The sequence below is a fragment of the Phaseolus vulgaris genome, chromosome 5 (assembly GCF_000499845.2).
Source record: "Phaseolus vulgaris cultivar G19833 chromosome 5, P. vulgaris v2.0, whole genome shotgun sequence".
Lineage (NCBI taxonomy): Eukaryota > Viridiplantae > Streptophyta > Magnoliopsida > Fabales > Fabaceae > Phaseolus > Phaseolus vulgaris.
Window position 1 is genome coordinate 27593118 of NC_023755.2, and position 72089 is coordinate 27665206.

At 34.5% G+C, this 72089-nt stretch overlaps 5 protein-coding genes and 1 long non-coding RNA gene across 9 annotated transcripts; 2 read left to right on the forward strand and 4 right to left on the reverse strand.

Moving 5' to 3' along the window:
• Window positions 1–16103: 16103 nt before the first annotated feature.
• LOC137835361 (probable voltage-gated potassium channel subunit beta) lies at window positions 16104–18020 on the forward strand. 2 transcript variants are annotated; one of them, XR_011085077.1, is made up of 5 exons: window positions 16104–16560; window positions 16646–16794; window positions 16927–17052; window positions 17154–17353; window positions 17974–18020. XR_011085077.1 is itself a non-coding variant. In XM_068643836.1 (3 exons), the coding sequence occupies exons 1-3, from the start codon at window positions 16711–16713 to the stop codon at window positions 17172–17174; spliced, it is 228 nt and encodes a 75-aa protein (XP_068499937.1). In that variant the 5' UTR covers window positions 16104–16710; the 3' UTR covers window positions 17175–17267. The 2 variants fall into 2 exon arrangements, 1 of the variants encoding a protein (XP_068499937.1); XM_068643836.1 differs by lacking the exon at window positions 17974–18020 and having other exon boundaries at window positions 16104–16794; window positions 16930–17052; window positions 17154–17267.
• Window positions 18021–18126: 106 nt separating this feature from the next.
• On the forward strand, window positions 18127–19509 carry LOC137835363 (uncharacterized). Of its 3 annotated transcripts, none has more exons than XR_011085080.1 (5): window positions 18127–18261; window positions 18475–18598; window positions 18708–18897; window positions 19019–19126; window positions 19261–19509. It is a non-coding gene; the product is annotated as an uncharacterized lncRNA (long non-coding RNA). The 3 variants fall into 3 exon arrangements; XR_011085079.1 differs by having other exon boundaries at window positions 19266–19509; XR_011085078.1 differs by lacking the exons at window positions 18708–18897; window positions 19019–19126 and having other exon boundaries at window positions 19266–19509.
• Window positions 19510–21565: 2056 nt separating this feature from the next.
• Window positions 21566–23364, reverse strand: LOC137834470 (B3 domain-containing transcription repressor VAL1-like). The gene is made up of 3 exons (XM_068642512.1): window positions 23104–23364; window positions 22019–22100; window positions 21566–21897 (listed from the first exon to the last, which is right to left on the reverse strand). The coding sequence occupies exons 1-3, from the start codon at window positions 23310–23312 to the stop codon at window positions 21796–21798; spliced, it is 393 nt and encodes a 130-aa protein (XP_068498613.1). The 5' UTR covers window positions 23313–23364; the 3' UTR covers window positions 21566–21795.
• Window positions 23365–25155: 1791 nt separating this feature from the next.
• LOC137835364 (uncharacterized) lies at window positions 25156–31436 on the reverse strand. Its single transcript, XM_068643837.1, has 3 exons — window positions 31233–31436; window positions 30957–31011; window positions 25156–25482 (listed from the first exon to the last, which is right to left on the reverse strand). Exons 1-3 carry the CDS (start codon window positions 31315–31317, stop codon window positions 25320–25322), a joined length of 303 nt encoding a protein of 100 aa, XP_068499938.1. The 5' UTR covers window positions 31318–31436; the 3' UTR covers window positions 25156–25319.
• Window positions 31437–41078: 9642 nt separating this feature from the next.
• LOC137834234 (uncharacterized) lies at window positions 41079–42386 on the reverse strand. Its single transcript, XM_068642296.1, has one exon. The coding sequence runs from the start codon at window positions 42384–42386 to the stop codon at window positions 41079–41081; it is 1308 nt and encodes a 435-aa protein (XP_068498397.1).
• A 279-nt stretch (window positions 42387–42665) lies between these two features.
• LOC137834235 (uncharacterized) lies at window positions 42666–43655 on the reverse strand. Its single transcript, XM_068642297.1, has one exon. It carries the CDS (start codon window positions 43653–43655, stop codon window positions 42666–42668), a length of 990 nt encoding a protein of 329 aa, XP_068498398.1.
• Between the last annotated feature and the right edge of the window lie 28434 nt (window positions 43656–72089).

Genomic DNA, 72089 nt, shown 5'->3' on the forward strand with positions numbered 1-72089 from the left:
AAATGGAGGAAGACATCAACGGAGGGAGGGTGCCCAAAGTGGTTGCATAATATAGCGAACGCCTTCATGAACGCCCAGCTGTTGGGATGCAGCTGGGCAGGGGCCACGTTAATCTCCGTCAGCAGTGCCCTCTCGAAGCCCGTGAATGGGAGGCGAAGCTTAATTCGTTTAAAAACGGTGGAGTAAAGGAAGAAGGAAGGCTCTCCTTCGTTGGCGCGATCATCCGCGCACACGGGTTCGCCCTTTGCGCAGGGATGAACCAGGACATAAGCGTCAGTCTCTCTCCCAAACACCCGTCCCTTGCAATCAGGCTCATCGTCCCAGTGCTTCCTCACATCCTCGCTGGAGGTAAGAGTGGAGGTCTCGGCGAAGAGTTCAGTGGAAGCCCAAGGGTAGAGGGCTTTGTAATCTACGTTGGGATGAGTGTTGAAGGTGGTTTTTGTTCGAGCCATTTCAAGGAGAAAGCTAAAAAAGAGAAAAAAGAAGGAAGAAACAAGGGTTTAGTGGAAGGCGATGGCGCAATTGGAAAAAACTCAGAAAAACAGAGGAATAGAGGAAAAACAAAGAAAAACCCAAATGAAGAAATTTAAATAATCTCATAGCAGATTATCGCATGTATGAGCAGCAGAATCATAAGAGAAGAGCAATCAATGGGTAAAGATCATACCTTTTGATCAAAGTGGTTGGAAGTTCTAAGCTTTGAAGAAGGAAAGGTGAGAGCTTTCGAAGAGAAGATGAAACGCTCGAGAGAAGTTTCAGTGAAAGTGATGGAACAATGACGAAGTGCGCGTTTTTGAATTCTTAACGTAAACGAGGGAGCGCAAGCGGCGTTAAGTCCTGGCAGTTGATTTAGACACGTGTGCGCATATTAAAACATGCACAGAGAAGTGTCACTTCGGTGCACTGTTCACGTCCCGTCACACAGAGCCACGTAGGTCGCCACTGGGGAGGACTTAGTCTCTTCGCTAAACAAGTTAACAACTTGAGACTGGGGGGCTTGTGTACCGACCGTTGACTGCCAGTAATGGTGGGCCAGGTAAGCTGGGTCCCACAGGCGCATGGGCCAATGTCTCACGAGCGACGCGAGCCAAGGTGCCGAAGAGTGGTCAGTCGTCGATCACCAGGATGTGTTGATGTGTCCTCGGCAACAAAGTGAGGGCGATGTGACATTGGACATCGGTGACTCAAACAGCAGAGCTTGGCCACGAGAGGTGGATCCAAGACAACACACCAGTTATTAGTAGGGAGAAGCCTAGATCACGAGGGGTCCATGCGTGTGGTGTAAATAGCGCATTCATGCGTAGCACAAGTAAAGAACCACTGGAAGCGCTAAGGCCCATGAGGGTTACGTTCCAGGGGTAGGCTGCATGCATGGCACGTGAACAGCTAGGGCACTCCCCAAAGATTAGGTGCACAAGTTGGTACCCAGGTGGTCATCCCGTCAAAGTTGGTACTCCAGTAAGGGAGCCTTACGCGCTAGATTGCCCTAAGAGTGGGTGATAGCGGGGCTAAGTCATACCCTTAGAAACCCTAAATTGGGGTAGCGGAAACCCTAGAGTATATAAAGGGAAGTAATAAACCTAACAAGGTACGTAACATTTACGCGATACACACAGTTTACATAGAGCTTTTACGAGCTAAGAGTTTTGGTGTTTCCTAGCCCCAATATTAACTTGAGCGTCGGAGTTCTAACGGCCTCTAGGGTGCCCCTTTGTCTTTGCAGGTTCAGGTGTTTGATCAAAGGAAAGCACGAACGAAGGTAGAGAGAATTGGGTGTGTTATCGTCATAGACATACGAGGGCAATCGAGTCAACCGGCAGGAACAGTTATCTTTAAGATTTTCACTTTTTCAAGTTTTACAAGGGATGGCAAAGCGGGGCGGGCCGTGCGGGGCAACCTGCGGTCCGCTGATAAAAAACGCGGGGCGGGTTGACCTTTTCAATCCGCTAACCCGCATTAGCCGCGGGGCGGGCTGACCCGCTAACCCGCAAGAAAAAAAAATGGATGAAAGTTTTTCTAAGGCGACATCCAATGTTATTGAAATGGAAGAATGTCAATAATGTTTTTGAATTAATGTTTATGTTTATGTTTAATGTTTTAGAATTAGGTATTTTTAATAATTTGAAAGTGGAAGAATAGTGATATTTGATATTTATCTTTTTTTTAATGAAAGTTTTCATGTTAGGCATCACTATGCAACTTGACATCTCAGCTATGCTGACACCTCAAGTAACAACAATCATCTTAAAATATGAGTAACCCTAAACCTGATTGTCCTACAAAAATTAAGATAAGTATTCCATCGATTACGAAGCATCTTAATATTTAATGTTTTGATGTTTGACTATGTTTGAAAAGGAAGAAAAAAAAATTAGGTTTGATAGTAACAAATATATAGGTTTAATTTGACAATTTTTAAGAACAAAATGTAAAACAAAAAATTAAAATAAAAAAGAATGCGGGCTGGCCCACAAACCCGCGGGCCAGCTCTTATGCGGGGCGGGTCGGGAATTCTAGCCCGCAATAATTTTGCGGGACGGACCAACCCGTCCCGCATTTTTGCGGGCCAAGCGCGGGGCGGGCTGGCCCGCTTTGCCACCCCTAAGTTTTACACAGATGACAAAACTTAATTAAACAAGTATTAATCAAATTCAACAAAATTTTATCACCAAACAAACGTCTACTGACGTATTCAATATCTCACTCGTCTAAGTGTCTAGTCATGAGATGTTTATTTTTTTCCCTTGAATTAAGTGAACAAAAGATTGATTAGAACTAAACGAACTAATGAAGAATTCTAAATAAAGAAAATAATTGAGTTCTCGACAAGCATTAAAAAACAATTCCTTAACAAAACTAAAATTCAAAAAGATCAAATCTTCTAACCCAAACTGATGGATTTGTGTCTTCTTCTTTCGGTTTTTTAGGTATATTTGCGGAAGCTCCATGGATTGATGGTGGAACAAGGATCTCACGTAGAGAGCTGGACTCCTTGAAGGTGCATGCTAAGTATGAAGAGTGAGTGGTGAGGCCATCTCACTTGGAAGGTGTAAGTTTCGGAAGATTAAAAGCCTAATCCTAAGAAGTTTTAGGCAAAGAGTGAGAATGGCACAAAATTGGCAGCATTTCACTAATGAATTAATCTTGTAAAAACAATAGCCAAGGCACTCCTTATATAGTACTTTGGAGGCCGGACTTACACAGAGAAAAGAGAAGGGAATTCAAAAGGTTGGCACATGTGTAAGTGGCGCCTAAATTTCAGCTCATGTGAAGGTAGGTTCTAGAATCCTTCCATGTGTGAAATGGTTTAGAACTTACGCTCCATGATGTCTAGGTGTGGGCCGGACCTTAGCTTAATTAGGAAATTCTAATTAAACTTAGGTTTAGCCTTCTAGGTACCTTTTTGCATGTTTCAACACAATTACAAAAAGAATTTAAACTATGCTACTTTGACAAAAAGTAAAATCTATTCTACGCTTGCTTTAGGACCTCTTGGAACATATAGAGGTAAGTTTCTCTGCCATCAGTAGCAGTGTTCCAATCCTCATCAAGCCTCTTAGCCATGGCCCTTGTAGTTGGCCCAATATGTCTTGATGTTTGGCTTTCCTTTGGGTTGGTGCTTGGCCCTCTTCCATCATCCCCTCCCCCTTGGAAGGATTTGTCCTCAAATCCAAGTCGTCATTCTCTTCATTGGTACCTACAAAAGGAGACAAGTCAATGACATTAAAAGGGTCCATCACCACAGGGACTATGTTTAGACTTTTCCTTAGTTGGAAACCTATCCTTCCTAAGATGAAGCCAAACTAAGTCTCCTTCCTCTAAAATGATTTCTTTCTTCCCCTTATTGTTGTATTTTACATACTTCTCAGTTTGTTATTGTATTTGCATTTTAACCTTCTCATGCATTTTCTTAACAAATTCAGCTTTGATAGCTCCTTTCTTATGCACAAATTCTTGTGTGTTAGGAAGGGGTAACAAATCTAAAGGAGTAAGAGGGTTAAAAACCATATACAACTTCAAAAGGAGAAGCATTAGTAGTCTTGTGAACTACTCTATTGTAAGCAAATTCAATATGGGGAAGGTACTCATCCCAAGATTTGTGGTTACCCTTCATGATTGCCCTAAGCATAGTACCAAGAGATCTATTGACTACCTCGGTTTGTCCATCTGTTTGGGGATGACATGATGTTGAAAATTGTAGTCTAGTGCCAAGTTTTTCCCAAAGGGTTTTCCAAAAATGGCTTATAAACTTTGGATCTCTATCAGATACTATACTCCTTGGTAAACCATGAAGTCTAAAGAAGAGTTTAGAAATATTTTGAGCATCATCCACTTTGTGGCAAGGAATAAAATGTGCCATTTTACTAAAACGATCCACTACCACAAAGATGGAGTCATGACCTCTTGCAGTCTTAGGAAGTCCTTAGATAAAATCCATGCTAATAATATCTTCCCATGGAGCATTTGCAATCGGTAGAGGGGTATAGAGTCCATGAGGCAATGTTTTAGCTTTAGCTTTTAAACATGAAATACACCTAAAACAATATCTTTGGACATATCTTCTCATGTGTGGCCAATAGAATTTTCCTTTTAAAAGATCAAGAGTTTTGTCAACTCCAAAATGTCCCATGAGACCCCCTTATGTGATTCCTTTACAAGAAGTTTTCTATGTGTACCTTGGGGAATACAAATTTTTCCTTCTTTAAAAAGATACCCCTCGGACACATAGTAACCTTCTTGTGCTCTACGTTCACATTTAGCAAAGATGAATGCAAAGTCTTGGTCTTCTTCATAAAGTTCTTTTATGTTGTCAAATCAAAGAATTTGAGCACCAAGTTTTGAAAAGAACACATGTCTCCTTGAGAGAGCATCCGCCACTATATTTGTGCTTCCCTTCTTGTATTTGATGACATAAGGAAATTGTTCAAGAAATTCCATCCATTTTGCATGTCGTTTATTAAGCTTGTGTTGGCCTTTCAAATATTTTAAAGACTCATGGTCACTATGTATAACAAATTCTTTAGAAACAAGATAGTGTTCCCAAGTCTTTAAGGCCGTCACAAGTGCATAAAGCTCTTTGTCATAGGTGGGGTAGTTAAGGGTGGCTCCTTGAAGTTTTTCACTAAAATAAGCAATTGGATGCCCCCCTTGTAACAAAACCGCACCTATGCCAACCCCCGATGCATCACACTCTAGCTCAAAAGTTTTAGCAAAATTTGGTAAAGCTAGAATGGGTGCATTAGTAAGTTGAGCTTTTATCCTCTTAAAGGCTTGTTCATGCTTTTCACTCCAACAAAATGTAGTGTCTTTCTTCACTAACTCATTGAGTGGTGAAGCTAGACTTGAGAAGTTAGGCACAAAGCGTCATAGAAGCTAGCCAAACCATGAAAGCTCCTAACATCTCCTACATTTTGTGGTGTTGGCCATACTTGGATGGCTTTGATTTTTTCGGGGTCAACATGTACCCCCTTTTTGTTTACTACAAAACCAAGAAAAACTATGCTATCAACACAAAAAGTACATTTATCACTATTTGCAAACAAACTATTATTTCTAAGCACTAGGAAAACTTCCCTAATAGGTGGTCATCTAGGCTTTGACTATAAACTAAGATATCATCAAAATAAACTACTACATATTTACCTATGCAATCTCTCAAGACATGATTCATGAGCCTCATGAAGGTACTAGGTGCGTTAGTGAGACCAAAGGGAATCACCAACCATTCATATAGTCCAAATTTGGTTTTAAAAGCGGTTTTCCACTCATCACCCTCCTTAATTTTAATTTGGTGATATCCACTTTTAAGATCAATTTTGGAAAATATGATTGACCCATGTAGTTCATCAAGTCTTGGGATTGGATGCCTATACTTGATGGTGATATTGTTGATGGCTCTACAATCACAGCACATTCTCCATTTGCCATCCTTTTTGGGCACCAACAAGACAGGTACAGCACAAGGGGTTAGGCTCTTTTGCACCCAACCCTTCTCCAACAAATCTTGTACTTGAGATTCTATCTCCTTTGTTTCCTCGGGGTTAGTTCTATAGGCTGGTCTATTTGGTAGACTTGCCCCCGGAATCAAATCAATTTGATGTTCTATACCTCTAAAAGGAGGAAGTCCTATGGGCCCCTCTTTAGAGAATATATCATCAAATTCATTTAAAAGATCTTTTACTTGAGGAGGTAGAATCATAGTCTCAAGATTGGTGGCAGTGCATGTAAGTGTTCCTTTACAAAAGATAAGGCTAGGTTGTTCAACAAGAAGCATATTTTCAAAGGTATTTTCAATTGTTTTGTCTTGTTGAATGACCTTGTGGGAAGGAACACTCTTCTCCCACGCCTGTTGATCCCTAAGGATTTTCTCTTTTTCTATTTTTGTTTTTTTTTTCTCCTCATCCCTCTTTTGTTTCATTTGTATTTGATCTTTTACCACTTGGGAATGTGGTAAAGGATTAAGTACAAACTTCTTTTTCTTGTGGGTGAAGGTAATCTCATTGGTTAGACCATTGTGCAAGGTTTTCTTATCAAATTGCCATGGTCTACCCAATAAGATGTGGCAAGCTTCCATAGGTACTACATCACATAAAACATTGTCTTTGGTAGTTACCTATAGAAAACTCAACTTTCACTTGTTTATCTACAATTAGTTCCCCATCTTCATTTATCCATTGAAGCTTGTAAGGTTTAGGATGAGGGACTACTTGTAGATTTAACTTTTCAACCAATCTAGTGCTACAACAATTGCAACATGAACCACTATCCACAATGAGAGAACATATGTTTTTTAAAACTTTGCATCTTGTGTGAAAGATGTTCTCTCTTTGTGTTTCTATGGTTACACTAGTTTGGTTGTTGAAGGTTTTTCTAATCATCAATAATTCCCCCTCTAAAGGATAGACTCTTTCATCTCCCCCCCCCCCCCCCTTCTTCTTTCTCACTAGGTTCTTCTTCACAACTAGTATATTCATCTATTCCTTTCAAAAACAAGGTTCTTTGGTTTGGACATTGTGCTTGCACATGTCCTCTTCCAAAGCATTTAAAACATTTAACATCCCTAGTGCGAATGGGTGGAGTGAGCATATCTTTACCTATGGGTTTGGGAGTCTCTTTTGATTTTTCTTTGGATGTACTACCCTCCCTTTTAAAATCTCTTTTTGGATAGGAGTTAGAGTATGAACCTTTCTTTCGACTTGAAGTTTTCCTTAAATTTTGTTGTTCAACTTTGATACATAGTTGAACCAAATCATTCAAGTCTTGATAAGGTAAGAGTTCAACTCTATCTCTTATCTCAAGATTTAACCCACTTAAGAATCTAGCTATGGTGGTGGACTCATTCTTCCTAATGGAGGCTCTCATCATATAGAGTTCCATCTTTTGCCTATACTCCTCTACACTCATTGTTCTTTGTTGGAGTCTTTGGAGTTTGTCCATCAACTCCCTATTATAATAGGAAGGAATATGGCGGCGTCTTAGGGCTCCCCTAAGATCATTCCAATACTCTATGGGAGGTTCCCTGTGAAGACGCCTATCTCTTTCTAAAGTCGTCCACCAATACATAGCATTCCCTTGGAAACTAAGAGTGGCTAGGGGTACTTTTCTCTCTTCACTTACTTTATGGCAAGCAAATAATTGTTCTACCTTCATTTCCCAATCTAAATAGACTTCTACGTTTTCTTTTCCATGGAAATGGGGTAGGTCTACCCTAACCTCTCTTGGGCTTTCTTGTTCTCTTTTATCTCTTCTAGTTCTCCTACGGGGTGGTTGATAATACTCATTTATCTTAAGACTTTCCTCCCCAAAAGAATCATGATTTTGAGAACTAGATGCATGTGAAAGTATTTTTTTAGATTTTTGAGAGTTTTCATCCTTTTCTTTAGCCAATTTCAACTCCTTGATTTGGGCCTCATGCTCCAATTGTCTATATGAGAGTGATTGAAAGTCCTTGGCTAATTGTTTTATAAGAGATTTAATGGACTTTATATCACTTTCACTAGACTTAGAAGAGTGAGTTGGCATGACTAAAGATTTTTGTTTAAAAGTATTTTACTTCAAGAAAGAAAAGGAAAGTAGTGAAGGTAGCTTTCCAGGAAAGAGAGGTGAGTCACTAGGACTTCTTAAGTACCAAGTCTTTCCTTGCCAAAATCTATCCCTCAAAAACTTCATACAATTCTTTTTCTAAGTAAATTACTTAGATCACAATTAGGAATGAAAAGTCAAATTTTATGCAAAGGAAAACAATGCAAAGCAATTAAACAAACAAAGCAAATAAACAATGCTAATCAAGTCATTAACGTAAAGCAATTAGCTAAGCACAATTAAAGATTGCTAACTACAAAGCTTTAAACTAAGCGAATCCTAAGGTGAGGCTTCTAGACACTTGGAGCCATTGAAGACACACCCATCGTCTACATGTGATTAATCCACTAATTAAGCAAGGTTAAATGTAATTACAATTCAAAGAAATACAAAGAAATTGAATTACACAAATTAAAATTCAGATTTCCTAAACTATGCTCTCCTTGGCTTGTAATTGCTCTTCTTTGTTGTGTTCTCCAAAGTGTATGTGTTTGTATTTGTATTTGTATTTACTGCAGCTCCTTGCCTTAACCTCTTATGATTAAACAATTAAAATCTCCAAAACAGTACCTACTAAGTAGAGATAGACTCACCACAAAGTCAATTCACTTAACAAGCACCAATTGTATTTTATCCACCAACAAATTTAGAGGTCAAGAAATGAAAGCAAGAAACAATTTAAATTTTAAAACTGGACTACAGCAAATGGATTTGAATTATATGAGACAACTTAGAAAGAGTTTTGAATGATATTGTACAAGCAAATAAAAATAGGCACTCAACAAAGGATAGCACACAAAAGGAACCTAAAGAAAGGCATTAGAATTGATTAGAAAAACCAAAACAGCACTACTGGAAAATTCAGGTTCACAAAGCGTGACTTAAAATATTTATGCTGAGCTGGCTATTTTGAATTTGCTTCTGAAATTTTAACCACAAACGGTTCAATATCTTAGTAAACTTTTGGCGCTGGAATCACACCAAAACTATGCACCAAGTAATTGTGATAAATTTTTCAAAATTATTGTCCAACTATCGTATATTTTGGCGTCAGGATGCACTCTTTTTTTGTTTTATTTATCATTTTTTCTCTATTTTGTCTTTTCAACTGATTTTTTTTTTCTTGATTTTCCAACACATCAAACTGTATAAATCCAGATTTTCATAATTTTTCTCCAACTTATTTAAAAATCATAACAAAAACAGCCAGCACAGAATTTGAAAAACAGAGTTATCCTAATTCTGGAATTTAAAAACAGAATAAGAAACTTCAAAAACACAATGGAGTAGATGTATATGAATTTGTATGGATCTAGCACACAAATATGAACTCTAACTAAATGAAAAATGCACCAAAGGATCAACAAACACAGAAATATAAATCTGGACTCAAATCAAATCAAGAAACCAAAATTATCAACAAATTCAGCACTACATGAAATTGATGACAAATTAGGAGAAACATGACTTAGACAAAACATAATAGGATTCAGAAATTGAAATGACTCAAGACACATATAATGAACCGAATAGAATTGCAAACAAGACTCAAACAACCTAAAAACAAAATAGCAACACAATTCTATATAGAGTCCTACACAAATGTGAAAATTAGAAGCTCAAGAACAATTTGAACCCAATGCACCGATTGAATTTCTTCAAACAGCACCTAAATCAAATTAAAATGCAAAAAAAAACAAGACAACATGAAGAAGTGAAGAACAAAACGGAAATAAGAACACAGACATAAAAATGAAAGAAGACACTTAGCTCTTGTAGAACCATAGCTCATGATACCAAATGATGGATTTGTGTCTTCTTCTTTCGGTTTTTGAGGTGAATTTGTGGAAGCTCCATGAATTGATGGTGGAACAAGGATCTCACGTAGAGAGCTGGACTCCTTGAAGGTGCATGCTAAGTATGAAGAGTGAGTGGTGAGGCCATCTCACTTGGAAGGTGTAAGTTTCGGAAGATTAAAAGCCTAATCCTAAGAAGTTTTAGGCAAAGAGTGAGAATGGAACAAAATTGGCAGCATTTCACTAATGAATTAATCTTGTAAAAATAGTAGTCAAGACACTCCTTATATAGTACTTTGGAGGCCGGACTTACAGAGAGAAGAGAGAGGGGAATTCAAAAGGTTGGCACATGTGTAAGTGGCGCCTAAATTTCAGCTCATGTGAAGGTAGGTTCTAGAATCCTTCCATGTGTGAAATGTCTAGAACTTACGCTCCATGATGTCTAGGTGTGGGCCGGACCTTAGCTTAATTAGGAAATTCTAATTAAACTTAGGTTTAGCCTTCTAGGTACCTCTTTTGCATGTTTCAACACAATTACAAAAAGAATTTAAACTATTCTACTTTGACAAAAAGTAAAATCTATTCTACGCTTGCTTTAGGACCTCTTGGAACATGTAGAGGTAAGTTTCTCTGCCATCAGTAGCAGTGTTCCAATCCTCATCAAGCCTCTTAGCCATGGCCCTTGTAGTTGGCCCAATATGTCTTGCTGTTTGGCTCTCCTTTGGGTTGGTGTTTGGCCCTCTTCCATCACAAACTACCACAGAGAATTTAGAATAAAATTTAATTAAATATAAACCTCATAATTCATTGCAAAATTATAAGAGTCAACTCAAAAGAGTTTAGTCTTCCATGCAAAGGCAAAACAAAAAGAATTACAAAGAAAAAATAAATATAGGGCTAAGAGCGTTATTTGACTATGAAACTCAACATAAACATGATGTAAAGTGCGATGTTCAGTCTTCCTCATAAATTATTTTTATAATCTTTGTTTCTTTGCACAAAATCGAATCTAGAATCTGTCTGAGGATATTGTTTTACAATTATCTATTGTTTATTTTCTATGTTTCAAGTTATCAAGTAGATAACTTCTTCCCCAATCAATTCCAAATCTTATTATTGCTTTTCTTTCAAATATTTTGTTCCTAAACTCAATTCAGATTTGTGCATTGATGATAATAAAACCCATCACTGTTGCGAGAGATATTTATAGAAGATTTACTTGAACAATATCTTTGAAGAAGATTATTTCTATTTTTGGTACGTTTAACAGGAAATTTTTAATTTCAAAAATTCCAGAGAATATCCCTGGAGAATATTTGCCTCTAATTCTATTTTTTAGATATTGCAGATTTTATTTCTCTAATTCTTTAATTTGATTTTTTTTCCTGTGTTGATTTAAGCAACTTGGACTTTCGCATTCATTCAGACGGTTTAGTAAGAGGCTTCTATCAGACCGTTTAGCTAGACCATCTGCTATGATTATATTACACTTTCTACTATGACTAAACATAACATTATCATAAATAATAGTTAAGGACAAAATAAACTCAATTAGATTAAACAATGAATTTATTCATGATTACGATCCAAAAATCTAAGTTTAATAGTGGGAATGAAATTATGCTCACCATATATACATAACACTAGCCTAATATAACTAAGTTATCATATATATATATATATATATACACACGTAAAACTAGCCTAATATAACTAAGTTAAGAAGAGTTACATCTTAATCTCTTGTTTGGTTATTTTAAGAACTAAGTTATTATCAATATTTTTAGCTTAATGATGACTATTTAGTCACATCTTAATATATTATAAATATTTTGAATGATTTATTTATAAAAGTGTAGATCAACTAATATTTGAATCTCGTACAACATACAACACACATGAAAATATTTTCCCTCACATTGAACTTGATGCTATAGACTAAGCATATCAAGACCTACTATAATAATTTCCAATTTTGTAAGCATTGCATTTGAAACTACACAATTTATAAAAGGCAAAGATCCAATTACATTAACTATTTTTTTATAGAATTACTTACTCATATAGTTTTACTTTGACTTATGAGACTCTATTAGTATTCAGTTTCACATAAGAGATGTAGTAGGTGTTCAAAATATTCTTTACATGTTGATTTCTTATCATTGTCATGCAATAATAATGAAATTTTGATACGTTTGTTGAATATGATTCCATAAATAAGACATTTTCTAATGATTTGGTAAGAAGATCATGTTATTTTGTCATTTCTAAATCCATAAAGGATGTCAACATTCACTACAAAAAAACATGTATGACAGTCATAAAGGTACCACATAAACATTCACTACAGATGTAAAATGTGGCGGTTATAAACGTCAAGTTATACGAAAATAACCGCCACCACATACATGTTTTTTTGTAGTGAATGTTGACATCCTTTATGGATTTAGAAATGACAAAATAACATGATCTTCTTACCAAATCATTAGAAAATGTCTTATTATGCATTGTATAATGTGGCGGTTTTAAGCGTGTAATTTACGTCAGTTATAAATGTCGTAATTTTCAAACTGGTAAACCAATTCCAACGTAAATTGTGACAGTTATAAACGCCACTTAATACGGTATAGTATGGCGTTTATGATAACCTTTATGACTGTCATAATTTAAATATTAAATATTTTATTTTATTTTTAATATTTTATTTAATTTTGTTTTATAATTTAATTTCATATTATAATTAAATTTCATATTATAATTAAATTTCATATTATAATTAAATTTCATATTATAATTAAATTTCATATTACAATTAAATTTAATATTATAATTAAATTTCATATTATAATTAAATTTCATATTATAAATCAATTTCATAATATTATTTAATTTTATATTATAATTAAATTTCAATACACAATTAAGTTTCATAATATAATTAAATTATAATATATATTAATTTCATAATACAATTACTTCATAATATAATTAAAATTGAGAAATATAATAATGAAAAGATGACTTCATTCATTCATTTAAAGGACAAAGTTGAAAATGTCAAACTAATCCAAATAACAAGTAAATTAAATTGTCAAAATATAAATTGTTTCACTTTCTAAACATATTAGAACTAAAACTCCAACCCTAATTTGTCTTATTGCCTCCACTTGATCTTATACTTTGGTTTGGTGATGGAGCATCACTTCAAACATCCGGTGCCTGAAATAAGTTAAAATATGTTTATAGTTAACTGACAATTTTTAAAAAAAGAAATGAAAACAGTATTAGAATAAAATTTTAAGTATATAATTTATACCTCATTAATAGATGGTTGTACCAAATTTTTTGCCATTGCAACTTAATGTTCTGGCACGTCTGGTCTAGAAGCAATGTAGGCTAGCAGAGTATGCATTTGGCTCTTTACAGTTGCAAGTTCAGTTGCCACCTGGTCTACCTTTTCTTCAACATTTGTTGAAGACCCACCACTAGAGGAACCATGATTCATATTGCTTAACCTTGTTGTGGATTTCCTGAAAGCAAGGGTTGGACAAGCTCCATATGAAAGTCCTTTGACCCTCCCTGGATGGTCCTTTCCAAAAATGACACCAACTGGATCATTCGGAGATATATCTGATGCAGTGTCTGGATTTTGCAGCATTAGCTCATCAATTTTTTCCTATATAAAAATGGAAGCAACCAACATTAAAAAAGAAACACAGTCCATGTAGAAAAACAATAACAATAATAATGAAAATACTATTTATCAAACCCAAAACTTCATGCACATATAATCCAAGGAACTAGGAAATCTGCAATCTCTTATAAAGAAAATATGTTCCCAAAACAATCAAAAATAGTCCAAAACAGCATCCAAAATAGGCCACAACAATCCAAAATAGTCCAAAATAATATGTACTCATGACATAGACAATTTGGCCCCAAAACAGTTCAAAACAATGTAAAAATAGTTCAAGACAGTATCCAAAACAGCCCAAAACAGTATAAAACCCATGGCAGAGACAGTATATTCCCAAAACAGTCCAAAACAATGTAAAAAATAGTCCAAGACAGCATCCAAAATAGCCTAAAACAATCCAAAACAGTCCAATACAATATAAACCCATGGCAGAGATAATATGTTCCTAAAACAATGTCCAAAATAGTCCAAGACAGTATCCAAAATACCCTAAAATTGATATATGTTATTAGAACTTACCCCAATGTCCATTGCTTCATCATTAACATATGTGTCATTCTTCCTCTTGTGTGTGATCTTCCACATCTCAGCTCAGCCAATGTTCCTACCAGTTCCAATTCTCTATACATTCCAAAAAGGATAATATAATTACAAAAAATCATAATATATTATAAATCAAAATATATGTGAAATTCACAAAGCTATATATAAATAAATATACCAAATTATTCCTCCTTCTTGACAATGGCATAGCACCACCAGTTTGAGGAATAGTTTCTTTCTTTCTTATATCTCTATTCCTATTACACAGTTTCTACAAAGTAAAATGAAATTAGTTTTTGCAAATTTAAAATCAAGCTTAGTGAAAATACATGAAATGAAAAGTATGTACCACTGTGGAAGGCTTGAGACAATAATCCACAAATATAGCCCACTGCTCCATGCTAAGACCATCTGGAATATTCTTTATTAGGTCATTTCTGCTTAACAGTGGGTCATAGAATCATTCCAGAGCTTGCATCTATACTCCCTCCATAATTTGCCAATTTTGAACATAACATCTCTTTTAGCAAGGTCTTCATTTATCTTGAAGCAAAAACGAGTCTTCAAATAATACAACAATTAGTCCATATATATATTCAAAAAAAGAAATAGAATGTACATATTTAATGTTGTATTGAATGTAGGGTCAATTACCTTTAGTGTACTCTCCCATATAGTATCCTTGTAAGTATCAGGCACAGATGACCAACTTTCAAAACTTATAGGCAACAATATATGATTTCCTACTAGTTGTCCACAAACTCCAGCAAGCAAACCACATGCTTCTCCAATGGGTTGAAAGTTGTCATCATAGTCGAAAACCACACGTATTCCACTGGGCAAGTTATGAGCATCCCTAACCTTGAGCTTCATTTTCTGAGTAACTCCATGCTCATCTACAAAGTATAATACATTAAGGCATCTGCAATGAAAGTAATTAAATGAAAAGAAAAACACAATAGAAAAATTAACATATCTTTACCTATAGTATCAATAAACCAATAGTGGTTTGACTGCCTACCTTTTCTTGGTGGCACCCTTTCTGCTTCAGATTCTGATGTATGCGGTTGTGTAGGCTGAGGGGTATGTGGTTCTGCAGATATTAGAGTAGGTATATGTTAGGATTTCAAGTGTTAGTTTGGCCTTACATTGGATAGGAATGAACCTCAAGAGCAATATATAAAAAGGAAGACTCACATGATGTCTTAAAGTTTTAGCTTAGATGTAGTGTATTGGCTTTCTTATATGGAGTTCATGACTCATAATGTTAAATCTCCCCGACAGCGTTTACCCTTGTAAGAACCCAACAAATGGTGCAGTGATCATAGAACAAACATGTGAGGTTGAATAATCTTGTAATGTTAAACCTCCTTGTATTGAAAGTTCTCTTGATAAGGAATTTTAGGTAAGTATGTTTTGTTGTGATAAAAATAGTACTACAAAGTGGGTAATCACTATTTTTTGAGGGGAAACTCGAACTTAAATGAGAGATTGTTAAGATTCAAGTGTTAGTTTAGTCTTACATTGAATAAGAATGAGTCTACATAACATTATATAAGGAAAAAGACTCACATAATCATATATTTAAGATTTTGAATTAAAGGTGATGTCTTGACTTTTATATATAGAATACTGATATAACTCATTGGTGTTGAATATCCTTAATATCGTTTTTCATTACAAGAATTCAACATGAAGTTTTAAATAAAAAATGACATGAAGTTTTAAATAAAAAATACACACTACAAAAAATCGTGTATAAAGTGGCAGTTTTAATACGGCAGTTATTAATAACCGCCACAAATTTTCGTATAATACGACATTTGACTAACCACCACAATTATCCTTCAAAATATGTCATTTTGAACCGCTATAATTATCCTTCAAAATATGTCATTTTGAACCGCCATGAATATCATTCAAAATAAAAATCTCACGTTTTCCTTCCCTTCATACACTATTCCTTATTATTTCCAATTATTTTTGAAAACTTGACTCGTAGAACCCCGAAACTCTCTTCCCTCTCTCTTCCTTTTCTCTCTGTTAAACACACAAACCCTAATGAAATCCTCACGAAGCCTCCACCCTCATCACGAAATCCTCCACACGAAACCCTCTCTGATTCATGAAACCTCTGTACTTTACCTTCACTCATTCGCGCACCCTAAACCCAGTGCTCATTATCGCGCCCTTCATTATTCGCCATCACCGATACGCGCAAGGATTTGAAACTTTTGTCCGCGAACCCTACCTCTCCTCACTCTCGCATTCACGTGTTAACTCTCTGCCACTGTCCGCGACGGTCTACCACTGTCCGCCACGATAGAGAGAGAAATGGCGACCAACATTGGAATCATGGATGCGGCTTACTTTGTCGACAGATATGAGATTCTTTCTTGGATCAACTCGACTCTACAACTCAGTCTCTCCAAAATCGAAGAGGTTTATCTTCTCTTTTTATACTTTAATTTGATTGTCTTCTATAATTTCTTAGTTTATCTATTTCGTTGGATCGTTAATTTTTCAGGCATGTTCCGGCGTTGTTCACTTCCAGCTTCTCGATGCGGCTCATCCTAGGATAATAAAAGAGTTATGCCGCCATATAGCATATTTGCATTGGAAAATTACAAAGTACTTTTCAGACACTTAATGATCTTATTAAGTTTAGGACTAAAGGTATCTGTGCTTACAATCTCAGTACTGGAACTTTTTGTTTAATTTTTTATTGACTATTGTGGCTTTTGTCTCTGTGTGTGGTGCTTTTCGTATAATCTAACATCACGATCATTGGTTGATGATGTGCTTAAGAAGGTTGATGGACTGAAGCCAATTGTTGATGAGCTTGGAGTTCCACTATCACAACTTGCGATTGCATGGTGTGCTGCTAATTCCAATGTTTCTTCTATTATTTGTGGTGCTACAAAGGAGTCTCAGGTTAGTTCTTTTAGCTGTTTAAGGAGATTGCTAGTTTATCTATTATTGAAATGTTGATTTTTGTTAGAATGTTGATTGGAAATTGTTGAAATGTTTTTCAGATGACAATTCCTATGAGCTAGGATTATTGGTCATTTTGTCTAGTATTGAATTTTGTTCTTGATGAGTTATGAGATGAAAGGATAAGTGTTGTTTTGATTGTGTGGTTCTTTCTGGAGGTGGTGTTAGCAGTGTTTTCAGCAATGGTTGAAGGGTGAAGAAAAGAAGAAGGTGGGATTTGAGAGAGCGGTGGCATGGTAGAGTGAGTTTCAGTTTCCTTTTCTGTAGTGTGACCTTGCATCTAAGTGGTTTGGGCTAATGATTGGTTTGATTTGAGTTTATCTGCTAGTACATGCTTGCAGCAAAGGAAAAAGGCTTTGATTTTATATATTCTCACCCTTATCTAACTTTTAGAGTATTGTTTATAGTCTTTTTCTGTGGCTACTCCAGAAGGAATTTTTGTGAATTGAAGTAAACTAATTGAGGAAAGTGTTAGAATTTGTGTAGGGCTACACTGTAGTTGGTAATAGAAATGGTAACATTTGGTAGGAAAATAGGTAGTGGTGGTAATTGATTAGATTCCCGTGGGCATGTTGATAATATTCATAAAAATGGATTAATTATACGTTTTATAATGTTGATAATAAGTGGTTCCTGGGTATATATGTTTCTTGATGGCTAATAAAAAAAACACGTGAAGTATAAGTTTATAGTCGTACACTAGTATTTTAGTAGATTTGAGAAGTCAAATTTGTGAATTCCATAATACTAAACTCTCCATCACATGACATTTCTCATACATTTATTATGTAGGTTATAAAGTCAAAAATCCATTAATCAGAGTTCAGATTTAATAATTTTATATTATGGTTTCTTTTCTAGCTTCACAATCATCTAGCAGCTTCATAACTTCACAACCATCACTCCAAGTAAGTTTGTTTTAGTTAACTTTTTTACTTCAGTTTAATATATAATATATAATATATATTATATATTGGCGTTTGGTTCTTAATTTATTTGACATTTTAATTGGTATAATTCAATCGATCTTGGGAGGAGTGTCTTTTGGGATATGAAGAATCGTCTTCCTCGAAGCATCTCAACATTGGACTGGGAGAACAACTTTGTTTCTGTTTACAGCAAGGATAATCCAAACTTGCTTTTCAGCATGTGAGTGTTGATTATTTTCAGCAATACCAATTCCTTTTTATCTTTCCCTTTTTTCATTGCATTCAAGCCTTTAAGAATATTTAACTGGCCTTGGATGTCTAATTTATCATGATTATGGTTGAAAATATAGTTTTAATTGGTGAGTGAAGTTGAATTGTGGATAGTCTGTGAAGAGGTCATCATTGGTTTCCCATGGTCTTTGTTTGTTTTCAGGGCTTATGACCTATTTTCGAGAGGCAACTGTGCATACCCAAGAGCTGTTAGATTTGCTAGTTAAATGTGAAAATAAAATTCAGACTCGTATTAAGATTGGGCTCAACTCAAAGATGCCTAGCAGGTAATTAATTCTTTTTTTTATGGTACGTATATTAGTTGTTTCTTAATATTTTATTCATAAATAGTGGGTTTTAATGTTCAAATCTATGCTCCATTGTATCTTTTATCAGGTTCCCACCTGTCTTTTTCTACACTCCTAAAGAAATTGGAGGGCTTGGATTATTGTCCATGGGTCACATTTTGATTCCACAAAGTGATCTTCGATACAGTCAGCAAACAGATGTTGGAGTAACCCACTTCAGGAGTGGAATGAGTCACGAGGAGGACCAACTCATTCCCAACCTTTATCGTTATATATAGGTGAACCTTAATTATCTTCCTCTTACATGTACTAATCTATATGCATTTTCCTTGTCATGTGGTTTATGAAGAGTCATCTATTAAAATAAACTTTATCTTTATGTTCTCTTGGATCATGCAGCCTTGGGAGAGCGAGTTCATTGATTCATAGCGTGTCTGGGCTGAATATGCATTGAAAAGACAGGAAGCATAGGCACAAAACAGACGTTTGACCCTCGAAGATCTGGAAGTGAGTTTTTGTTGACTTTTTATTGACCTTAATATTTGTGTTTAGGTAGTTGTCATGACTCTGGATAATACAGTGGTAATGTGCATGTGTTTTTCTTTGAGACAAATCTACTTATTAACACTCTGTTTCAAAAGAATAGGCACACTTTGGCTTATGATAAAGGATGGAGAGTGCGCACTGATTTCAAGCATTACCAAGTTCTGAAACAAAACCCCTTCTGGTGGACACATCAGAGGCATGATGGGAAGTTGTGAAACTTGAACAATTACCAAACTGATGTTACTTGAACTTTTGAACAATTATGTATTTTAATTTTAAACTTATTAAGGATGTATGAACTTTTTATGTGTTTTAATTTTCAATTGCATATAAACTTTTGAACATTATTATGTGTCTTTAATTTTCAATAAAATGTATGGATGCTTTTATAACTTTATACATTATTTTATTTTATTATGAAAAATGGGTGATTAAATTTTATAATTGTATAAAACAGATTATAAAAAAGTGGTGGTTAAATTTTATAATTGTATAAAATAGATTATAAAAAAGTGGTCGTTAAATTTTATTTATTCAGAATTAAAATTACATCAGTTAAAAATGTCACTACTTACGTATATTATGACACCAGAATCTTTTTCAATGAATGTAAATAGCGACAGTTATAACTGACACTACTTACATATATTATGGCGTTAAAATCTCCTTCAATGAATGTAAATTACGACAGTTATAACTGACAATATTTACATATAAAAACCGCCACTATTTACACTATGTTTAAAGTGGCGGGTGTTGCGGCGGGTAGCGTAAGACCGCCACATTAAACTTTGTGGCGGCCAGTTCTATGGCGGTTTGGGAAACCGCCACAAGCGTATATTGTGGCGGTTATAAACGTCAGTTTATATGAAAATAACCGTCACAATATACACTTTTTTTTGTAGTGACATGATTGATGTCCCTCATAAAATATAAAAAAAATAATAATAATTTTTATTAATTTGATATATATTTGTATCCTTAATTATGAATCTATAATATACACATATCTCATAACGAAGTTCCATATACGTTGTGCATATTTTATATTTTATAATGAAGTTCACATATATCAAACTATTATTTGGTGAAGAAAAAAAGTTATGCATCTAATATAATTCTGAAATCATATTTTGGCCTAAAACTTAGATATTGTTTAAAATATTTAAATAGAAATAAGATACAAAAAGATCAACACCCAACCAACGCTAATCCAAGTTTATATTTCTGATCATTGTTGGACTGGATTTGAAGTGAGTAATTTAATTCTAATATATTTAAATAATTCATTTCATTGTAAAGTAATTCATATATATTTACAAGAGTAACGAGCGATACAATTTTTATTAGAAAGAATATATAGAAGTAAAAACTACTTTTCATTCACGTGTTAATTCTTTTATGAATAGAGAAATTAATGAGATAAGTAATTTGCGTGCCATTTTATGAGCATAAAATTAAAACTATTATTCGTAGCAGAGATAAGTCATTGGTCTATATGTGGAGACTTTTGTGGGTTTTTTATTAAGATATTTTTTTCTTGTTATTTTTTAAATTATAAAATTGTGTTCTAAATGCGAAAACAAGTTAAAGTTAAAAAATCAAAATACATAAACGTTAAAATTAAAGAAATTGCTTTGTGAGCCATTTCTTAAGAAATTAAAGAGCAGTAGAACACTTCTAAAAAATATCGTTTTTTTAATAATTGAGTAGTTTTTCTTAATTAGAAAAGCGCAATTGAGTAGCTGAAATAAATAAATGGTTTGTTCAGCAAAAAAATGTTTAAATTAAGAACTTTACAAATTAACCATATCATATAAATTTAAATGATAAAATAATTATTAATTCTGCTCCTAAAGAAAGACAAATGTATTACTTTTGAGTTGTGGATGCAAGACATAGTGGGCTTATCGAGTCTTTATTAAAATTAATTAAAAGAAATAATTTCAGAATTTAAACTTATTTTTCATCTTATAGACAATTTTAAAATTTGTTTAATCCACAACCAATCATTATGATTGAATAGACAATGTCTATAATATCATTTAGCTTAGTAGAGGCTTATTGATTAGTAGTTATGTGAGTGCAAGTACTATAATTTAAAAATAAAATAAAATAAAATAAAAAAATAAAAAAAAACTATTTTCAAAAACAGGAAAAATCATCTTCCTTGTTCGTTATCAATCTCCCAAATCAAATCTAACTTCTATGATCCAATTTTTCAAAATAAAAAGGTTAAATATTTTTTTAATTTCTTAATTTAAATAAAATTAAACAAATTATCTATCAGTTATCTGGGTTCATGGGGAAGCCTAACCTTTAAAGGGAGCAATCATAAAATATATTATCATAGGAATTTTAATGTATCAGAAAGAATATATCATAATCATGTGTGATGCTGAAGCAATTACTGAGGAATGATGTCATTCACAACAACAAACAGAAAACAAATATTTGATTTTCCTTTTATCAATCTACCAAACTTTCTTTCTGTGTTTGATTTTCCTTTCACTATAAAAAGGAAAAACACAATGATGGAGAACTGAAACATTTCAAGCAAATCCTATCATAGATTTGAGCTTATAGACAATGTAGCATATACTGTATATACAGGCACAGAAAGCCAATATTCATCCTCGAATCATCTTCTTTGCACAATCCTTGCAACAAAGCTTACCAAAAAAAGTAAAGTGAACTTCTGCCCTTGACACAAGGCATCCACAATGCAACCTCTGAAAAACAAAATCAATAGTTCTTACTTCAATATAGAGATTGAAAATAAAGACACCATCGATTGTAGGCATAGCAATCTCTTTTAGCCAAGAAATAAAAATGAAAAAGTTCCAAACTTACCTTCTTGCAAATAGCACACTCTAACCATCCCTCGGTATTCTTGTGAAATGTCTCACAAAAGGATCCTTTTTCATAAAGAGAGCTACATTTTCAAGGTTCAAACCAGTTATGGAAGGAAATTATGGAGATGAATCAAATCTTAAATTATTCAAATGGGGAAATTAACAATGTATAAGGGTCAAATAAAACAAATACTTTGGATAAAGCAAACCATACATATGTGTAAGTTCCTTGTGACCGGAATGCAAGAAACTGTCATATAAATTTACCTTTGGCAATGTAAATATATGATCAAGAGCTGATACTGACATTCAAAGCCACACAAGTTTAGAAACTACAACTTGCAATAGTTTAGGCAAAAAACTTAACTTGCGAGAAAAAAATCTACTTGTAAGGGTGAAGTTTCATCAAATTGTTTGGTAAACAACCACAATACTCCCTAGTTAGACATGCACTCTAACAGAATAATTTCACTGCATATATAGAACCCAGCAGAATAGTATTTTCACGACAAGCTCAGAACAACAGTCAAGTATTAATCTATTAAAAAGGCCTGTTAGTGCCATAGTATTACAATAATCTGAACACTATAACTAGTCATAAAAGAAAGTTGTTGCAGTCACAACTCAACCATCACTGTTTAGTAATTCAATTGAATTTTTTTTCTACACATATCATAGTTTTCAATTTTCATATGTTTTATTGAGCATTAAATATATAAAAATACCATTAGGAGAACAGGTCAAAAGAAAAAAAGACAAGTAGGGAGAAGAATAACTACTTTTATTGTCTGAAAAGTTATAAAACTGACAGAAAATAAAGCCTGCTAAATAGGCGACGGAGAAACAGAAAAACTGAAAAGCAAACGCGAAAACGGCAACAGGGGAACGCAATAGGCAATACTTTTGTGATAGAATAACACCCAACAGCAACACGATTTCACAAACCCATCAAGAACTTATAAAGATTAGTAAACATATAAAAACCATGAAGGAATCAATTAGAAAATGTACATCTATTGAAGAAACAAGAGAAAGAAAAAAAGAAGAAGAAAAGATAGTTATAAATAAAGAAAATGAAGGTACCCGCATCTGTGGCAGAGCTGAGCTACAGTACCATCGCCAAGCGGCCATCCGGTAAGGAAGGTTGTTGACTTGGACTTGCAATGAATGCAGGTGAACTCGTTGTTAAGAGAAAAAGCAGAAGAAGAAGAAGAAGAAGCAGCAGCAGAAGAAGAAGAAGAAGCAGCAGCAGAAGAAGAAGTAGTGGAGGAAGAAGAGGAAGAAGAAGCCATCGAAGCTCTTAGCCACACACAGAAGACAGAGAATTCTGAGAAAAACAATATAGAGTGACCAAAATGAAAGACAAGCAAGCCATGCAGTATATAACCCCTTCTCAATGACAAGCCCAATATTACCCAACTTCAGATTAAAATTATTATATTATAATAAAGATATACTTTAATAACTTTAATAATCATATAATCGTAATAAAAAAATAATAATAAATAATAATAGTAAATAATAATAATAATAATAATAATAATAAAATTATAAATAATAAATAATATTAATGAGTAAAACTAATATTGCACTATTAAAATTCAAGGTAAATTAAATTTGAAGAATTTACTTAGATTAGACCGCTTTATTTATCATAATTAAGCTATGCCAAAGTAAGTCACACTTATTATTTAATAAAATAATCATTTTCCCTTTCTTTGGAAAGAACGAAAGAAACAGAGGTTCAGGAAGTAGGCAAGTGGCAAAAGAAAAAAAAAAGAGATAAATAAGACGAAAAATAGAAATCCTTTATTCAAAGAATTTCTTTTAAAAAGGGGATAGAAATTTAATTAATAAATTGTTACAAGAGAAATCATTTTTATTCAAAACTATTGTGTTTTATTCATTTAAATTTTTAAATAATAGATCTATATAATCAATTATAGTCATCTATAATAAAATATATGAACAATGTGTTAACGCAAATGAACATGGCGTATTTTTACACGTACTTTATTTTTCTCTATCAATTTTTTTTTTATATTTTTCAAGGGACCTATATTTTATTTATCCTATTTCAATTATACCTTTTCATTCTCTTAAGATGTAATCTTTGAAATGCTGTAGTCAAAATCATTTATGAACTAACTTATATTACAAGTTTTTTTCATATATACTTTTCAAATAGAAAAATAAGAAAAGAATAATAAATTTCATTGTATATTAAATTTAAGTGATTGACAAGTTAAAAATAAATTTCAAAATCATATAACGTCGACAATTACTTCTTGCACCTTATCAAATTTAAACCTGCAACTAATTTTTATTTTCATGTGAAATGATAAAAATATTCTTAAATAAGAAGGAAATACATATAAAAATACATTCAAAATCGCCTTTTCGAAATATATTTCTAGACTTTTTTTCCAGCATAAATTTTTGGCATTCCAAAATTACATTTTCATAATGAAATATTTACATTTAAATTCTATTTCAGATTTTAATTTCTAAAACACAATAATGTATTCTGGATTTGTTTCTCTAGAATGTATTTTTTCAATTCTGGATTTTCATTTTTAAAGTGAAGAGCATTTTTGGAAATTTAAGAATATGTAGGGAGGTTCAAAATGGTTGGGTATAGGATGAATTTGCCTATAATGTATTCTGGTTTGCTTCACCACATTGATTATTGGGCTATCAATGAAGTCACATGCTTAATGGTTTTTAATTTCCAAAAATGCACTTTATTCTGAAAATAAAAATCCGACAGTGATTATTGAGTTTCGGAAATAAAAATCAGAAACAAAAATTAAATTTCTATTTCCGAAAAAAAAATCCAAAAATTAAAAATAATACATTCCAAAAAAAAAAATCCTTGTGTTTTGGAAAAGAAAATTCGAAAACAAAAATGAAAAATCCATTCCGAATAAGAAAATCCGTAATATAGAAAATTCATTCCAGAAAAAAAAATCCAGAACACATTTAGTAAAAGGAAGTGCAGAAGGTATTTTTATATGCACCTATTTTTTTAAGGACATTTTCACCTTTTCCGCTGGAATCGGTTGCGGTGATATGGTGGAGGAAGCAATTGCCTAGGTAAAACAGGGCTATCATTTTACCTTAACAACGAGAAAATAGAATGAAAGTACATAAAATCATAAATCATAATTACCATTCTTAAAGAGAACTCATCATTAGTAATTAATTATATCTAGCTAGATTAAAATTATAAAAGGCATATATATCTTGCAAGATATATCAAACTTTTCCAAAAGTGATGATATGAGGCACTTGAGAGTTTATTCATAAAGTGATTTTGCAGATTTAACTCTACTTCTTTTGTTTTCATTCTTCGACACCTTCTCAATGGACTTCTCGTTAGAGGATACAGCTTTGGCTATTGCTTTCATCTTTCGGACATTTTTTGATCTCTTCATAATTCTTCCTTTCTGCTTCATCTTCCTGTTTTATAAGAGATCAACAGTTAAAAGCTGTTTAGAAGAAGAAAATATTAAAATAGCTGCCACATCATATCCTTTTGCAAATATATGGAAAACATGAAGCAGGTAATCCATATTTGAGGTGTCACAAAGTTAAAGGGATGAAACTCTTTAGTCGGCATAAGACCTCTGCCCATACTTGAGGACATAGGTAACTTAAACATGGCCCGTGTCAAAACAAAAGGGCAAACAGAGCAAAAAGTATCAAAGGAAAAACAATGTTAATAAGTGTTTTAGTGACAATGGTTAAGGAAACAAAAGTAGAATTTATACTCGAAGGTAAAAACAATGTTGATTAGTGCTTTTATGACACTGGTTAAGGAGTAACAATGTAATAAGTCTTTTGATGATACTGGTTAAGGAGAAATAATGTTAACAGGTGCTTTTATTAGTAAAAACGCAAATAATTGCATATTTTTAGTACTTGAAAGCAATTAATAAAATCTATTACATTCTTCTTTACCACTGTCTTTTTAGATATCAAGCAATACTCTCAGAAAATATCTGTCATGTTTTGTTCAACAACATAGACAATCCATCAACTCAGCAAACTGGCATGAAGAATAGAACTTACTTTGTGTTCATTGGAGCCAAACAATCTAATAAATATAATCTCTTGCATATTAAGACAATCCCTACTATTAAAGTTTTGATGTTGACAAACATAATTAAGTTTTGAAGTACTAAGGTCTGCAATGAGGAATTATCATGAATAGAAACTGCAGAGTTAAGCTGAACAAAGCAAGTCACATTCAAATATCTATTAGGTCATATAAGTCAAGCCATCTACAATCTAAGAGCTCATAGGAAGCTTCTATATATAGACAAGCCTTGTAGCACAAGACGTGTTTATCAAGACTAGAAGCTCTACGTGTTGGTAGACTGTCTATAAACAATACAGGTTGACCATCCTATTTTCAAGGTTGATTTTGACAGAAGGAGCATGTTCTATGTTAACAAATGACTTGGTACAACCTTGCACACACAGAAGCATGTTATCTCGTGTCTCAAAACTTACATGCTCCACTATGCAACTGACTTTCTGGAAGAACATGAAAATGGTCGAACACATGCCCACCTAATGTACAGAAAGCTCAAAACCTTCAGAAGAAACACATGCAATGCAAGCTCCAACGGTCATCTCAAAGACAACTATACAAGGAGATGCTCAAGCTCATGCAAGGACCACTACAATATTACCAAAAAATACAAAAGAATCATGTCTAATTCATGATAATTGAGTTAAATGGGTGAACACTAGACTGTCTACCTAGATCTTCTAGTTTAAGAAAGAGCTTTTACTTGTAAATTATTCACTTAGTGAAGTTAGTCTCTTTTTAGGAGTAGTCTTATTTGTAAATCCTCTCTTCTAAGTTGGTCTGGTTTTCATCAAATTCTTTTTTGTAAGTCAAGAGTGACAAAAAGAATACTCATGAAACTCGAGAGTGACTTTGTTTGAAAAAAATACTCTCGAGTTTTTAATCAAAGAAAGAAATTCAGAAAGTTAGCCGAGAGGAGTGACTTGGCGAACTCATGAACTAGAAGTAACAGTTAGAATACTTGTTGTAATAAGTTGATTAGAATGAAACCATTTAAAAGTTACTCAAAAGGAAATTAGACGTAATTCAATTTGATTGAACTAGTATAAACAAGTTTACGATTACTTTTCAATTATACAAGCAGACTATCCAATTTTTGGCTTAACCTCTATGCGAAATTTGTTTAACCCAAACATTTTAATCAACTGGACGATCACCCCTCTGGACCATCTAGTTAAAGTTTTTTTTTTCTAAAGCTTTGGCAAAAAGATTTTATGCTTCATTCAACCCCTATAGAGATAACTTATTATTTCAACGTTACATTAACCAGAGCATTGAAATCACTAACCACATATGATTTATTTTCTAATAGAATACCATTACAAAAGTAATTTACAAATGGCAAAACCAGATGTGTTCTGCTATGTACTAACAATTCACAAGATATTAGGGTATCAGACATCAGCCACACACGCACGAGCACACACACATACATACATATACATATGCATATACATATACTTGGAACTATAATAAACTAAAGGGGGAAGCAGCACATGTTGCCTTATATACCTCTCTTAAAGACGAAGAGAAAAACACAAACACCTTGTGTTTAATACCTTACAGATAAATGTTAAATGCAAGGAACTGCATTGTATGCACTGCTTCACATGAGAAGATACACCAAAACCTACCTATCACGTTCAGAAAGAAAATGGACAATGATCCTTCAGAGCTGACAACTATTACACTTACACCCTCACATGCCCAGCCTATCTTTGTCCACAAACTCTCTAAAATTAAGTATACCCAGTCAATTTTACAGAAAACGAAATTTAAAGGTCCAATGTGCTGTGATTGTAAAAATGAATAAGAGGGAAAACAAGAAGGAATTACCAAGACCATAAAATTCTCCTCTCAGCTTTCTCTCCCTAAGTGGAGAGAACAAACATTGATATTTTCATTTTATTACCTTTTCATTTTATAAATATCCAATGATTCCCTTCTGATATTCTGAAATTTTTCATATCTAATTGTCTAGTATTACTGATTTAACACACAAAACTAAGCTTTTCTTGTAGTGATAATCAACTCAAATAACAAGTGGTAGTAGATAAAATTTCAACCTAACCCACTTAACATAGTAAACACTGTCAACCTTAGAAACAAACAGACACCTCTCTGGCTAAGTAACTTGATTGCATTTATTGTGGGCTAGATAGATCAGATTTGATATTTGTATCTTTCCAAATTCCATATTCCAACTCCAAGGATGATTAAATTTTCCAGTTTTCAAAAATTAGTTTCAAAACCATTCCAGAGCTATCCATCATTCCATCTATAAATTGTAATACATAATATTAAACAATGTCACCTTACAGTCCACCAAGTGGATGCTTTTAAACAGTAATTCTCCAAGAAATTGAAACAATCACTACTAATAATAAGTGCCAAAGGAACACTGAAATTTAAGAAGATGATGGTTTGCTTTGTCCACACAAAACAAAACTTTTTTACCATCAAGACTTTATTTATTAACCAAGTCCAGTACAGAAGCTGTACTGGCTTCATACTAGATAGTATAAACAGTACTAACATACTGTCCATGGTTGAACACAATTATAGAGTACGAAGATGGGTGAGGAAGATCCCAATTTCCAGTTGACCAGCTGCATTACAAAACTGGTGTTACAAAGACATCAGTGTTTGTGAGGTATATTGATAGTGTGATGATTACTTCAATTATCATACCTTATTGACCTCTTATATACATTTAAGTAATGAATATTCCTCATTTTTGTGAATTAGAAAGACGATACAGTCATGTCACTTAGGATTACAATTGGAAGGGATACCACTAACTTTTCCATGTTTTATTTGTAGAGAATTAAGTTTGGAGCAATAGTAAAGGAACTTACTACTGAGGATACTAGCTCAGCATGCGCATCACTTGCTACAAGTGGCACACGAAGAAACAAAAAGCAACCAGTTGGAGATGCACAGTGACGGGATAGGATGTTGAGCAAGAAACCTCGTAAGTACATAATTTGTCATGTCATTTTCACTCAGTGAGTCGTCATTTCACTGACCAAAAATTCTCACTTTATGGATTGAAAATAAAAAAGAAGATTAGGCTATGAAGAGGACAACTTTTGCATTAGATAAAAACAAATTGATTACATGCTCTAACGTGAAAAGAGCTTGGGGAGACTTCCATCTTCAAGCTTCACAATTTCTTGCTTATTTTTGTGCTCCAAAAATGTCTGGCAGTAGCTAATATCCCATTCATTGGGGTTGGATTAATAAGTCTTGACTCCATTTAGTTTCTTTTATATTGAAATATATTATTCTTTTACAACTCTTTTGTTCTTCCTTTATGCTTCATGTGTATGGTTTAATCATCTATGCTTTGTTAAGATTCATTGCATTGGAAAACATTTTAGAAGTTGTAGACCTAGGGTTGAACAATCAAGGGATTTCATATTAGACGTACTATTTGATGTCTTGGCCATTCTAATAACACAACACTTACTTTTATGCAAATTGCGTGTGAAAATAACTAAGAATAAAATTTCTAGATTAAGGAACTAGGGTTGGTAAACTACAATGTGAATGGAAGAGTTATCTTGGAAATTATAATGAAAGTTTGGAAACTATTGTGTCAAGTTAATGAAATCCAACCCAAGTGAAATCTTTATATCATTTTAATCAATTTTTATAAGCTTGCAAATCTTTTAGAAAAACTATAAAAATCTTATTCGATTTGTTGTTTCAATTATAGGATAGTAGTTATTCTCTATGCCTCGATATTGACTTAAACATTTTAAGTCTTAATTAGTAAATATATAAATTTTTCCGACTAGTGCAAATCCCTATCAATAAGACTTGATTTATCAATATACTACTTCAATTGGTACGTTGGCCGAGAAGTTAAAATACTTGACCACACCGCAACTAGAATTGCAAACTGCTACTATGATATTCCCAGTAACCACAATCTAGAACCATGCATTTGAGTGAGTGAGAATAAAGGCCTAAAGGAAGGGCAGTATTCATAGACTAATGTTGCACCAAACAAATGTTATGCCAGGACTCAATTGCAAAAATCTATGAGGCAGACATCGGACATGACACTATCACAGACACCAGGACATCACTATAATCCAACAATATAGGATAAGGCAATACTGCTAATATATATAATCAATGAGACAAAAATCTCAATTCAGAATTAAGATTTATAAAATTCATACCATAAAAAAGAACTTTGTTACATTCCCTTGATAACATCTTTTGGAATGGAATTGTAAATAAGAAACATGTATCTTAATAGTTAAAACAACTACTTAAGTTTTATACAAACAAACTTAAAAAAATGAGTCATGCATTATTTATAACATATATTGTTTCCTTTTAATTTCTTTACTACTTTCATAGTATAGTATTGTCTAGGAAGCGTTTCAGCCAAGAATAAGTGTCAACTTACTTTCCTTACTCATGTTTAAGCTGTGTCAAAGAGATTTCTAAGTGTCAAAGAGGAGTCTGAGTTAAAATAGAATTATAATTGTGAAAGTGCAGGTCCAAATAGTCTCCAAAAGGACACATCCATCACATTATTCTACAGAGTTCGGTACTCCTAGGCAATAATTTCGGAAAAATGCTGACAACATTCACAGGTACCCATGACCAAGCATTAAGGCTCACATGTATAACAAATCATGAATGTGTTAATATTAACAGCTGATTTTTTTCGTCAATGATCAAGATTACTTAATTTACCTCTGCTTACTCTAGAGACATAAATCCAAAAAACAGATAATTATTAACCTCTCTACAAGGCAGTAAAGTAAAAATCGCTATCTATCTCTCATCACCAACACAGCAAGTAGTTACTTACATATTGGTAGCACCAGAAACCGCGTTTTGAACTCCTGATTCTGATGTATCCATTGCTGCAAGTAAACAAATCTCAATTTAAACCACACCAAGAAAGTAGAAACCAAAAATTAAAATTAAAGCAAAAAAAAAACGGTTTAAAAGTGATAATATTTGTGAAACAGGATTTAAGTTCCAGAGAAAGATTAAAAAATTAAAATTTCGACAAATTTCATTGCTTATTGCAACCAAAAGCATAGAAAGTAAAAGGGGACAGGAACGGGGGTGAAGCAAGTACCTTGAGATTGTTCCGAAACGGATGCGTCGGTGGTATCCATTGAAACGACGCCGTCCCTCTTCTTCTTATTCCTATTTTTCGCCATGGTTGCTGGGAAGAGGAGGCGACGGCGGAGCAGAGAAAGTGCAGTGCGGTTTGTTCTACGTTTCCTATTGAGTTAAAAGGTAATTTTGAAAAAATATATTTGTTATCTATATAATCAATAAATAAAAAAGTATATAATAGTATCTCATTTATTAGATCCATTTTATTTGTTATCCGCATTTTTTATTCTTTTATTTTTATATAATTAAATATAAAATTTAATCAAATTAAATAATATATTATTATTTATGTTAATTTTTTATTATTTATGTTTATGTTTATTTTTAATTAAATATATTTAAAATAAGATAAATAAAAAAGATAAAATATTAAGAAAATTAGCCATACACAATTTCAGAATCTCAATATTAAAGTTTTTTAAGCATTAAGGAGACGCAAGAACAACAATACAGTTTCAGAATCTCAAAATTAGGATTCTGAAGACATTAACATGTTTTTATATTATTTCTCTCTCAGTTCTCTTATATATCACTTTTTGGAGACATATGTTTTTATATTATTTCTCTTTTAAAGTTTTTTTATATATCACTCTTTTGCCTAAAAAAGAGTAATCCCATAAATCCACATTTCACCCCTCACTCTCCACTCTTCCCTAATAAAAGGCACTAATCTCTCCACTTTCCTGTCATGAGAACAAATAAAATAAAATTTTAAAATTAAGTGAGAACAAATAAAATATTTTATCCAAATGATACTAAAAAAATGGATCTTTAACAATAAAAGATTTTCATCTATGACATCAAAATATATTATTTTTTTTAAAATAATATTAATTATTTTTTTCAAAATAATATTAATTATTTATTTTAAAACATTAATAATCAACATCCTTTTTAACACTACCTTAATAATCAGCACCCTTTTTCTATAAAATCCCAAACTAACAGCGAATAAAAAAAATAAAAAAACAAATAATAAACTTGTATCTATTGATTTTATTTTATTTTGTTAAATTCTTTTTGTTTTAAAAAAATTAAAATCTACTAACCGTTTCTATTATTACACAACAATTAAATATACACAATTTTATATTACAGAAATATTGAACAAAAACAATTTAAAAAATAATGATCCTATTAGAACTCAAATCAACTCAAAGATAATGGTATTTTTAAAAAAAGGTTGGTATAGTTACGGAAAAGGAGAGAGAGACGTAAATAATAAATTATTATAAAAGAACGAAAAAAAAAGAAAGATAAAAAGGGAAGAGGAGAGAAAGACTAAATAATAAATTATTATAGAAGAACCAACAGAAAGAAAAAAAGATAGAAAAGGAAAAGAAGAGAGAAACGTAAATAATAAATTATTATAGAAGAACATTATTATAGAAGAACCAACCGGAAAAAAAAAAAGGGGAAGAGGAGACAAAGATGTAAATAATAAATTATTATAAAAGAAAAAAAAATAAAAAGGGTAGTTGTTATGGCATTAGTAAGCGGCAATAGCGTGCACCGATTGGAATGGAGTAGCGTGCACCAATGATCGAGTCACGGAGTTGCGCCTGTCTCCCTTCCAATTAGGTGTCTGACTCAGTGATGGTACCTCTGAATTGCATATGTTAAGCCTTTTTTCCAATAACTCCATCGGAACCATTCTTCGTCTTCGTGACTCTCCGTTAAGAGGAAACATACTAACAAAAAGAAGGAACATATAGAAGAACATTTTTCTTTCTTTCGCCTTCTTCTTATTCTCCAAAAGTAAAAGTAATAATTTCTTCTGAGAAGGTTGAGTGTTAGTGACTTAAAATAAGGAGTTAAAGGGGAGTACTATTAAAGGACTTAAAATAAGGAGTTAACAGTTAAAGGGGAATCGTGGAGGTTAACCAAATGAGTGGAGAGTTAAAATATTTATGAAAGAAGTTAAAAAGAAGATGTTACATTTCAAAATTGTTGCCACTACTTTGGTCACTACTAATATTTGTTTCTCTCTCATAATTTTAAAATAAATCATATCTTTCAATTCAAAACCGATAATTTATTTCAAATATTTTTAAAAAGTAGAAAATGACGCAATAACAAAAATAATGAAATAAAACCAAATATTAATCAAGGATAAAATAGGAAAAAAATTGAGAGCAGTTAAATAGGGAATCCCTTTATATATAGGTATAGATAACATAATATTATTCTATATTTATTTTTAAATGTAGGTTTTTCAAATTTAATACTTTATAAATATTCAATGTTAATCCATAATACGAGCACACTCTTTCCCAATATCAATTATACAAATTTACAAAAGCAATCTTTCATATCATTGGTTGGTTTTAATTTGATTTTTATCCGTCAAAGATCTAATTTATTCATATCATTTTTAATATTTGCTTCATTTGATACCCTTTATTATTAAAAAAAATAAAATTATCTATGCATACAACTTTTGTGTTCAATTTTTTCTTACATGATTCCACGATTCTTAAAATTAATCCTAAATTTTACACTAGATGCATGTTTAGAATAAAAAAATTTGAACCGTGATGTTAAATTTATCTGAACTCAATTACATTTATATAGATTAAAATGAGTTATTAGATTGTGATCTTGCAGGTGACTTGATCGTTGAAGGTCTCGCCACGTCAAAATCCGTCTTCTGCAAATACGTTCCAATTAGTCCGAGTGAACCTGCGAAAACACTACAAACGGCGCCTCTAGTGACCGATTGCACTCCGACGCTCAAGTCAGTCAAACAAGACCACCAAAGAATCATGTACTCTGAATCTCAGTGAGACTCGTGCACTCTGTGATTCTTTCTCTCCTCTCTGTGCGAAAAATACTCACTTGTCAGTATGAAAACGTACCCTCGCAATGAGCGTGGAATGCCTTTATATACCCTGCCGCGCGCCCAAGTTATTCGTGTACGAAGTAACTTAGCGTGTTTCATTCATTGGGTGTCTCAGGCAGCCTCAGCGTGAGTACCAGGTGCGACTTGGACAAGCGCGCATACCAAGCATCACCTAACGCGTGAACGATCACCCCCGTTTTGCCCCATGCACGTTATGGGCTAAGAGAGCACCAATCACCGACCGACTGCTAGCTCCCTTAGACCACTCTCATGCATGGTACTGCAAAGCGCCTAACCTCTCTGATCTCTGATACTCTGCCACACAAGACTCGTATGCAACGCTCTTGCCGGGAATCCCTTCTCGTTCCTAGCTTAACTGCGTGTGATACGACGACCGATCGCCCTCTGATCACCGATCTCCGCCTGATCATCGATCACCCTCCAGGTGACCCTCTTCAAGGCACATCAGCTTCCTCGGCCCACATGGCCCACTAAGAACGGCCCACGTGGCCATCAGTCGTTGACGTCACCCTAGACCGATGACCGACCGGATCACATGCCCCCCAGTCTCGAGCTGCGCACCTGTTCTCAGCAAAGAGACTAAGTGCTCGTTCTCGGTGGCCACGTGGCAAGTGACGCCATGTCACGTGCCACATCACGTGTTGTGCTTTAAGTGACGTTACGCTTTCCTTCCCTAATCTTGCGACACGTGTGCGCATCAATGGCTAACGTGAAACGTCGTTTGCAGTTCCCTTATTCAAAAACTTACACGCCTCTACTGTTTCATTATCTTCCCCAACACGTTTCTCTGCAACTCTCGAACCCTCCTTCTGCGATTCATCTTCTCCATTCCCAGGCTTCCAGAAATCGTTCGCGATCACAAAAAGGTACTCCCTTTCTTCATATATGGCGTATTTGAATATTTTCTACCGATTGCATTGCTCAAAAACCGCATCGTGCATGCATCATGGGTCACTTTTTCCTCTTCTACACTGTACCGAGACCCCTTCTGGTTTTTCTATGTTCCGCTTCTACTTCCTCTTCATCGCCGTCATTTCTCTACCCCTTCGAACCATAGCATTTGCTCCCTTCGTCTTTTTCTAGTTTTTTATTGATTCCTCACATTTTTCCTTCTCCATTGTAGTTACGGACAATGGCTCGCACAAAAACCACCGTGCGTCTTGCCTCATCTTCTGGTGCACAGCCTTCCGCCAGTGCACCTTCATCGCCCTCGACGAGCGCAACTCCCTCGGCGAGTACGCAACCCAGGGCGACGCTCCCTCCACAAGGCTACGCGCAAGCGTACAAGTGGGCTCCCCTCCACCTACTCGCCGAAACATCCAACCAACTCCCAGCCGATCACCTCGCCACCTTGCTGAAGGGTGCTGCAGATGAGCCTTTATGCGCCATCGACAGGGAGGACGACCGAAACCTGGGCGTGCGCATCCCCCCCAAGGCATGCCCATTTGCGTAGATGACAGGGCCACCAACGGGGTGCCCTTTACTTTCATCTACTTAGTAACCTTTAAGAGGCTGCGCCTCCGCCTTCCCTTCACCTTCTTCGTGAAGGAACTCCTTACTGAGCTAAACGTCGCCCCTTGCCAACTCCATCCGAATGCTTGGGGCTTCATCCGGGCGTTTGAAATCTTATGCAACCATTTTGGGCACCCTCCATCGACCGACGTCTTCCTCTACTTCTTCGAGGCTAAGAACCCGGGTGATGGGTCGTGGGTCAGCTTAAATGGAGTGACAGGGAGGGTGATCTTGGGTTTGTACCAGCAGTCCTTCAAGGATTGGAAAGGAAGATTCTACATGATCACCTCCAACAGACACAGCCCCGCCCTTCTCGAGGGCTTTCCTCTCTACTGGGTCCCTAAAGTGGAGTTTAGGAAACCCCGAGGCTTGGAGACCATGGCCCCATACGAGCGCGAGCTGTGCGGCCTCCTCTCAAGCTTGGGCGCCAAATTTGGTTCTTCCACCCTTATTAAGCACGAGTTCGATGCTGAAAAGCTCGAAAAATACATCGGTTTGTCTCCTCTTTTCCTCTTCTACTTGCCCCTCTTCAACTTCGCTCTTTCCCAACATGCCCCTCATGCATGCATTTGCTAACTACCTTTCTGTGCTTCGATTGCTTTCTTGAGCCTTGGTATGCTAACCCTTTATTATGTCGTATTGATGCAGATATGACTTCTGATAAGGAAAGGCGGCAAAGGTTGCTTGCTCTAGCCAGGAGTCGACGGGCTGCTGAGGCACCTTCTGAAGGGGAGGCGATCGTCGAACCTATTCGCGCTTCCCCCATCTCGGTCGCGCCAGCTGAAGGGCGTGAGATCAAGGGTGACAAGAAGAGAAAACGGTTGGTGAAGGCCCCCACCACTGTTATAACTGTTGAAGAGGAGAGCTCTGGATCCCCCTTGGTCCAACGAAAAGGGAGGGAAACCGAGGGCCCTGAGGGTGATGTCAACCCGATCCCTCATGCACAGGCCTCCCCTAAGCGCCCTCCATCACCAGCCCCCCTTTCCTTCCCACCCCCAGCAAAGTCACCCCCACCGACTCAAGCAGTTGGGAGCGGGGTCGCGCGCTCGGAGGGAACACCTCGCCCCCTGCCATCACCGCGCCAAGAGTTCCTTCCAAGCAATGGGCCCCAACTCCGAGGGGCTCCCCAAGGTTCTCCGCCTGACCAAACAACTGCTCCAGAATCAAGAGCTGGTCAAGTGGAGCTCCAGCGAGGTGGGCCTCCATCTGGCCCGCCAGATGGTGCCTTCTTTGGAATTCTCCACGCAACATCGCCGCCTCGAAAAGCTAGAGGGCGAGGTAAAGGAGCTGTTTGGCCAACAGGAGTCACTGCAAAGTGATTATGAGGCTTTGCAAGACACCAATGGCATGCTGAAAGACATGCTGGAGGAAACCAAATTGGCGCGTGTCCAACAAGTCCAAGAGACCATAAAAACTGAGATGCTGATGGGGGATGTTGTTGTCGCCCTTGATTCCGAGCTGCTGGAGACCACTGGTAAGGCCATCCAACTCGAGGCTGAGAACGTCTATATGCGCCAACAGAATGCAAATTTGGCGGAGGCTCTCGCCGCGAGCGATCAGAAGCTTAAAGAAGCCGAGTTGGCCATTGCCACCCTGACCACCGAGAAGGTTGTGCTTGAGACCGACAAGGCTGGGTTCGAGGCCGAGAAGGCCAAGCTATGGGAAGAGGCGGCCGACACCTTCGCTGAGGGTTTTGACTTCTCTCTCGAGCAACTCAAGTGTGCCTTCCCAGAGGTCGATCATTCCCAACTATCTATAGAATTTGAGGTGGTGGACGGCAAGGTCGTTCGTCCCTGATCACCTGCTGTTTTACTTTCTCTTTTCTTCAAACTTTCTAATGTAAAGGACTTTTTACTGCATATATTCAATGCCTTCTTTCTTCCTTCTGCGGGGTATCTTTTTCGTCTCTTGCTATGTATGTTTATAGCTGTTTACTTAGCGCGATTTCCCTCATACTTTCCACTTCTGTCTTTAATCGCTTCTAACAACGCTCGACGACTGTTCTTGGCTTGGGCTTGCCCGCTTAGGTCTATCGCGTAGGAACTTCTTCTAAAACTTCTTAAGAAATGCTCCGTTCGCCGATAGCCGACCAGGGACCGGTCATCCTGCTCCCTTTCCCTCCTTATACCTTTCTGGATTTCTCGTCGCTCCAGCGCTAAATGCATAGAGGACTTCCACACCGATCGATCTAGGATGATGCCTTGCTTTGGGAGGAAGAGTGTTTCTCGACAAACCCTCTTGCCTGCCCCAAGGCCATCGACCCTTGGAACTTCGGGTGGTACTCCCACCTTCTCACTCCTTGGGTGAGAAGGGGTTTGACTAAGAGTTCTACCGAGCCAATATTGACGCTATGCCACTTGGGTAAAGGCGTTTCTCGAATCCTTCCTTTCCCTTCTTTGGGCTTACTAGCGCCCCTGGCGTTTCGAACCTTAGTTGCCTGCACTCACACCTGAGGTGAGGAGGACCTTGAACCGGTTGCCTACCCTTGCGCCTGGGGCGAGGAAGGCCTAACCGATCACCTGCGCTCGCGCCTGGGGCGAGGAGGATTTCAAATTCAAAAACTTGCAAACTTTATACTGATAACCTCGTTTTATTCCTGGGAAAAGGGCTTCCCCTTGAACTTGTTCACATTGTTTGCCCTGGCGCGAAAGCGCGGCTTCACTACAATATTTTAACTAAAGTAGAGTTTTAAGTGCGAGGCGTTCCATGTCCGGGGGATCGCCCCTCCATCCAAGGTCTCCAGCCGATAAGCGCCGTTCTCCAACGCCTCCACTACTCTGAACGGGCCGGTCCACTTAGGAGACAACTTATTTTCTATCTCGTGCTGATGCGCTTTCCTCATCACCAGATTTCCCTCCTGGAACTGCCTCTGCCTCACCTTGGAGTTGTGCCTTCGCTCCACCCTTCTCTTTACAGCTTCAGCGCTGACCCTGGCTTCTTCTCGTATCTCGTCCAAAAGGTCTAGGTTCACCTTTCTCTCCTCGTTGGACTTCTCGGCCACGAAATTCAGAAATCTTGGTGAATTTTCTTGTATCTCCACGGGAATCATAGCGTCTGACCCATAGACGAAGCTGAAAGGTGTCTCATGGGTGCTAGATTGCGGAGTGGTGTGATAGGCCCATACGATCCTGGGAACTTCTTTCGCTCATGTTCCTTTGGCCTTTTATATCCTTCTCTTCAGCCCTCTGAGCAGCACTCGGTTGGCCGATTCCACCTGCCCGTTTGTTTGAGGGTGTTCTACCGAGGCAAACACCTGCTGTATTCCCACCTCCTCGCATAGGTTCCTCAGCTGATGACTCGTAAACTGGGTGCCATTGTCGGAAACCAGACGCTTAGGCACTCCGAAACGGCACACGACATTTTTCCACACGAACTGTTGAACCTTGTGAGCGGTGATCTGCGCGACCGGCTCTGCCTCCACCCACTTTGTGAAATACTTGATGGCGACGATCAGAAACTTCATCTGCCTGATCGCCAGGGGGAAAGGTCCCAAGATGTCGATTCCCCACGTGTGAAATGGCCAGGGGCTGTGAATCGACCTCAGTTCTTCGGGGGCACCTTGTGCCAATCTGCATGTTGTTGGCATTGCTTGCATCGTTGAGCATAACCCACACAATCTTCCCTCAGCGTTGGCCAGTAGTACCCTGCACAGAGAACTCTACCCGCCAAGGCGCGACCACTGACGTGGCTCCCACATATTCCCTCGTGGAGCTCTGACATAAGCCTCGTGCACTGCTCCCCGTGCATGCATACTATCACCGGATGGGTGAACCCGAACCTGAAGAGGTCCCCATCGATGAGAGTGAATTTGCTCGAGCTTTTCTTTATCCTCTTTGCCTCCGCTGGCTCCAGCGGAAGCACCCCATCTGCCAAATACCGCTGGTATGGTGTTAACCACGTGTCAGCCCTTCCAGCGGTGTCAATCTCCATCACTTCGTTGGATCTCGTCGGTTGCGCTCTCACTCTCGGTGCTCTCAAGGTTTCCTGGGTGAGAGACCGATGACCGACCGCAGCACGCTCGTACGACTCGCACACCTGCAGCACCTGGTTGTCTGTTACGAACGCGCGAGGTACCTTCAACGTCTCCTGGATGACGGTCCTCTGCCTTCCCCCTTTGCCCGAGCTGGCTAGCTTGGCGAGCAAGTCGGCTCTGGCATTTTGTTTTCTTGGCACATGGATCAGCTCAAATGCTGTAAAGGACCCCTTCAAGGTGTGCACATACTCGAGGTATGCAGCCATCTGTGGGTCCTTGGCCTGGAACTCTCCTGTCACCTGCCCGGTAACCAACAGGGAATCGGTTTTGGCCATTAATCTTCTCGCTCCCATCTCCTTTGCCAGCAGCATACCGGCGATCAGGGCCTCGTACTCCGCCTGGTTGTTGTTGGCTTTGAAGGCGAAACGCAGGGACTGCTCGATCAGCACCCCATTCGGGTTTTCCAGGATGACCCCCGCGCCACTTCCCTGTTGGTTTGAGGATCCATCCACCGATAAGACCCATCGGAAAACCGAGTCTTCCGGTGGTGCGACGCCCGATGACAACTCAACGACGAAATCCGCAAACACCTGCCCCTTGACCGGTCCTCGGGGCTCGTATCTGATATCGAACTCAGATAATTCTACGACCCACTTTACCATTCTTCCGGCTACATTTGGCTTTTTCAGCACCTTCTGGATGGGGAGATCAGTCATCACTACAACCGTGAAGCTGTGAAAGTAGTGACGCAGCCTCCTTGCCGAGAACACCACCGCCAGAGCTGCTTTTTTCAGAGCCTAATATTTTACTTCAAGGCCTTGCAGCACCTTGCTTACGAAATAAATAGGTCTCTGGACCTGGTCCTGCTCTTGGACCAGAACCGAACTAACCGCCCTCTCTATTACAGCAAAGTATAAACGAAGAGGGGCGCCCGCCTGTGGCTTGCACAGCACCGGCGGGCTTGCCAAATATTCTTTAAGCTTAACGAATGCCTCCTCACATTCTTCGGTCCAAACGAACCTGTTGTTCCGCTTGAGACATTGGAAGTAAGGATGGCCCTTCTCCCCTCCAGCGGACATGAATCGCGACAATGCTGCCAGCCGACCGGTGAGTTGTTGCACCTCCTTCACCGACGCTGGGCTCCTCATTGCCATGATCGCCGCACACTTCTCGGGATTCGCCTTAATCCCTCGTTCTGTTAAGAGGAAGCCTAGAAACTTCCCCGCTTCCACACCAAAAATACATTTCTCTGGGTTGAGCTTCAACCCGTACTTGGCGATTGTTGTGAAAAGTTCCTCCAGATCAGCGACATGTTCCTCCTTCCCTCGCGAGGTGACCACCATGTCATCAACATAAGCATGCACGTTCCTTCCCAGCATCGGCGAGAGTACTCTATCCATCAACCTCTGATAGGTGGCCCCCGCATTCTTCAACCCGAACGACATTACCTTATATTAGTAGCAAGATCGCTCGGTCATGAACGCGGTCTTGCACTCGTCCGACGGGTGCATCCTGATCTGGTTGTAGCCCGAAAAAGCATCCAAGAAACTCATCAGCTGGCATCCTGACGCACTATCCACCAAGGCGTCAATGCTAGGCAGGGGATAGGAGTCCTTGGGGCATGCTTTGTTGAGGTCGGTGAAATCCACGCACATTCTCCACTTGTCGTTTGACTTCTTCACCAGCACCACATTGGCCAGCCATTCTGGGTATTGGATTTCCCTGATATGCCCTGCGGCCAAGAGTTTGTGGGTTTCCTCGTGGATCACCTGCCTCCTTTTCTCATTGAACTTCCTCCTCCTTTGGCGCACTGGTCGGACCTGAGGGTCCATAGCGAGGCGATGGCAGAGGAAGTCCGGGTCAATACCCGACATGTCTGAGGATGACCATGCGAATGCGCCCATGTTCTTCTCAATCACCCCGGAGATCTGTCGTCGCGTGTCTTCGCTGAGCGGTCCTCCCAGCTTGAACCTTCTTCCCCCGATCTCCGCCTCCACCCACCCCTCAGTCGGGTGGGGTCTTCTCTCTCTGGCGATGACCGCCCTCGCAATCCCAGACTCGCGAGGCGCGATCTCTCTCGCCCTCTCGGCTTCATCCTGGGCACTTCCCGAGCCCCCAAGCATTGCTTCTTCCATCTCCACGTCGTCGTGCGTGCCTCTTACCAACGTCACGACTTCCGCTCTTCCTTCGTCCAACCTTGGTGGCGGCGTCGCGGTAACATGGCACACGCTTCTCCGTTGCTTGAGACTGTTTTCGTAGCAGCGGCGGGCTTCCTTTTGGTCCGATTTTATGGTAATCACTACCCCCACCATCGAAGGCATCTTTAGCTTCATGTGCCTTGTCGATGGTATGGTTCCTAACCTGTTGAGCGTCGGTCTTCCCAACAGTATGTTGTAAGCGGACGGAGCATTGACCACCAAGTACTTAATTTTCTCAGTGCGGGCTGTGGCACCATCCGTGAATGTGGTCCTCAGCTCCACATAGCCCCGCACCTCTACCTGGTCCCCTGCGAAACCATACCAACACTCCGGGTATGGCTTCAGATGGTCAGGGGACAGCTGCAGCTTGCTGAACGTCAACCAGAACATCACGTCTGCCGAGCTTCCCTGGTCCACGAGGACCCTGTGCACCTTCCTCCCTGCCGTGACAAGGGAGATAACTATTGGGTCGTTGTCGTGAGGCACAACGTCCCGGAGATCGGCTTTGGTAAAGACGATGTCAACGTCGGGGGAGTGATCCTCCTCCGCCGAGTCGACTGCCATCACCGACCGCGCGTACTTCTTTCTCTGAGAGGTCGTACATCCTCCCCCAAAGAAACCTCCCGCGATCGTGTGCACCTGTTAGGGTTTAGGGTTTAGGGGCCCCGATGCCTGGTCACCTTGCGCCTCTCGCAAGTAATCGCTCAGAAAACCACTTTTCACCAACTCCGCGAGTTGGTGTCCCAACGCCAAGCACGTGCGGAGTGGGTGGCCATAAGGCTGATGGTACTCACACCATACGTCTTTCTTTCGCCCCAGCACCCTGTCGGTCTTCTCCGGTACTCACAGCCTTGCTGCTATGGCTGGAATTGCGATCAGCTCTGCCAGCTCCACCACAAAATCAAACCTGGGGGGTGCGTTGCTCTCCCTCGTGCGCCCCCCATTCTGGTCCCTTTGAGGCTCGTAAGGGCGAGGTTTTCCCTGAGCCCTCTTTCCCTCTTTGGCCTCGTGCACCCTCATCGGCTGCTGAGTCCTGCTCGGTCCTGCGCGCGACTTGTTAGGGATCGCGCTTTCCCTTTTCTCAGAAACCGCTGTTTCTGCAGTGATGTGCGCCACAACACGACGCCTAATCTCCGCGAAAGTGCTGGGGCGATGCCTGATCAGAGATTCACTAAAAGGGCCTGCAAGAACCCCTTTCTTGAACGCGTGCACCAGCATATCTTCATCTTTGCTGGGCAGCCTCACCACCTGCGCCCCAAAACGGCTAAGGTAATCCCGGAGGGACTCACCTTGGTTCTGGCGCACATCGAAGAGATCGTACGACACCACTGGGGGTGCCCTGTTCACGATATACTGCTCCATGAACAGCTTTGAGAATTGTTGAAACAAAGTGATGTGGCCGTCTGGCAGGCTCACGAACCACTCTAGCGCAATCCCGCTCAGGGTGCTCATGAATAGCTTGTAGTATACGGCATCTGAGCCTCCAGAAAGCATCATCTGGGTGTGGAACGCTGTCAGGTGCGCTTCTGGATCCTCTACCCCCGTGAACGAGGCCTTCACCCCCACCAAGCCTGGTGGCACCACTGCACCCATTATTTCAGATGAGAATGGCATGGGGAAGGTCCTGGGGGGAGATGGTGGTGGCGCCACTCCTTCCTCCGCCACCCTCTCTTTCTGCGCCTGTAAAGACTTGCGCAGTTCTTCGTTAACCCGGTTCAAATCTTCGTTCCTGCCTTGCGATGCAGCCAAGTCCGCTTGCATCCTTTCTTGCGCCATTCTTGATGCCGCCACATCGTCTTGTAGCGCGCGCATTATCTCCAAGACTTGCGCCATCGTCACAGCTCCTTCTTCGACGGATGGCACGAGTGAAGTTTGCCTTGTCTTCCTCATTCTTGTAGCAAAGAATCTCAAGAACACACGAAATCTGGCAGCACATTGGATGGGATCACAATTTCACACGGGCCCCACGGTGGGCGCCAAATGATCTTGCAGGTGACTTGATCGTTGAAGGTCTCGCCACGTCAAAATCCGTCTTCCGCAAATACATTCCAATTAGTCCGAGCAAACCTGCGAAAACACTACAAACGGCGCCTCTAGCGGCCGATTGCACTTCGATGCTCAAGTCAGTCAAACAAGACCACCAAAGAATCGTGTACTCTGAATCTCAGTGAGACTCGTGCACTCTGTGATTCTTTCTCTCCTCTCTGTGCGAAAACTAGTCACTTGTCAGTATGAAAACGTACCCTCGCAATGAGCGTGGAATGCCTTTATATACCCTGCCGCGCGCCCAAGTTATTCGTGTATGAAGTAACTTAGCGTGTTTCATTCATTGGGCGTCTCAGGCAGCCTCAGCGTGAGTACCAGGTGCGACTTGGACAAGCGCGCATACCAGGCATCACCTAACGCGTGAACGATCACCCCCGTTTTGCCCCATGCACGTTATGGGCTAAGAGAGCACCAATCACCGACCGACTGCTAGCTCCCTTAGACCACTCTCATGCATGGTACTGCAAAGCGCCTAACCTCTCTGATCTCTGATACTCTGCCACACAAGACTCGTATGCAACGCTCTTGCCGGGAATCCCTTCTCGTTCCTAGCTTAACTGTGTGTGATACGACGACCGATCGCCCTCTGATCACCGATCTCCGCCCGATCATCGTTCACCCTCCAGGTGACCCTCTTCAAGGCACATCAGCTTCCCCGGCCCACATGGCCCACTAAGAACGGCCCACGTGGCCATCAGTCGCTGACGTCACCCTAGACCGATGACCGACCGGATCATTGGTTGAATTTGATTAGTATTCCTAATTAAAATTAGGTTGGTTAAAAAGTTTTAAAAACTAGGTGAACTTTACTAAATCCAACTATGAAATAAATATAAAATAAATATATTAACTGTGTAACAATTGTACTTTTAAAAATTATATTTTATTTTATATATATATATAATCATTATTTTTTTGAGAAGAAACGTCCAACTTAATCACTCACAACCCTAATTACACTTATATATTTTATTTAATATATTTCTTTTATACGAAAGACGATCTAAATGAAAATGTTGACTAAAAACAAAAAATTGAATTTCGTAAAATCCGAAATGAGAATATTTGGTTAATATACATGTTTTACCAAAATCATTATATATTCAAATATATTAATCGAAACACTCAGATAACAAAATGTCTTAAAAAAATTATACTTCTTCACAAAAGGGTTTTAATTTTTAACATTTGTAATAAAATTAAATTTATTTCTCGTATTGTATTTGATACGAAATTAACTTTCTTTTAATTATTGAAATGAGTTTTTATTAATATATATTTTTCACGCGAAAAATATATCTAATGATTTTAAATATCATGATTTTGGTTAAAATACGTTGATTTATTAGTCACTTTGCAAAAGCACGTTGAGGTTTAGGATTATTAAACAAGTTCGTTCTATTTAACTTTATCCACTTTGATTTGCCTTTTAAATGAGTTGGTGTGACCTAAGTCATGGGAAATAAACACAACAAAAATTTAGGATGGTCTAACCTAATACCAATTGATAAATTAACTAAAACCATTCATTTAGTTCCTTCTCTTAATTTTGTTGTTCATATTCTCCTTTTTTTATCAACTCATTTTTTTTTCTTTTTTTTCAAAATAATAATAAAAAACTATTAGTAACAAAATACTAGTAATAATGATAATAATAATACCACGTTATATTTTTTTACATTATTTATGTAAAAAAAATTACTTTATTCGTTTAACATAAATAAAGTAATTATAAACTTTTTACATATTATTAAATAATTTAATTTTAACATTATATTTTCATAACTTATTTTATACTAAGAAATTAACATATAGAAAATAAATTATAGGGGTTTAGTTAAATTTTAATCATCTTTTTGATAAAAAAATTGTTAAAAAAATTATTGAATAAAAAAAAATAAAAAAATATGTAATAAGATCTTATTTATGTTATAATGAATGTATTACCTAATTAAATTATATATCTAACAAATATAATTATATTAATTTAAAATATTCTTTATTATCACAATTATATTAATTAATACATTATATTTCTAACGTTAAACTAGTTATAATTAATAATATGGATTGAAAAAATATCAATAAGTTTAAGACAACAATTTTTTTCAAATAAAATAAATAAATAGTCATATTTGTAATAACTAAAAATATATTTAAAATTTATATATCTAGTATATAACATTTTTACAAAATATCCTTAATAATAATAATAATTATTATTATTATTATTATTATATTATTATTATTAGACAGGACGCTCAGAACTTAGTGCTCGGTGGTCGGGACATGGTATGGGCAAGTCAGCTCGGTTGTTGGGTCAGAAAAGTGGGTCATGTGGTTGGGCCCAGTTGGGTTAGTGAGCTCGTTGTGGCATAATTAAAATAACCTTTTTATTTGTTAGGCTGCTAGTAAAGGGTATTTTTGAACCTAGAGATGCGTATAATACATGTGGTGCCTAAGTCAAGTAAATGTTTCTTTTAACTTAAGTGTGTGTGCTCTAGGGCACATAGTGGTTAAGTTGCATGCATGATAAAAGATAAAGTTACACCATGAGTAGGGTGCCCACGTAAGTTAAATATTTCCCTGACGTCGGTGCATGAGTTGGTATCTTGCTGGCAGGTGGTTGTTTTATTGTTATTTTATGTTCTCTTAGAGATAAGATTATTTTATGTTGTAGCACTTTGAGAGAATGCGCCCTTAAATAGAATGTTTTCTAGTTGAATATGCTTTCAGTTGAGATTAGATTCTCATTACAAAAGATAAACTATAAAAGAGGCTTAAGATTTCAGGTAAAGGTATGTTGTTTATGAGACTGAACTGAATACTCCTTTAATTTAAGTAAACCCTTACTAACTTGATCGTCGAAGTGTAATCAATAGGTAGGACCTCATCTGTTTTAATGGAGCTACGCTCCAGAACAACAAGAGATAGAATAAATTACTAAAGAGACAGATGGAGCTAAAACTTGTCACCAGAGTTAACAGACGAGCAAGTCCATCGACAATAATTAATATATATATATATATATATATATATATAATAACCTTTAGCTTTCAATCGATTTTTGTACTCAATTTTTATTTTCTAGTATCTCAAACATCGAATAAAAAGTGTTAAAAAGAATTCTAAATAATTTTTTAATTATGGTGTTTAATAATGACTCGTATTTTGTTTAATTATAAAAAATGCGAAACAATGTGATGCTACTATCTGTTGTTTAAAAACACTCGTCTTTTAGAAAGCTCAACTAAAATGCTAATCAATTCAAAGAAAATACAATTCAGTAATATTAGATGGACTCACAGCCCAAAACAGGATATTTTGACAATTGCTGCATTTTCATATTTCCCTCTCATTCATATATATATAAAATCATGTAATACATCATCTTTCTAATGAAATTACATGAAATAAATATTTAAATATATAAATAAATGTTAAAAATATTTCTTTCATGTAATTTAATTAGAAGGTTTATGTATTACATGATTTTGTCAAAGTTTTAGATTATATAATTTAAAAAATTGAAATTTAAAATTGTATAATTTTAAATTTTAAAATTTCACTATATAAAATACATTTTAAATTATATAATCTGAAAATACAGTTTTTATTACATCATCTAAAAATAGTTTTTCGTATACAATTCAAAATATATATTTTGAATTATATAATTAAAAATATTTTTTTAATCCAAAAATATATTTGGATTATATAAGAATTTGTTTTCAAATTGATTAATTTTAAACTCAATTTTTTTCATTTTTACATTATAGAATTCGGAAGTTTATTTTCTCTTTTTGCGAGAATGGTTATATTCCGATTTGGTCCCTGTGATAGGGATAAAAAAGGTAAGTGATATCAACCATTTCCTTCATCTATTAGCATTTCACTTCACAAGATTGTCACCAAAGGACAACAATGAAAAAGAGATGTAAATTACTTAATATTTAGAAATATTGGGAATGTAAGACGAAAATATGAAGGTGAAGATAGTAATTGACAAATTTTGATTGTAGTCCATTTAAAATCATGGGTCATTCACTCATTCACATAGGTCGTTTACTATCTGCACCCATACTACGAGAAAAATATATTATATATGTTGTAAAAAATTTGTTCTAAAATATATCTCATATATTTTTAAAATTTTGTTCAAAAAAGTTTATTTCAAAAATATTTTATATATTTTTGAAAATTTGTTCCAAAAATTTTATTCCAAAAAAACACCTTCCTTAATATATTTTATATGTAAAGAGAAGTTTGTTTCATATTTTTTTCTTATGAAAATCATATTATAGAATTTATGTTCTGGTAATTCTGCAAAATTTTCAAAACATGTAATCCAAAAGTAGTCTTTGTAAAGGTAGAATGAACAATTTAAAAGTTATAATGGTGCATTTAGAAGTTATAGGGTGCAGCAAGAAAAAGTCTCGTATGGAAGGGAGATTAATCTTTCAGATTTAAGATAACACTCAAGTACTAGGGTAATTGTTTCCTGCATCCAATGATTTTGAATCTACACTCAATCAATTTTGGAAATTTAAAAATTCCTCTTTTTTTCCAAAATTGAAAATTTGAAATTAAAAAATACATTCTGGAAAAAAAAAATCTGAAATTGATTTTTTTTGCAAAAATAAAGTTTTAAAAATAAAATCTGAAAACATATTCCAGAAAAGGAATTATGGAAAACAAAAAATTCATAAAAATGTTCTAAAAATTCAAATATGAAAATATATTATGGAAATCTAAATTCGAAAAATTCAGAAAAATGATTTGGAAATCCAAATTTAGAAATATTTTCAGAAATTCAAATTAGTAGGGGTGACATGTGGGGCGGGTCATGCGGGTCAGCCCGTGACTTGCTACCAAAAAGTGTGGGTGCGGGCTCACTAATCTAGCCTACTGATGCTTTGGTATGTCATGCATAACCCGCAATTCCCGTAGGCCAACAGCAAAGCGGGACTGGTTAGCCCACTAACCCACGTAAATAAAAGAATAATTTATTTTATTTTGTAAAAAAAAATATCTCATTTACCCATTATTGCAGTGTGACATTTATTTTAGTTTATAAAACTGAATTTAATATACTAAAAAAATAAATATTTTATTTTAATCATGTGAAAGAGTTAGTCTTAAGAGTGACACTGAATTTAGTTTGAAAAAAGTCTTATATTTAAAATTTGTTAATAAAAAAAATATAAAGAAGAGATTTCAATAGAATAAATTAGTTATCTTCAATAAATATTTTGTAGTAAAACTTTGATAAGATACTCTTATACATTTACATACATATATAGGAAAAAATAGATGCAAAACAAAACTTTAATTATTTTTAATCAATCGTTCAAACAACTCTCATACTTGAATTTATATTTTTATCTTAATTAAATGAATCAAAACACAAATAAAATTTTAATATTTAAGTAGTAAGAATATTTTTTTTTTATAATTAATGAAATTTTAATTTAAAAAAAAAAATAAAAAAATTATACAAACTAAGTCGTAGATCCACAAAATACTTCTTATACAACACGGATCATTGAACTCGTACTCCTACATTGAGGCGGACCAACCCAACCCATAAACGTGGAGGAGACCTATGCCGGGTGAATCCGCATTGACACCCTACAAATTAGAATACATTTTCCCTGCAGCCCCTGCTTCTATTTAAAAAATCAAAAAGACATTTTTATCATTTCACACACAACATTATGTGCATGAAGCAATTGTCAATATCTAGCTTATTGGGCCTCATAGTTTTTTCTACTTCCTAGATGTCTTTTTCTTCTTGCATCTTCATAATTCTTTTGATTACAAAACTATCCTTTGGCAAAAATTGCTATTTTTTTCATTTCTGAATTGAATTGTATAATTTGTAGATATTCCAAACTCTACAATTTAAAATATAAAATTATAATTTTATTTTTATTTTAAATACTTTTTAAAATCTACAATTTGAAATACAAAATTATATTTATAATTATTGTATTAGAAAGATATTTGATAATTCAAAAAATAAAAAAATTATAGAGATTGAAAGATATTTTTGAATTTAAAAATTATAGGACCATTTTCTCCGCCATCACTTTTATTTTATGTACCAAACAAAAACATAAAAATGAGTAATGCATTTCAACCTAACAATCAAAATCTTTCTATCAAATTCACTCAGAGGTGTTCAATTAAAAGTTTGAAGGTTTGGATGAGAAGTGAAAAATAAAAATAATTGAAATGTCGGTGAAAAAATGCTTGACTTTGTTATGTTTTTTTATTTTTTCAGATTAGATCTTGGGTCTCTTAAGTCATCTTGGTGTGCTTCTTTGCTTATCTTCATCACACAGTTTCTTCTTCTTTCCGTGCTCCTCACTTCAAGTAAGTTTTTAATTTTTTTTCTAAATGTATTTAGATTTTTTTATTATGTGCTATTACTGTTTTTAATTTTTAAAAATGTATTTATTTATTTTTTATATATTTAATGTTTTTATTTTTAATAAATATATTTATATTCTTTTATATGTATTTATTGTTTAATTTATTTTCTTGTTTACCTTTTTTGATGAATGTAGTTACTTTTCTTTATTATTTTGTGTTTATAGTTTTTTATTTTTCTGAATGTATTTATTTTTCTTTATTATTATGTGCTTATTGGTTTTACAGATTTTATTATTATGTTTACTGTTTAGTTTTTTATTTTATGGTTTTACTAATTTTATTTTTATGTAATCAAACAACGAAATGACTATTACGGTGAACACGTATAAAATGATCATTTTGTACGTGTTCACCATAATAGTTATTTTGTCGTTTGATTTCCGCTACGATTTCTTGTGATGAAGTGGCTTGTACACAAGTAATGACTAATACCTCATTAACGACATCGTTACCACGGTTCATGGAAGCAACACAATTTTGTAGGTTCGTATTCAACATATTGAAGTGATTCTCAATTACATCCACCATGGGGCCTTTTCTCTTTGGTCTCCTAGATGACGATGTCCCACCAGATGGTTGAGAAGGCGCAGATGAAGTATTACCCGAACTGTCAGTTGATTGAACATGCGCTACATGTGAGCGCGAAAGTTCGTGGTCCGCAACATGAAACTCTGGTGGCTTAGGTATGTAGTCCATGTTATGATCGCCTAGGTCCACACTTAAATTTTGTGTGTGCACCTCTCTAGATGCCAATTGGGTTGTCCTTTGACCACTTCCAGTGGTCCTGTCGTTTGACCACAACTCCTACATAAGATCGTAATGCCGAATGGATTTGGCACGCCACTTATCAACAAATGGTTTTGCCTACAAAAGGTGAGGTGTTATTATAATAACAAATTATGGGATATTGCCATATTTAGTTATGGAGTATTGTCATCTTTAGTTACTTTACCTGAATCAAGTTTTCCCAAACTTTATTCTCGGCCTGAAAACATTTTATGGCTTGGTTCCAACCAAAACCACTAAGACCACTAAATAGGTTGTGGACCTCCCTCCACCTGTCCTTCAAACATTTTTTTTCGGTTCTTGACATTATTTTTCGTAATGGTAGGGAGTCCAACCTCGTGTAATGCAAGTACAATGTTATTATATCCCTGACTCGTCCAGCTGCCATCGATTCTCGACCCTCGTCGTGCCTCATCCACCATGGCAATAAGCAGAATAAAATCCATATTTGTGGTCCACTTTATTGTCTGTGTCAACCCAGTAGATGAAGTTAGATGAACACTTTTACTATGATCCATCTAAACAAGCATTATGAAAGTTAGGACCAAATAGAGTAAGCATAATATAAAACAACATTTATTACAATATCAATTGTTTACATAATCTTGCCAAATTTCATTCACTATAGTGTCCCTAATGTGTGAACCTAGTCTATGATCATCGTTAGGGACTTGAGAAGCTGGAAATTGTATATCTTGTTGCAACAATTCATGATCCACTTCTTTAACCAAAGAGTCATCATTGTCCACCCCGCGAAGAAAGTTATGCAAAATACAACAAGCTAAAATAATATTTGTTATAGTATGCAAATCGTAATGTGGTTCGATCCCACTAGCTATAATTGGGAAACATTTTTTCATGACACTAGATGTCCTTTCAATTACATTTCTAAGTAACCAATGACGATGATTAAACAATTCTCTCGCATCATGTGGTCCTCTTCGAGAATACTCTTTCAAGTGGTATCTAACCCCATGATAAGGTGTGAATATTTGTGGTTTTAACTTGCATCGCCAAGATAGTATTTTCCTACAAACATTCCAAGGAAACATCCATTAGTTATGTATATTATGACCTTTGTATTTATTATTATGAATTCTCAAACACCTTAAACTTACCTTCCACAATAACCAAAGGATCCTCTTCTATGAAAGCCTGCTTCAGTATCCTCGAATCTGAGGTTGTTCCTTCCCACCCGGTTAGAACATACGTGAATTTCATATCCAAATCACAAGCTGGGAATACATTTTGAGTTGGCCAATCTTTTCTTCCTCGAAAACGAAGTGCATCAACAGCTGGAACCTTCACACGTACATGAGTGTCATTAATGGCCCCTAAACAATCCTGATGGTAACCAAAATTTTAGGTTTTAAAAAATACAAATACAAAAGACATTATGAGAATTGTAAAGGAAATTTGTAATAAACAAACCTTAAAGTACGGGAAAAATCGGTTGTTGTGTAAGATTTGGGGTTGGACATCAATACCATATGCTTACTTTATGAATTATCCTTCCAACATCAAAATTGCATTTTATACGTTGTGAAAGTGACGAGAAACTGTTTCTCCAGACCGATGGAAAAAATGAAACACTTCGATTCTTGACGTTATGTCCAATAATATGAAGAAATTTAGCAACTTGTTCTTCAACTGTTGAACGATATGCATCCTTAACAACTTCGGTTGCCCTAATTTGTTCACATAATTGAATGAATGTTTTTGGTCCCATGCGAATAATGTCACCAGAACGTTCGGTGTGCACCAAATACTCCATTAATTCTTGTCTGCGACGCTCTTTTCTTGGTTCAAACTCAGTAATAGAGTTCGTTGTATCACTTAACATACACAACAATTTCAAACCAAAAGCAATGATGCAAAGGATCATCACTGATGCAAGCTGAGTAATTCTTTTCAATTGTTCTTGTATTTTTGAAATTAGATTCATATTCGCACGAGCAAGATCATTATAAATTATAATTGTATCCTCAAATTCTTGCATGTCTTTGTCGTCTTAAAGTGGTTTCCAATTGTTCTCATTATCCATGTAATCTTGTCATTGACAACCATAAAATAGTTTATGGATACATGTGAAATAGTTTATGCTACGAATAACTCTAACCACTTTAAATTGGAGTTACGGTAATAGCATTAGAGTTATGATTAGGGTTATATGAAAAATACTAGTAGGGATAAAATGTTCTAAAAATTTATGAAAATGTATTATGGAAATCTAAATCCAAAAAATCCCGAAAAGTGATTTGGAAATCCAAATTTAGAAATATTTTCATAAATCCAAATTAGTAGGAGTGGCATGTGGGGGATGGGTTATGCCGTATGATTTTTTTTGTTTTTCATAATTCCTTTTCTGGAATATGTTTTCAGATTTTGTTTTTTAAAATTTTATTTTTGCAAAAAAATCATTTTCAGATATTTTTTTCCAGAATGTATTTTTTAATTTCAAATTTTCAATTTTAGAAAAAAAGAGGAATTTTTAAATTTCCAAAATTGATTGAGTGTAGATTCAAAAGCCCAATCCATGTGATCTAGAACTACATTTTCTTTCTGCATAGAAATTACTCAAAAAATGTTTTTGACACTACATTCCCGACAAATACAAAGAGGACAAGGAAAACAAAAGTTAAAGTAAATGAATTATCTGACAAGAGAGTACGTAGAGAAAGGAATTTTCATCTTTTAGAATGATGCGCAATCATAACCCTTCTCACTGTCTCAACATCACCTCACAATATACACTTGCAGTTGTAGAAGAAACTAAAATATTAGAAAAAAATAAAAGGAACAAATTTGGTATGATTGAAAGTTAGATGACAGTTAAAAAAACATTTTTATCCTTATTTAATGGTTTATTTTTCCGTATAACAAAATATTGTATTGAATTAATTTAAAATGTAATAAAAAAATTATTTCTTTCAGTATTCTCAACAATTTTACATTACTTAAGAATGAGAGTCAAGATGAATAATAATTTATATACAACATTTTTTTTAATTTAAATTTATTAAAGTATCTTTTAAAAATAAATTTATAACGAAACTACGAATTTTAATTAATAATACCTCATATAATTAATCATAATGATATCATCTTAATAAACTTGAAGTAAAAATATTATTTATAATATTATTTTTATTTTGTATTTTTTTAATTCAGTGTCTATCTTTTATGATTCATCAAAGTATTCTGATAAATTATAGTTACATTTATTATTTAGTTTGTTACTTTTTTTTATGATTTTATAGGAGAATGATTTACATTTTCATTTTCTTAAACACAACAAAGAAGATTGACGTTTATGTAAACGTTATACAGAATAGAAGTAATATTTATTAAAAAAATAAAAGAAAGTGAATGTATATTTTAAAGAGGAGTGTGAGAAACATTTAATATAATTTCGTTTCATGAGAGATAAACGCAATTTCTAGATATTTAAGAAAGATAGAAAATAAAATAAAAGTTAAATGCATTTGGTTAAAAATAAATAAATAAAAATATGTGAGGAATTAAGTAAAGAAATGTTATATTTCATTATTTTTATAATTGTATTTTGTATAACTCTCATCCATAAAACATTCTACGAATTTCATCTTCATCCATCTACCATGTTTTTTACCAAAAATTTAAGGATTTTGTTGTATGACAAGTTATGTTAGATGAGGATTTTGGTACTCTCTCCCTCATTTTCAAAGTAAAGTTAAAAAAATGGAGAAAGAACTCTATATTTCAAGGTTAATTCAAAAACTAAGCTTTACTAAAATTTGATTATACATATAAAAGAATAATGATTATGCCATTGACCTATTATCTGACATGCAATTCCCTAAAAAGATTACATTAAAAACCACATTTTTCATAATGTAATAATATTTTATTTGAATTATTTTCCCACTATTATCACCTCATTGTAATTGCCAAAAGCTTCAACTATCACTAACTTCATGTTCTGTTGAAAGTTTGGTTGAAAGGAAAATGTAAGTGAAAACATAAAGAAAGTACTTATTGGGTTAGGTAACAAAAAAAATGTTACTTTTCATTACATTCATATCTTTAATTTGAAAAATAAAATATTTATTAATTATTTACATTTTATAGTATAGTATATAAATGAGTATAAATTTCACCTTATGAGTCAATTGTCTAAGATTGAATTAAACTTAAAGTTAACTTCTTAATACGGTATTAGAGTTTTTTGGAGTCCTAGCCGAAATTTATTGAGTTTGAGATTGATCCATAAATATATAGTCTCATGATAGAGAAGTGCCTTCATGATTTTGTAGAATTGTTGGTGATCGACAGAAGCTCTGTGGAGTGTAAGCGAAACAAGATCTTCCTAGGAGGTATGGTGACCTTGAAGGTGCATACTAGGTAGGAGTTGAGAGTGGTGAGGCCATCTCTCTTTGGTAAGGGGGAAATTTGAAGATCAATAGCCTAACCTAAGAGGTTTTGGGCAAGAAGTAAAATTGGCTCAAATTTGGCAGCAATTCACTATGTATATTAATCTTGTAAAATCAAGAGCCAAGACACTCCTTAAATAGCAATGGAGGCCGGTTTACACCAAGGTGAAAAGAGAGGGAAATTCAAAGCTATTCTAAATGAGAATTGGCGCCTAGAATTGAGCACATAGGAGGTATGTTCTAGAATCTAGCATGTGCAATTAGATCTAGAACTTACGCTCCAATTTAGGCTAGCTTGGACCGGCCTAAGTTTAATTAAGAGTTTACGAAACTCTAATTAAACTTAGGTTGGTATTTTAGGTAACAATTTTCATTTTTAACAAAATTACAAAAGAAATATTCTATGCTAATTTTGACAAGAATTCTAAAAGCTATTCTACACTAGGAACTATGGCGTCTTTGAGCATGTATAGGTAGGTCTCTCTGCCATCAGTGGCAGTGTTCCAATCCTCTTCAAGCTTCCTAGATATGACCCTAGTGATTGGCCCAATATGACATGTTGGTGGGCTCTCAATTGAAGTGGTGCTTGGGCCTCTTCCATCATCTCATGCACGAGTTTTTGGATCTCGACGTGAGAGGAGTGTCACTAGTGGAAAAAAACTCATTTACGACATCAAATATACATTATTTTTACTGTCAAACATTGTCCATCAAAATGCGGTGGTATTTTTGAAATTAAAAAGGATCTGAAATGGCGGTTGTTGGTTAAATCGCCGTTTTACCTAAGAACCGTCGTTTCAGACCCCTTAAATTATCCTATTTCGAAGCACGCCACTTACACTTTCATTCTTTCGTTTTGTCTTTTCGCGAACTTACTCTCATGCGCTCTCCAAATCTGGTTTTTCATCTCCATTGCAACATTCTCCACTATAAGTTCTTCCTCCATATTCATACGTTGTATTCTCTGTTTCTCTTATTGGTTTCTCATTCCATTCATTTCATTAGTGAAGGTTTTCATTGCCTTTGTGTTGTTTCTTTTCTATGCTGCCACCATTGCCACCACTGTGCCTCTTTATTGTTTCATTGCTGACGCCGTTGCCCGTCGCCACCGCTGTCACCACAGCCGCTGCCCTTCACCACCGGTTCTGCCCTTAACATAAGGTTGGTGGTTTTAATTTTTTTGAATAATTTTTTTATTAATTTGTATATCTTTTGTATTTATTATTAATTTATATTATGTTAATTGTTAGGTTAGAATATAATTATTAACTTATTACATTGTAATTAGAGTATAAAATGACGCTTATGACCATAACAGTCGTTTTATGTGCGTTGATACACAATGGTTCTAGAACCGCCTTCTATTTTACAATAGAATAGACTACGTGTTCATAAGCAGTGGTCCTAGATCCGCGGTGTAATTATCAAAATAACCGTTGTGTATTACCTTTTCTGCACCCATATCTCTTAAATAGGTGTAAACTTCACCTTCTATAAATCGGTTTTGTAAGATTAAGTTATAGTTAAAATTTACTTCTCAATATTAATAAATAAATCATTTTAATTTTTTTTTAAGTTAGCAAATTGAAGCTAATTTTTTAATCACAATTCTTACTACTTTTACCCCATTATAAAATCAACCATTACTTTTTTTTTGAAGAGAATAAATATTAGTGTAATTGAAGTTTTTTAACCTGATTTGAAATACACCCACTTATTTGTTTGTGAAATAATGATGAAATATAGCCATTATTTAAACTATCTATAGTTGGTTTTAAACATGTGAATTATTTTTCATTGAGAAGATTATTATATTTGTCCTTTTACAACTCCTAAATCAGAAAAACAAATGCACTTTTGAGTTATTAATTAATTAATATGATTCGAATACATGATTAATTTAAAACTTTTCATCCAAACTCCAAAGGGAGGAAGTATCATATTATATACACTACACTCATAAATTAACAGATTATGACAAATTAGTCATCAAACTGTTATTGTATTGATAATGATATTCGTCTCATAATCATGAATATGACAATGATATGCGTGATTATGATAAACATAGCTATTTGCCTTGTTTAATTGTTGAAGATAAGAATAACTGTAAAGTGAATGGGATGTGGAATATGGAGCTTCTTCATCACTTCATGCACTTTGCCATTAATTAAGACTTGTGTTGGCCCTACCTTCGTAACGGTCTTAAATATAATGTTCAAATATAAAACCAACTTTATTATAAATAATTGCTCAGATTTTTTAATAAAATCAATCTTCAATAAAAGATAGTAAATAATTCATATATAATATGATAATCTGAAATATATAAAATGATTTTTTCCACTTATTATATATATATATATATATGTTAATGTAAAATTTACCATTAACAATGAATTTTAACTACATTACAAACACATTTCAAAATTAATTATATCAAAATATTTTGACTAAAATATAAACCAAAAAACTACTTAGTAATATGTGTATATATCATAAAGAAAAATAATTTTCTTAAATTAAAACATTTAAGAAATAGTTAACATAACTAACATATTGTTCTTCCTTTAATTAAGTTGTTTATGATATGATCTTTTCAAAGATTATGTGTTAGTGTAAATTCATAATAGTCTCTCCTAATCTTTGTTAGTTTTTTATTATCAACAAAGAAAAAATAAAATTAATAGAGGTATTTAAGGGAGATCTCAATCATTATATAGAGCAGAATAAAAAGAAGCTGTAAAATAATAGAACTCTATAAAGCAGCATGCCTAGAAACTCTCAAACATTTTCAAAATAATAATCTAATTTGTTCTAACCTCCTACATATTGCAAACACATAGAATAAAAAAAGAGCCCCCTCAAGGACATAAAACTGCATAAAGGGCTCGTCTACGACACAACACAACAACTAGAAATCATTTGGGTTCCTTTCACATCAAATTGAAACTACTACTTATGTTCCTTTAGCAACACCTTTGGGTGGGAAGACTAGCTGGAGAAACAAAGGGTGAGAAACGACCCCTTGGATGGTTGTAAGCGTGTTGCAGTTGCTCTATGCATGCTATACAACTGCCTACCTACACTACAAACAATTCTCTCATCCCATAGATCACCCAAAACCTTAAAAATCTTATTCCTTTCATCCAAAAATCAAACTCCTTGGTGCTCCCTACAACTTCAATTTCACTGCCTCTTTTCACTGACGAAAGATCAAGATAGAAGTGGTGCAAAAAAAGCTCCAAACCCTCCTTCTTTGGCTACAACACGAAACAAAATCGTTTGACCTTTGTTGCACAAGAACACAATACACATCAAACAAAGAATGCGAAGACCAAAACCTACAAAATATATTCACCTTCCTACACTCATTGAATATATATATAAAGATCCTTACAAACACAGTCTACCTTTAAAACAGGATATAGACATGGAATAAGAAATAAACAACCAAAAAATAAAAACCACAAGTTTCACCAAAAAAACAAAACTTTTTAAGCATGATTTTATTTTCTATTAGAGCTCCTCACAAAACTACCAACCTATACACTCCTTATGACCGAAAACACCCATCATCAACATAACCAAGAACTTAGAGGGGAACCTTCATCAACCATCCTTACCCAACTTCAAAAAATCTTGCATTATGATAAGGTTCTTTTTCCTTATAATAGATCGCAAACAATCCTTTGGCTCTAAACACCATTGGGGATATGTGAAATTACCCAAGTTTTCTTTACATGTTAACCAAGTCCACCCCTTGAGTTGTACACGTGTGAAAATCTCCACACTATCTACTTTACCCTTCCTAAAAATGATGTGATTCATTTGTCTCCAAATCTCTCCGATCACTGCTATCCATATACCCTCCACACTTTATTCTCCACTTTAGAGGCCTATTCTAAGTTATGAAGTAGAAAGTGAGCTCTTGCTTCCCCATGAAGATCCGTTGACATCCCTAACCAAAGGTTACACCTACTCCAGACCAACCATGCTACTCTACATTTGAAGAATAAATGATTCGTTGTTTCCTCTGATTCTCCACACATAATGCAGAGCATTCCATAACCATCCCTTTACTCTCCAAATTCATTCTTGCAGGAAGCCAATCTAGTAGAACCCGCCAATCTACCATTTGCGTAGGTGGTGAAGCTTTAATACTCCAAAAAGTATTCATATAAGAACCTTTCTTCCCCACTTAACTCACTTCACATGATTCTATAAGCAAATTTAACCGAATACTCGTGTTTTTCATCTTCCTTCCAGATCCAAGATTCGTTTCTCTCTTTCATCAGACTCTTATTTTCAAACAATTGCTTTAGTTGTCTTTCCTCACCAACTTCCCATTCAAAGAAAGTTCTCCTCCATTCCCGATTCCAAAACCATTGATTATTATTCCACCACCCCATATGGGACAAATTGGTAGTTTTAAAGAGTGAGATCGAGGAAAGCCTTGGGAAATTAATACATAATGCTTCATTTCCAATCCATTTATCTTCCCATAAATTTATGCTCTAACCATCACCTAAAACCCATTCATTTTGTCTTCAAAATTGTTCCCCCAATCATCCATCATCCAAATTTTCTTTAGGTCCCGCCACCATAAAGATTTCTTATGTTTCCTTACATTATTTTTTAGATCTCTCTAGCCTCCATACTTTGATACTAAGATTTCCTTCCATGGTCCCCCCCATCACAGATTGACTTTGCCAAATCCATTTCCCTAGTAAGGCGTTATTAAAAACTCCAATATCTTTAATCCCTAACTCCCCTCTTCCTTCAATTCGCATACATTCTCCCAAGCGACCCATGCTATTTTTCTTCCTTCCCTCATCCCCATAAAAACTTCCTCTAAATTTTCTTAATGGTATTAACGAGCGACACTGACATTTTGAAAACAAAACATATAGAATAGAAGGAAGGGAAGTAAGAACAAATTTGAGCAAACATATCCTCCCTGCCAATGATCAAAACTTACCTTTCCATCTGTCCAACCTTTTCCTAATCTTATCAATAATACCTTCCCAAAAGATGATCCTTCTATGATTACCTCCTATCTCCATTCCCAAATATTTAAAAGGAGTTTTCATAACATCACAATTGAGCATAGACGCGTAATTACGCATATGAAGCTGATTTATACCCACTCCACCTAACATGTTTTTAGAAAAATTCACTTTTAACCTTGATGCTAGTTCGAAACAACATAACATTGCTTTCATAGCCATTATATTTTGAGTGTCATATTTACAGAAGAACAAAGTGTTATCCGCAAAGTGTAGTGTATTAACATTACGTTATTCACACCTAATTCCACACTATGCAAAATACCTTTTCACACTACATGCCTGACGAACCTACTAACCCTTTTGCCACTATTGTTGAACATAGGCTTTGATGTATCCAAATCCATGAAGATTGCTTGAAGACTTTGTTGTTGCTTGTGTGTGTGGATTTTGTGTAGTTTGAATTTGTAAATCCACTCATAGATTTGATCCAAGGTTGCTTGATTCAAGTTCTTTTGAAAAAAAGTGTTTTCTAAAGAAAGTGAAAAATCAACCTGTTGAATTGCCGTTTCAACCGGTTGTTTCACACTTAGTGTTTTTGAAAACAATTTGAAAAAGCTTGAAATTGGTTAACTTTGTTGTCAAGCCAATTCAACCGATTGTTTCGTGTTTTCAATCGGTTGAGTTTTGAAAATTCTTAATAGAATTCAGTTGGACTAATTTAATCTGTTATATTTGTTTTAAAACTGATTTGGCTTTTGCATTAATTGTTTTTAACAACTGATTGGAGTATATATAATCTGTTTTACACTTCTAGTTGTTACTGATTCATAAGAATACTTTCAAATCAAGTTTTTCCAAGATTGCTTCAAGCTTTGGATTCTTTCTAAGAGTGGAATAAGATTACATTGTACTTCTTCTTTTCTGTGATTGTATCAGATGTTATCATTCCTTTTCTCTCTTGACCATTGTATTTTTGTAAGAACTGTTGGTGTGCAGATTTAGAGGATGTTCTTAATTTTGTGGTGTGATTGCCAAAGGTGGTGTGTTTTCTTGTATGGTTCAAGATCACCACTTGTCTGTGTGTGTTGTAATTAAGGTGTTTGGATTATTTAGTGGAATACTCAAAGGTTTTTTGGGGACTGAATGTAGCTCTTGGCTAAGAGTGAACCAATATAAATTTCCTGTGTGAATCTTTATATTCCTTATCTCTTTAAATCTGTTTTTGCTTGAAGTTTATATCTGCTGCTATAAACAACCATTTGTTTCGCAAAAACAACTGGTTGATTTTCTGCCGTTAAGTGAATTTTTTTTTAACTCAGCTGAACGAATTTTTATTTGATTGATTCTCATTGGCTTTCATTATACCTTCAAAACTTGCGAAAATCTTTCATAAACAATTCACCTCTCTTTTTTAAGGCGTACAATTCTAACAACTATGAGGAATAAGAAAGGTGCTAGAGGATTCCCTTGTCTAAGGTCCTTGCCCATATGGGACTCAACAGTTGGGCTCCTATTCACCAAAACTGATGTCGACGATGACACCAGGCATGCCTTAATCCATGTTGACCATGTATTGCAAAAGCCTACCTTCATTAGCATATAGAAAAGAAAATCCCAATTTACTGAGTCATATGTTTTTTCATAATCCACTTTCAGGAATAAGCATTTCTCTTTCTTTATATTAACCTCTTCTAGAGTCTCGTTAGCAATACTCAAATTACTTTCACCTAATACACTGTGCAAACTGCCTTTGATCAATAATTTTATGTAATAGTCTCTTTAACCTCCTTAACAAGATCTTCGTCACAATTTTATATAGACAACCTACTAGGGAACTCATTTAATGTGTTAGTTTGAATTCATAATAATCTCTCATCGAATCGAATGTGAGTTAGTCTTTTTTGGGACATGTTTGTCTACGAATCATTAAGACAAATTATTTCCACACATTTTTTTCAACCCTACTATTATTGGTTGGTAAACATGTTTAACTTGGTCTAATACCACATTATAGAGAGAAATCATTAGAAAGATTTGATACCAATGACTTAAGAAACCTATATACTATCACATATCATAACCAATAATTTTGTGGGGCCAAAATAATATATTCAAACTTAGTTTAATTTTAATGTTTAATTTCTATGCAAAGTCACTACACTAGTGCAGACAGGCCAAACGAGTGTGGCTATTTTACATTTACAAGGGCGGTTATATAGCCGCACTTGATCAGCACGCATTCTTAAATCGAAGATTTACAAGTGCGGCTATTTAACTGCATTCGTAAATGCGATTTATAAATGCGGTTATGGTAAATAGCCGCATTCTTATTTGATTTTTTTTTTAAATTTAAACCCTAAGGCAGCAATAGCGGTGACAACAACAACAACGGAGCAAATACAATATAGCAAAAATCTAAACAGCAGGCAATGAAGCTGGTGACCTTCGTCAATACAAGAAAACAAATAGATAAGAGAAACGAAAAAAAAAATATATAAATCAATGGTGAAGAAGAAAGAGAACTCGAAAAGAACTTACAATGGCACAAAAAAGACAATGAAGGCTCGTAGAAAATGGGAGGAAGCATGAGAGCATAAACAAAAGAGAAAATGAAGCATCAAAGAATCCTTCACCAATGTAAGAAAACAAACAAATAAACAAGTGAAACGAAAAAAAATTATAAACCATTGGTGAAGAAGAAAGAGAGCGAATCGAAACGAACTTACATTGGTACGAGAACACAATGAAACTCGCAGAAGAGAGGAAAATCAAAGCAGAAACAAAGAGAAAACGCGAAGCGCCAAAAAGGAAGAAAGTATGAAAGTGTAAGTGGCACACTTCAAAATTAGGGTAAAAAGTATTTAAGAATGCGGCTATTTAAATAGCTGCATTCGTAAACCATGCACTTTGATTTAAGAATGCGACTATTTAAATAGCCGCATTTGTAAATGAAATTAATTAAAAAAATGCCACCGCGTTTTGAATGACAACGGCTAACCCTAGAACTGCATTAAATAAATAGTCGTTGTTTATACATTTTGTGCTAGTGCTAAAGTCCATTTTTCACACGTCACAAAGTAGCATGGAAGAGTTTTCCTCCTTCCACACTTACACGTGAATAAATGATATGAAACAACTGACCACTCATTAACTATCAACGACCTTCTCATTTCTAATTAATATGATTTATTTTAACCAATACTTAAAATTGGTAATTAATTATTAACTAGTTGTATAATTAATATTGATTGTGAACATTATAATAAGAGAGTTAGTTGAGGTTTAGTATAGTTAAAAGTTCATTCTAGGATTTAGTTTTCATGTATTAGGTGAAAGTAATTTGAGTGAAAGAAAAAAAAGGTGGTGTACTAGGTGGGTACAAAAAAAGGCAGTTGGTGTTGTAATGTTATATGGCATATGGTAGGGAACAAGGCAAGCATATGTACTCATGGATGAAGTTTTGTCGGAGAAGAAAGAGCAAAAAAACCACACCAATTCACCTTAGTTGTTACCCATGATGGAAAATATGGCTACAACCATTCTATTTATCTTCTTCTTCTTACTTTTTTTTTTAAAAAAAAATTGTGCTTATTGTATTATATACAACTTAAATTTTGTATTTTTTTTATCACTGCCTTCTCCCATTTCACTGTTATTTGCCTTCTTTTTCTTCCTCTTTTATGTAAAATAATTTGAATTTTTTATGAACAATTACCACGGAGAAATTAAAACCTAAGAACTTTAGTATATATTCTATCCAAACTCTTAGGTCAAAAGATGTTTCATAATTGATTGTATAAAAAAGAGACAGGAATTGCAGAAAGAGAAGTGTAAAGTAAAGACGTGGCGAGTGATATGATCTTCACTACACATTTATCATAATCTGCATGTGTGATGAAAAAAAAAATGAATAGTACAAAATGTTGTAAAATAATGAGTGAGGATAATATTATTTAATTAATGATTAATAAGGTCACAAAAGTGTTATATTATAATCTAATTCTAATTAGGTAATTAATGACTAATAGTATTATTATAATATAAAGGAAAACGAGCATTGGATTTTTAATACTGTGCAGGACTGTAGGCCTGTGTATTATTTTTAAAAAATTTACTCGTATTTTATTTATTAATTCTTATATTCCAGAATTTTAGAATTGAATGCACGGCACACTATTAAAAAAGTTAACTATATATTTAATATTTTCACTCTTAAAATTGAACACACTGCAAACTATCACAAAAGTAATCTCATAATTATTTAATATTTTCATTTTTAAAAATTGAATACACCCGCGCGCACTATCAAAGGATAGTCTCATAATTATTTAACATTTTCTTATTATTTTGAATTAAAAAATAAAATAAATATAATTAAAATATTAATTTATTGAGTTGTTAGGTAACTGTATCAAGAAATTTACAAAAAGTTAGATTTTTTAATTAATACATTAAGAATGGATTAAAGATTTAAACATCACTAGAATATTATAATTTATAAAAAAAAGTAAAAAAAATCTAAATGCATTGATAACTTTTATTAATGAATAGTATTACTATAATTTCAGTGAAACAGTATTCAAAATTGAAACCAATAAACTTTATTTGCATTTCAAAAGTATAATGTGTTAAAAAATTGAATCTTACAAGGAGCAAAATCGAACCCTGTGGCAAGAGGGAGCAAAAATAAATTGGAAAATGCAGGCATTGTAATATCACCATCATCCAGAATGTTAAGTCTCAACTAACCAATTATGCACCATGGTAACTGCTGTGCATTGCATAAAACAAACAAGAAAAGAACAAAGTGGCCATGAAATGAAGCTTTACATGAACAGATTCATTGCACATGTCGTCTTCTAACTTGTATCAATTCAATTCAGTTGATTTAATTAGTGAAGGTGTGCAGTGGCCATTGCTTTATTGATTCCATAACTCTCCAATCTATGTGCGAGCCACATTTACTTAGAACTTGTATCAGCAACCTTTGGAGTTTGAAAAACTCTCCTCATGAACCATTTTACCCAAAACATAAAAATCTCACCCACCAAAATAATTGACATGACTCTTTATCTTTTATCAATCTCCCAGCTAATACTAGTTCTAGTACTTTTAATTTTTATCTGCTCACATCTTTAACTTTGGTTTTGTTGTAAGAACACTAAATATCCAACATATTGTTAGATAATGTATTCATGATGATCATCGAATATTTTATTTATATGTAACTACTTCTTTTTTGTATTCATGATGATCATATATTTTATTTATATATAACTACTTCATTTATGTTTTTTTAGTGATTATCAACATTGAGTTTGATGTGTTTATTGTGTAAAGTTTTGACTAGTGAACTTTAGTTATGGAATATTTAAAAAATGTTTTGTAAAATTATTGATTTATACTAATTATAACAAGAGATTTCATAGGTGTAATGTTGGTGTCAATGTTCATTTTCTTGATCATAAATCATTAAGATTGTATTAATATATGATTACGAAAAAAAAACTTTATGATTGTTTTTAAAGACTTATCTTATTTATATTGTGCAAATCACTAAGGTTAAATAGTCATGTAACAAGATTAAAATTTCGAGTAAGAATTGTTCCGGCCGGTTGACCTGGGTCGTCTTTATGCGTGGTTTGTTCTAACGAGTTAGGGCATCTTCGTTCTGCTTCGTCTGTGAGTACCTGAAAAAGAAGAACAAAGGGGCGGCCTCGCGGCCGTTTGCACTCCGACGATCAAGTCAGCTAGCGAGAAACACCAAAGTAACTAGAAACTGTGGAATAATCTCAACGACTGAAACTGTGTGGCTAAAACTGTGTTGCCCTAATTGCCTTGTGTTCTCAGCGGATGCGCCGTCAAGAACAATTAGGGTTTGTGCTCTGTGCGTCTATCTCAGAACTAGGTGAAAACCCGTGTCACTGTGAAAGCGTCCCTCACTAGGGTCCTTCGTGCCCTTTATATAGGTGAAAACTAGGGTTTACCTTTGAGAAGGTCCTTGCGCCGCTATCCTTAGGATCTTAGCGTATCTGGCCCATGGACTTCCCTTATCTATCTGGAGTGCAATTAATAACCTTGCGGCCACTTGGGCTCTAACTTAGGCCCTATATTCCTCGCGCCATCATACTATTTGGGTGCCCTAATTAATCACGTGTCATGCGTGCAGCCTTCCTTGGAGATCTTTAATGAGCACGTGGACATTGTCACGTGCCCCTTTGACTCGATCATTTATTCTGTGCGGAGGGTCCCACAGTGCCGCCACCCAACTTTAGGGCGATGTCTTACTTTGGGGCGATGTCTACACTCGGCGACGTCTTACTTGACGGCGTCTTACTTCTGCGCAATGCTTCTCTTGGGCGAGGGGCGATGATCCATCTTGGTGGTGACACATCTCGGCGATAACCGATTATTTATACTGCAGAACGCCGCTTCTACATACGACGACTACGTTGACTTCTTGAGCACCTACCTTTCTCTTGTCCACGTCATCACACCCGATGACCTGGTCGGTACAAGAATTTATATTAATGAAAAAATAAAATATATATCAAATAAAAGAATGGTAAAAAGGAAATAGTTCTCCTCATCACATGGGTAGGAGAGAAATTGACAGATGTTTGAATTGAAAAATGTCCAAGAGACCCAATCACATGTATCAACTTCATATGTGTGAAGTCGTGAATAACATAATATGAGACTTATGCCTTTTGGAATACATAAAACTACTACAATATTTACTATAATAATTGTAATATGATGGTAGTGATTATTGTGACAAAAATAAACATGATAATGATGGTGATAAAATCAAAAGTGGTGAAAGTGATGTCATAATGAGAATAGTAAAATGATAACAACGATAATGCAGACATTAAAAATAAGCGTAGACATTAACAACTTCATATGTGTGAGGTCATGAATAACATAATATGAGACTTATGCCTTTTGGAATACATCAAACCACTACAATGTTTACTATAATAATAGTAATATGGTGGTAGTGATTATTGTGACAAAATGAACATGATAATGATGGTGATAAAATCAAAAGTGGTGAAAGTGATGTATAATGAGAATAGTAAAATGGTAACAATGATAATGGAGACATTAAAAATAAGTGTAACTAAGAGGGGATGGAGTGATAGTATGAGAAAAATTAACTATCATATCATGTTATGTCCTTGTCATCAAATGGACAAAGTATCATGATCTCAAATAATATAATTAGTTAAAACAGAAAATCAAAATAAGTGCATGTGAATTTTGAAAACTAAAAATAACATATTAACACTTTTGAAACAATATAACTCACTATTAATATATATATATATATATATATATATATATATATATATATATATAAACCTTACACTTTTAAACCATCATAATAAGTCTAACTTACTAATTTGATTGTATACAAATTGTTATAAAAACTACAAAATCAATGTAAAATTTGATTTTTAGACCATTTTTATGACAATTATGATAAGAATTAACACTAACCCCCCGTTTGCTTCTATGGATGTACTGTTCATAGGCAACAAAGAAGTGAGGGGATATAAACTATTTGGATCTATGGTTGTGTGAGGAAGAGAGGGAGAGGATATACCTGTGAACAGTAAATATCCCCTCCTCTCAAAATGAAGAGATGTAGAGGGAAAGCCATGTCAGCATCCCTTATTTCCAAATTTATCCTCATTTAAATGTGTCAAAGTGCTTCATTTGAATGTATTAGTATTTAAATTTTTTTACTGTACAATGTTTAAAATATATATATATATATATATATATATGCAATATTTTAAAAAAAGAAACAAATCATCATAAATTTTAAGGAAGTTTTAAGTTTGTTTATTATTTTATAAAATATAAATTATGTAAATAATGATAAACCAGTGTAAAAAAAAATTATAGTTAAATAAAATCTTCCATTTATATATTAGTTATTAGAGTAAATCATGTTATACCTATTTTTCAAGTTCTAATAAGATATTTTATTAAATGTGGTTGGATTTAATTTTGTTTAAAGAAAAGAATATACTATATCTAATTAACATTGAAAATATTACCTGGGTTGGATCATGGGCATCACCAATACTAAACATTTTTCATTTTATTTTATCCTTATTTTTTATTATAATTTTTTATGAAATCCTTTTCTATGGTTAATTAAGGTATATTTTTGTTGCTGTAGTATTTTTTTATTGCTTTATTGTGAGGTTTTTTAATATTAAAAAATAGTAAATTTCTATTTATATAAAATGTGATTTATTTTCTAATTTTATAGTATATGTTTAATATTTAAAGAAATTATTTGAAGTTATATTTTTATTTAATTTGTTGTTGTATTTATATTAATATATTTCTATGTATAGTTATTATGTTTATGAGTTATAATTTATTTATTATAATTTTTTATGATTTTTTTTCTATTATTAATTACGTTATATTTTTTTTAGTATTTTTTATTTTTCATTACTACAAGGTTTTTAATTTTAAAAAATAATATTTTTTATTTATATAAGATTTGATTTATTTTTCAATTTTATAGCACATGTTTAATATTTTAAAGAAATTACTTGAAGTTCTGTTTTTATTTAATTTGTTGAATACGTATTTTTTTTTTCTAATTATAATTTTTATATTATACATATTTACATTTAACATATTCTTTTTTCTATTTATAATTTTTAAATCTACGAAATATGTGAAAGTTGTTATTTTTAAACAAAAACAACTCATTTTATTATTAATTTTTTTAATTGACAAGGGTAAATCTGTAAAGTAACATTTCACACCTTTAAAAAAAATTAAAATTCTCTCAAAACTATCACATCACTCACAAAGTCCTATAAACTTTCCTCACACATCCACCATAACATACCCCAATCCAAACACCCTCACTTTCTTCACACTTTCTTCACACATCCACTCCCTCAAATCCTCACACATCCACTCCCTCAAATCCTCACACATCCTCTGCCTAATCCAAACAGAGCCTAAGGGTGTGTTTGGATTGGGGAGGGTATGTGCGGGGATTTGAGGGAGTGGATGTGTGGAGATGTGAGAGAAAATTGTGAAGAAAGTGAGAGTGTTTGGATTGATGTATGTTAGAGTGGATGTGTGAGGAAAATTTATGGGTGTTTGTAAGTGATGTGATGATTGTGAGGCAGTTTTATTTATTTTTTAAAATTGTTAAATGTTACTTTACAAATTTATCTTTGCCTATTTAAATTTTTTAATAATAAAATGAGTTTTTTGTTTTGTTTAAAAATAATCAACTTTCACATATTTCGTATATTAAAAATTAAAATTACAAAATAAATATAAATAGATATAATTTAAAAATTATAATTAAAAAAAATATTAAAAAAATTAAATAAAAACAAAACTTCAAATAATTTCTTAAAATATTAAACATGCATTATAAAATTAAAAAATAAATCAGATCTTATATAAATAAAAAATAATATTTTTTATTATTAAAAACTTTATAGTAATGAAAAATAAAAAAAATAACGTAATTAACAATAGAAATTAATTTCATAAAAAACTATTATCAAATAAATTTCTAACTCAGAAACATAATAATTTGAAAAAAAAATATTGATATAAACGCAACAACAAATTAAATAAAAAGATAACTTCAAATAATTTTTTAAAATATTAAATATATACTATAAAATTAGAAAATAAATCACATCTTATATAAATTAAAAAAGATACTATTTTTTAATATTAAAAATCCTTGCAGATGAATGAGAGTAAATTTAGAAATAACACATGTTGATGTGGTTTTCCCTCTACATCTCTACATTTTGAGGGGAGAGGATATTTACTGTTCACATGTATATCCTCTCCTCCTGTTTCCTAGAAATCCCTTCATCCAAACTACTGATATCCTCTCACTTTTTTCCTTGTGAACAATACATCCATAGAAACAAATAGAGCCTAAAAGTCTAACTTACTAGGATAATTTTAGTAATATATTCTAATATCTTCATGCATGTAAAAATTAATTTCCAAATAAACAATTGTAAAAAATGGCTAAAATATAACATTTAGTTATATATTTAAATAAACTAAAGAATTATACAACTTATGAAAAACACTTAAAATAATGAAGTTTATGGAATCCTAAGGTCTTTTATATATTTATCATTCAACAGGGGTGAGTTATTGAATAACTACAAAAGAAAATTAACTTAATAAATAAAAAGTGAAATTTATAATTAAATAATTAAGGTATTTGAGTGAATTTTGTTTTACCTCTCTCCATGAGTCAATAATGTTTACATATGTGATTGTGTGTATGTTTTTTAGTACATAATATTCATACTCATAATTTGATGATTGATGTGGACCTTGCAAATTAAATACTAATAATTAAAATATATTTTATATTATAACTAATTGTAGTGAAATAAATAAGTTATGTTAGGTTCAATTAATTATATCTTCTTCCTAGCTATAGGTAGAAGTCCTTGCAACCTCGAAGTCATTCATTAAATCATTTTAATAATTAACATATGATAATAAAATAAAAAACTTACCCGTCTAGAATTTGTTGATGGCCAAAAAGTTTTTTTTATGTAATAAACACAAGAGAACCACGAGAAAATGGTGAGAAATAATGATTAACAATTGCTAATGTACGGTACAAGTTGTAATAACATTAATAACAAATAAGTTCTACATTAATTAATGTAATCTAAAATTGTATATATATTGATACAAGTAAGGTGCTATTATACAAGTTTCTTCAAATGTGTAATTTCTAGATACTATAGTCTCTAGATATTGTTGGTTTTGGAGGATTGACAACTTTTGATTTTTTTTTTAAATCATCTTAAATTTAAATAAAATTATTATACAAAGGATATATACATAATTATACCAAGTGTGAAAATACGCTTACTATAATCGACATTGCCAAGATAAAATTCTTTGGGGTCTGTCTCACTATTATTTGAAGCTCCTCTACGGACACAAGAACTCGAACAATATAATCTCGAACATCTACAACCATCACTCGTATCATATCATCCTTAATCGTTTGGTGGTATATGGCCTATCTCAACATATAAATTTTACCTAAGACCATAAAAATATATGGGAATAAACAAAATATAAACCAAAAATATATAATTGAAATAAAATTTACCTGCACTACAATAAAATCTTTAAATAAAATTAGTTTTAGAGACAAAAAAATAATTAGTTACTATATTGATTAAATTAGTTACAATTTTATAGACTAAAAAATTATTGGTATCTAAATTAGTTTCTATTATTAATAAAAATTTATAAACTACTTTCCAAATTTGTATCTGATTAACTAATTGATATCTAATTAGCTACCAAGGTTTAAGAATCTAAAGTAGTTGGTAGATAAAACCTTGGTAGCTAATTAGATATCAATTTAGAAACTAGTTTATAAATTTTTATTAATAATAGAAACTACTTTAGATACCAATAATTTTTTTTGTCTATAAAATAATATCTAATTTAGTAAATATATTAATTAATTATTTTTTGTCTCTAAAATTAGCTTCCATTTAATGATTTTC

Bases quoted from the DNA above. Each gene is read 5' to 3' on its own strand.
- LOC137835361 (XM_068643836.1), top strand. From the start codon at position 16,711: ATGCCGCCATATAGCATATTTGCATTGGAAAATTACAAAGTACTTTTC. The intron at 16,795-16,929 runs GTATCTGTGCTT...GTGCTTAAGAAG, and splicing joins TATTAAGTTTAGGACTAAAG to GTTGATGGACTGAAGCCAAT. The intron at 17,053-17,153 runs GTTAGTTCTTTT...AATGTTTTTCAG, and splicing joins GTGCTACAAAGGAGTCTCAG to ATGACAATTCCTATGAGCTA.
- LOC137834470 (XM_068642512.1), bottom strand. From the start codon at position 23,312: ATGGCTTCTTCTTCCTCTTCTTCCTCCACTACTTCTTCTTCTGCTGCT. The intron at 22,101-23,103 runs GTACCTTCATTT...TTGAAAATGTAG, and splicing joins CAGCTCTGCCACAGATGCGG to CTCTCTTTATGAAAAAGGAT. The intron at 21,898-22,018 runs GTAAGTTTGGAA...TTTGTTTTTCAG, and splicing joins AGTGTGCTATTTGCAAGAAG to AGGTTGCATTGTGGATGCCT.
- LOC137835364 (XM_068643837.1), bottom strand. From the start codon at position 31,317: ATGGCGAAAAATAGGAATAAGAAGAAGAGGGACGGCGTCGTTTCAATG. The intron at 31,012-31,232 runs GTACTTGCTTCA...GTTTACTTGCAG, and splicing joins CGTTTCGGAACAATCTCAAG to CAATGGATACATCAGAATCA. The intron at 25,483-30,956 runs GTAAGTAACTAC...CTTATAAAACAG, and splicing joins GTTTCTGGTGCTACCAATAT to GAAGATGAAGCAGAAAGGAA.
- LOC137834234 (XM_068642296.1), bottom strand. From the start codon at position 42,386: ATGGCAGTCGACTCGGCGGAGGAGGATCACTCCCCCGACGTTGACATC.
- LOC137834235 (XM_068642297.1), bottom strand. From the start codon at position 43,655: ATGGCGCAAGTCTTGGAGATAATGCGCGCGCTACAAGACGATGTGGCG.